The sequence below is a fragment of the Notamacropus eugenii genome, chromosome 7 (assembly GCF_028372415.1).
Source record: "Notamacropus eugenii isolate mMacEug1 chromosome 7, mMacEug1.pri_v2, whole genome shotgun sequence".
NCBI classification, from domain to species: Eukaryota; Metazoa; Chordata; class Mammalia; order Diprotodontia; family Macropodidae; genus Notamacropus; species Notamacropus eugenii.
The window spans coordinates 6,008,054-6,080,142 of NC_092878.1; the positions used below are offsets into that span (position 1 = coordinate 6,008,054).

Consider the following 72,089-nt stretch of genomic DNA (forward strand, 5'->3'; position numbering starts at 1 on the left):
ATTTAATTGTTACTATCCCTATAAGTATAATTCTTGTGTCAGAGACCTCTTTTTAATGCCAGATTATAGAGACAGATTGAGAACAGGAAGAGACCTTAGGGGTCATCAAGGTTTATCTCCCTCTTTCAACAGATTCCCGAGTCCACTTTGGGCACCTCTCCCTTCTCTGGCCCTTTGCCCCCATAGGAAAAGGTAGGAGAAGCTAAAAGCCAGAAAGAAAGAGAAGAGGAAAAATTTAAGGGAAGGAGGGATTAAGGAAAGTTATGCCAAACCAGCTAAGGGGTTTGAGGGGGCGATGGAGGGGACAGGAAAGTACTAGAGACACCAACAGAAGGGACTAAGGAGAACTTGGTTCAAGTCCAGTTATGGGGGGGGAAAGACAAAAGATTTTTAAATGAAACTTTCCTTAATGTGTTAGTGATGGAGGGAAGAACAAGGAGTGACGAATCCATAGAAACAGGGACCAGAGCAAACCTCCCAAAGATCACCCTCCCTCCCCAAAGTCCTGTCAGTCAACCTGGGTCTCTCAGTCCACAGGGATATCTTCTGGTCTCTAAGGTCCTTTAGTCCAGTGAGTTCTGGACTAAATGACCCCAGCCCCCCAACGCGCCACGCACACCCACCAAGTCTCTGCCAAATCTTCTCCCCTGGGATCCACCGCCATCAGATGCCTTGAAAAGTTCCATCAGGCTGAGATGCAAACTCCCCAGCTGGGTGACAGTTGATGAAAACTCAGAGTTCTAACTGCTTTAAACGTTGCTCTCCAACGGTTTTCTGGCACATTCTAGATTCAGTCTTCTTTCTGAGGCCCTCAGGCCAAGCACCCAGGTTTCAGACACAGTTGGAGATTCCCTGGTTTTGTGATCCCCCAGATCAGACCTGGAGATAGAGACAGTGGGGCCTGGGGAACCTGAACGTTGTTTCTTCTCATTCCTCCACCCCCCCCCCCCCCACTTTGTCCCTAGTCCTTCAGATCATAGCTGTCTTTCCTTATCTTTCCTTCCCTAAAGCTTTCCTGGCATTTAGACACCAAGTATCTCAGACTTCTTCATTTACTTATGAATATCCTCTCCCCACCACGTCTCCTCTCCACCCACCCTCATCCAGTCCGCTCCCACCCATCTTACACACGTTTGTCCCACAAACCCCTTCCTTTCCTATTCCTTCACTACGTGTAGCATTTAGAAATGGAGACAAATAGACTCAGAGGGCTCTGGGTTTTCTCTTTCAATTCCCTCAGTTTAATGTCAAGAAACCTCAGGTTTATAAAATGTTCATTAATTTATGTGTAGTCATGCAAGGGGTCTGTGCCAGGGACAAAACCCCAGATCCAAGCCTCCTGATAGTTGTGTTCTACTGCTTATCCCTCCACACACACACACACATGCACATACACATACACACACACCCACACACACAGCCTAGTTTTAAGCCCTACATGTACCGCAGCTCTTCTTTCCATAACTCCTGATAACATTTAAAATATTCTGTTGAACACAGTGCTCACATTTAGCGTTCCAAAGCTTGAAAGATGTGTTGTGTTGGACCAGGGAAGATCTGGAAGGGGAGGGATATGTGAGGGGGGAGGCTTTGAATATTTCTGATGGTCTCATCATCTCTTAGGCCCTTTGTCCCAGATAGCTGCTGTGGGAACAGCCAGAGGAGGAGGAAGGAGGGAAAGAAGGAAGGAAGGAAGGGAGGGAGAGAGGGAGGGAGGGAGGAAGGAAGGAAGGAAGGAAGGAAGGAAGGAAGGAAGGAAGGAAGGAAGGAAGGAAGGAAGGAAGGGAGGGAGGGAGGGAGGGAGGGAGGGAGGGAGGGAGGGAAGAAGGAAGGGAGGGAGGGAGGGAGGGAGGGAAGAAGGGAGGAAGAAAGCAAAGAGGGAAGGAAGGAAACAGGGATTTCTATGTGCCTGACATTGTGTTAAACACCTTATGAATATTCTCCCCTTTATTCTCACAACAACCCTGAGAGGAACGTAAAAGTCATTTTACTGCTGAGGAAACAAAGGCAGACTGAGGTGAAGTGACTGCCCCTGGGTCATCTACCTAGTAAGTGCCAGAAGATGGATTTGAATGGAGGTCTTCCTGACTCTAGGGCCAGTGTTCTTATCCATTGCAAACACCAAGCTGTTGGGAGGCAAAGTTTAATCACCAGTGACATACTAGAAATATTCTCTTACAGAAGAATGACTAAGGAAGTGAGAAAGAAATCAGGAATATATTGGAAAAGGAGATTTGAAGATGAACTTTCTCCTAGGGGTGCATTCTGAGGATCTCCATCAACTATTATTTAGAAGGAAATGGGACACTCAGTGATTCCCAGTCACTTTGAAGCACAGGGCAGCTCAAAAAAGATTGCTGTGTATAAATATATAGGGAAAGATATTGGATCAATGAGTGTGGTAGAGGATGAGAAATGTCAGCCATTATTATATTTGGGACTTTTTTTTTAAAGGATTTGAAGGATTGGGTGTCTCGGCGTGGAATAATGGGAAGAATGAAGCAGATCCCAGTAATCTACAAAGAATTTTAATCCTAATAACCAAAGCTCAAGTTAAGTGCTTTTGGGGTTTTTGGAAGATAGGCCTGGCCTCTGACAGTAATGGAAGCAAAGTTTGGTTTTGGTTGGTGTTTCTCTACTCCCTTTTCCATCTTTACACTGTCAGCATCCTCCTTCCCTCCCTTTCCATTCTTCTAAGAAAACTTCATTAAGTAACCAATATCTGGGTCCTATTTCCAGAAGTACTAAATAAATGTTTGTGAGCCGTCATGGAATCGTATTGGCATTCAGTTTTATCAGTGTCTTGTGAGATTTATAATGTAAATCTGCTACCCAAAGTCTTACAACTTGGGGGAGTTCTGGAATAAATAAAGTTGAATACCTGCTGTATGTGTGCCCAGGAAAGCTCAGGTCCTGATCTACGGTGAACCCTTGAGAACCCTTGCCACTGTGCAAGATGTAGCTTCACCAACACACATCTCATACCAAACCATCTCTCTTCTGTTCTGTACATTCCATTCTGTTCAAACTTGGCAATTTTCAAACCACTTTCACATACATATTGTACTTCTCCACCCCCTTCCCCCTCAAATACACAAAGGTGGGTATTTTCTTCATTGTACACAAGAGGAATCTGAACCTCAGATGGCTTGCTTATATGTCTTGCTCAAGGTACTGTACGGCCTTTCTTATGGCCACACTTGTCATCAGTGATCCAAAGTTTTCCTTGATAAAGTTAGTGGATAAAGAAATTGAGAAGTCTGCAGAATTAGGTAAGGAATTCTTTCATTGAAGCACCTTAACATCTCATTTCCAGCTTTTAATTTCTTTTCTTGGCTTCTAAAACCACTAGAGCTACTGGGTAAATGGACACTGCAGGATCTTTGCACATGGTCCCCTTATCTCCAAACCTGAAAATAATGAAAAACAATGTAATGGTTTATTCACCCCTTCATTCAATGTATTGTATATGTATATGTTGCCTTCGCTAAAATCCTACTTGACTGTTCTTATCCAGGCCTGGAATGGAAGCTGAGTTCTTCGGAGGCCTTCAGAATTATTCCCTCTATTTTCAGAGGACCTGGCTGGATTTACAGTCAGAGGACCTGAATTCAAAACCTGATATTGTTAGGAATAGAGTTAAGGTTTTTATTTTAGGGTTAGGGTCTTTTATTTGACATAGATCGTTAAGATGTTGATAACTATGATTAGAAAAAGCAGGAGATGGCCCGGATATATAAATGTGGGTGACTTGGCTCCATCTTAGCCTCTTCAGATTTAGGGTTATAGATGTAAATATGACTTTTATGTATTTTATCTTATGCATTGTACATGATATATGTGTGTATATTTTATTATGTAACATATATTCTATGCTTATTATCTGTATAAAATTAGACAAATTACTTCATATCACTGAGTCACAGTGTCCTCATACGTAAAATGAGGGTATTGATCCAGTGATATGTGATCAGATGAAGTCTGGTCTACAACAGTGTATAGAGATCTGCACCTAGGAAGGGAAGGGACCCTACGTCCATCTATAGGAAGTGTGGGGGGAAAATAAGGGGGTAGCAATTAAAGGCCTCCCCCAATAAAAAGGGAGAAAAGAGAAGAGTGCCGATGAGACGTTTAGAAACTGCAGAGAAGAAAGCAGAAGGAAACTCAGAAGGGGACGTAGACAAGCAGGGTAATATTGATACTGTCACAGTACATTTATTATCTGCTTTATAAGGAAGATAGATTCAGGGTGTCACATACTGTCCTTGTTTTTAGCTGCTGAGGTTTGCTAAGTCGGTAATACAAGTTTTAATAAAACAATTCCTTTGTGATTCCATTTGATTCCAGGTGCCTTGGCACGTGACAGCTCGTTGCTACTCGTTTGGCTCTTCCTTGAGAGATGAAATGATTTCCTACTGTGGGTTTTTAAAAATGTTCTTGTAATTATTGATTCCTTTCTTAAATGTTCTCAGCGTTATTGGCATATACATATAATACACATGCACACATGAGTGTACGAATATGTACATCCACAAGTACATACATACATAAAATCAGCTAGGTGACATGGGGGATAGAGGTCTGGGCTTGGAGTCAGAAAGATGAATCTTACCGAGTTCAAATCTGGTTTCAGACACTTACTAGCTGTGTGATCCTGGGCAAGTCACTTACCCCCATTTGTCTCAGTTTCCTCATCTGTAAAATGGGCTAGAAAAGGAAGTGTCAAATCACTCTAGTATCTTTGCCAAGAAAACCCCAAATGGGGTCGTGAAGTCAAACACAATTGAAATGACTGAACAACAACTGTGTGTGTATGTATATATCTATATGTACATATACTTATATGTATGTTATATATACATGTGTATATATAATGGAATCTGAATTTTTAAAATTTCTTTTGTATTATCTCCTATTTTTGTTTTGTTTTTGGTAGAATGATTTTCTGGTCTATCCTTTTTTATTGAATTTATATGTGTTATTGTACTGGTCTTTTAAATCAACTATTTGTTTCATCAACTTTTTTCTTTTATTTTAATGAGATTTTTTTCTTTATTTTGGAGTCACTTGATCTAAATTTTGCTTTTGTTTTACTGTATTTACTATGTTAATTTGTTCATTTAAAGATAACCAATTGCAAATTCAATCCATTCACTTTTTCTTCTTGTAAATATAAAAGCATTAAGGAACATTAACTTGCCTTTCAGTACTGTGTTCTATACATTTTGATAAATTGTATTTATGTTTTAATTCTCTTTAACATTCACTTTCTTTTTCAAAGATAGAGAGCTAGATATGTAGTAAGAGCATAGGATAAGAGAGAAACCAGTGGTTGCACTGGTAATTATTGCAGATGGATGAAGAGGGTGGTATCCAGGATATTGGGCAGATATGTGTAAAATCTACACGAGAACAAAAAGCACAGATAGATGGCATTTTTCAGTGATGGAGGGAATACATTATTTTTTTGACCCTAGTTTTATTCAAAAAGGTGTTTTTCTGGGGTCAACATAAGCAGCTATCTTTTGATCATATTTTCCTCATTAATTTTCATTGTGTGATTCTCAACCTTTCCCAAAGGAGCATGATATATAATATTAAAATTTTAGATCTTACTAAATTTATCCATAAGTTTATTTCCTAAAACTGATCAATTTTTAAACATGTTCATTGTGAATAAAAATATATATCATTTTCCCTTTTAGTTGCCTCCATCTATTTACCCAATTAATTTTCTTCAGCCCTCCATTCAAGACTGTAACATCTTTCTCATTTCTGTTTGTTTGATTAATAATACTGGTGGAGAATGCATTTGATCTGAAATTAGAAAGAACTGAGTACAAATCCTGGCACAGACTCCTACTAGCTATGAGGAACATAAGGAAGATACTGAACTTCTCTGTGCCTCAGTTTCCTCATCTGTACAATAGGGATAACTTCACATGGTTAGTGTGAGAATCAAATGAGCTGACAATACGTAAGAGCACCATAGTAGTGTATGCAACTGACTAAGCCTAGTTAATTCCCTAGCCTGGTCTGGTGTGTGTGTGTGTGTGTGTGTGTGTGTGTGTGTGTGTGTGTGTATGTGTGGGTGTATGTGTGTGTGTGTATGTGTGTGTGTGTGTGTATATACATATATACATAAACCTGCTTGGGAATGTCGTAGATAGTGTATACAGATTTCTCTCTACCTTCAAACATCATTTTAAGTTGAGGTGGGTAGAAGATTGCAGGCTTAAAGCTTATTTGCCCTTGACTTTGGCTAAATTGTATGTTTTGTTGGCTTTTTTCCCCTTCACATGTTGGATTTGTATTCCTGTGCAATTTGAATCATGAATGTATGATAAGTAATGTATTTCTTATCTACTTTCAAAAATACCTTTTTTTAACAAATCAGCGAAGCTCTGAATTTTGACGACAATGTGTCAGGATGACTTGAAGTGGATATTCCCCACTCTTGGCTTTCAGTGCATTCTGCTGACCTTTTGTCCCCTGATTTTAATATTTCCTGGAAATTTTCTTGTGTTTCCTTTTTTAAAAGTGGCAGTTAGACTCTTGCTTTCTTTCCATTTAAGAGAGTTCAGTGATGCTTAAATTATCTGTCTTATGGCTTTTAGTCCCATCACTTTTGCTTATAAATTTTTAAAGATTTCTTACAAGTTGAACCATTCTTTCATCTTGCTTTGCTCTATGTCCAGCCACGTATTTGTCTTCCGGGATAAGAATTTTCTCATTTATTCCATATTGTTAATTTTCCTACATATTTCTTATTGCTATTTGTTCTCTGTCTTATTCCATTTTTGCTAATACTTCTCCTGTGAAGCTGTTGAATATGCTAATCCAATTTTCACTGGTTTTTCAGGAGTCATTGGTTAAAGAATCCATGGGATTTTACCCCAGCCTGCCAAGAGGAACCATTGGCACTGGGATATTCCAACAATAGACTTTACCTTTGCCTTACTAGTCACTCTTCTTGTATTCAAAGCATCCCCCAAATCCCTTCATAATCCTGACTATGAGGACAGTTGGATCAGCTTTACATACTACACCCATATCAGAATTGTGACTGGACAAAGGTCACTTTGGAGTCACCTCTGCTTCACAGAATCTTTCTTCTATACCCAATTTGAGTACCACCTTCTCTATACAGCCTTTTCTGATCCAGCTGCTCATGCCCTTCCTATCTTGTATTTAACTACCTCACATATATTTCGTATTTATTGTACTTATACTGACATATATACATATCATTCCTGATAGAATGTTAAGTTCCTTGAGATCAGGAATTGTTCATTTTTTAATTTTGAGTCCTTGTCACCTAGCACAGTGCCTGACACAGAATAGGCACTTAATACTTGTTGATTGTTTGAAATAAAGGTTGAGGGTTCTTCCCATTGGAATGCTTAAGTAAGTTACCTGAGCAGCCATTATGTGTGTCAGTTAAGTATAGGATGATGCTTAATCCTTAAACATCCTTAAACACAGAACTGAAGATGTGTTGGCTGGCCTAAGAAGCTTAGTAGGTATTCTCATTCTAAAAAGAGAGCCAGAAAGAATCCTTGGAGATTGGCAGTGGGAAAAGGGCCACATGTGAGGCAGAGTCCAGCTCCAGCAGATGGCTTGTAATGAGCTCTGAGTGTTGCAGCAGAGAAGGCAGGATAAGACCGTACCTGAGTGCATCAATGAGTTGTATGAACACCTTTGGTTGTGGTGGTAGTTGGCCCGTATCAGATGAGGTACTTTGATATATCCGAGTTTCTTTGGTGCACAGAATAGATTTGTTACCTCACTGACACAGATCCTTCCAATAATACAGCTCTCACCCCATCCCAACTTATGCTGTGCTTTTTAACTCATGCCTCCCATAACTCTTCCAAAGAGAATTGATGTATTGCACATCAGATTTCCCACAGAGATTGCTTACTATTTTATGGTGACCAGTGAATGAGTTCATCATTTATATTTCATTCTGCTTCCAGGACCACCTCACCCTCTTTTCCAATGACACTTTTCAGGGATAAGTAGGGTAAGAAAATGCAAATACCAGGAGTATCCTGGGTTTCCTTCAAGATTCATCTCAAATGTTACCCTTCTTTTTTAGGGGGCATTTTCTGATCCTCCCATCAACTTTCCTACTGAGGAATACATGCTTATCTGGATACAATGTTACCTTGTAGCTATGAAGTATTTTGTCTATTCATATATATTTATACATATATACACATACATACATACTTATATGTATTTATAATCTTCATTAAAATGTGTTCTCTTTGAGAGCAGGAACTGGTTTTTTTTGTTTTTTTGTATCCTCAGCACTTAGCACTGTGTCTGACACATTGTCAGTGCTTAATAAGTGCTTATTGGTTGATTGATCGAAATACCTACTGCATCGTTCCTTAATTACTAATGGAGGTGCCTTGGAGCAGAACAAATTCTCACCTTCACAGGTTTTTGTCCTTAATTCTACATGGATTTTTATTCATTTACATCATGGCCTGTTCATCCACATTCATAATCATAAATAGCCTGTGGATCCAGATACTCAGTGAACTATAAGAAGAGACATCTAGGTTTTGGGATGGACTCAAGCTAATGATGAATCTTAGAAATTCTTTCAAATATATATTTAAATATGAACCGATAAAATAGACTAGAATGGCCCTAAATCAGTCAACATTAAAGGCAACTACTACCCCTGAGGAGTGCTGAGAAATGATAGTAAAAGTTGTCATTTTATTCATAGGAATTAGATCTGGAACTGTGAGTTCATTAGCACAGAAAACCTCCACAAAAACCCTAATCTAATGCCCCATTGTAGTGTGGAAGTGACCCTAGGTTCTCCAAGGCAGTGCCAGTGAAGGAGCTCTGGCAGGTTCTGCCATGGTGGAAAGGCTGTACTTATCACCCCAAGAAGAAATTGATTCTGTCCTGCGGCTCTAGGTAATCATGACAGGTATATCATCCATTCGAAAGGCTGGCTACCTGATATAATGACAACTTTTTGGCCATGACAACACATGAAGCGAGAAATTCCTCCTAGATGGCTCTTTTCTGCTTTTGCAATAACGGTGGCAGAGTAATGAGAAAGAGAACAGAGAGTACTACCAACCACACCATTTCTCGACCATCAGTAAGTTTTAATTTGACGGTTGGTATCTCAATGTGAGATTCTTTTCCAGTGATCAAGAAGAGGCATATTTCTGGAAGAGCTATGTCATGTTGATCCTGACATTTTTGCTATAACCAAATCCAGAAGAACCCCAGTTAATGGAAGGATGTCTCGTAGGTACTCTTGGCAGAGGCCAAACAAGGAATTGGTGGAGTGGATTTTCTTGTGTGCCCAAAACTACAAGAAATATTATTCAAGGGGCATTTGGTCATCATGCGAAGTGCTAGTGATCACTATTAGCAAAAAAAGAGATCCTTATGGAAATAATTACAACGTATAACAATGGTTATAATAACTAACATTTATATAGTGTTTGCTATGTGCCAGGCATGGTACTAAACATGTTTTATAATTATTTCATTTGAATCTTACAACAACCTTGGGAGACAGATGCAATTTTTATCCTCATTTTACAGGTGAAGAAACTTAGGCAAACAGAAGTTTAGTGACTTGCACAGGGTTACATAACTAGTAAAGTATCTGAGGGTAGATTTGAACTAAAGCCTTCCTGACTCCAGGTCTGGTGCTCTATCCACTGTGTCACCTAGCTACACCAATCTTAGTTGTTGAGGATGAAGTGGTAAAGAAAGTCTATGAAGAACTTGATAAGGTTCACCAAATCAAATTGACATATACTCTGATCCTTAGATAAATTCAAAATAGAAGTGGGAAAAGATGGTAGAAATATATGGGAAATTGTGGTTCAGGAAAAAGAAATGTGAGAGGTCAAAGACTTGTAGATTATCAGAAGCCTCACACCTCAATATCATGACCACTTCCAAACAATATCACAGAGTAAAATGTTGCATTTGAACATATAGGAAAATACTTATTATGGGATTAGCGGTTATGCCAGGTCAGCTCTCTGTGCACAATCAAGCCATTGACTCCTCGAAACTAAGATCAGAATATTTAATAAATAAAGTATAGGAATAGTAATGAAAAAATATATGATGTACAATTTTGATTTAACCATGAATTATTAAAGCTATTGAAAATATAACAAATCAACATCCCATCAACATCAACTATAATGATTTCATCCAGGGGTTAAACCAATGTAACTTAATTGCTACGACGACCAGAAGAGTCTAAAAAGTTGCTTGGTCAGCAACAATAAGACATTTGACTTGTTGTCCAGTCAGTCAACAAACAAGTATTAAGCACCAGCTATGTGCTGTATACTGAACTAAACTGAGATGGCAGTCAAAGACAAGAATGAGTTTGGACTATGAACATATCTGTAAAATCTTACAAAGAAGAATGATGGACAACTAGGAGCAGTATCATTGCATAAGCCAGTCTAAAAAGAAAGTTTGGCAAGATATTCAACTAAGCAAAGTCATTCTAAGAGCATTCAAGGATGAAAACAGAAAAAGCACCACACAGAAGGAAAATGGAAGATTTGCCAAAATAATTATGATTAAATTGCTTTCTCCATTAAGAATAGTGCAACCAACATATTTGGACCCTAACATCATAGTTCCTGAGGTGATTATAGAGGAAGTAGAAATGGCACTAAAGAGAACAGAGATGGGAAAAGCAGGAGGATTTAATTAAGTATGTACAGAGAACAATGGTTCTGGAGCCAATACAGTTGTGAAGGCTTCGAGGGAATGATTTGTGAGGTATGTAAAAGAGAAGACAATACCAAAGTTGTACAAAAATATCTTAGATCTTGTTGATTCTAAAAAAGAGTGTCAGGGCAAACATCAGTGCCCACTGTCTGCTTACTTTGTGTCTATACAAAATCTTTGGGAGAGTTTCTTATTGAAGGTATTAGGAGGAAATAAGCAGGTTTTCACAATCTGTATTCGATAATGGATCAAATATTTTTATCATCTCACACCTGAATAAAATGTAAGAGATTCTATTGTGCTTGTTGCTTATTTGACTCAGTAGAACAAAATACTGACTAAAGGCCCCTTTTATAGCAAAATATCTTCCATCCAAATATTAGTATCAGTCAAGATTCCTTAAAAGATACAACAGAAACAGCCCTGTTCAATGACCCTCCAATGTTAAACATCAAGAAAATATCAAGAAAAGCATGAAATAGAAATGTATGATTGCCAGTAACATGAGAGAAATCCAATATAGAATCCATATTGAAGTGGGAATGTCTGTGGATGGTGAGGGCCTGCTCCTATCTACGTATGACACATTGTGTTGACTGTATCAAGTACCAAGGCATTGCAGAGTCTCCTGGAAGTGGCCTGTAACCATTCAAAGGAATTTGGCCTGATCATCCACATAGGAAAGACCAAATGGATGAACAATGTCTATTGCCCATATTTCAACATTAGCAACTGAACGAACACTCTATATAGAACTTGTTCAGCAGTAGGTATAGCCAAGATAGACCATATAGAAGGACAATAAGCTGGGCTGAAAGTTGAAAATAAGGAGAAAATGGGTCTAGATTGCTTTCAGTAAACTATAAAGCATTTTTGCTGATCCAAAGTTTTCCATAACAGTAAAGGTCTATTGTTTTAATACAAACATTTTATCAGTGTATGATAGCAAGCAGGACTTGAATCACAATTGCCTCTGAAATCCTAAGATTAGCTTCAGAACAGAAGGTTGTGTGGTAGGTGTGAGCAGGCTGTGACATCTGGCCAATGAGGAATCCTAAAGAAGGACAGAAGTAAAGGATATCACCAAAGAACCATAGGACAAAAAGAGAAGATGGGCAGGTAATATGGCAAGTGTCCCACTGGACCTTCAGGAAGTCTGGAGAAATTAAGGAAGGGCGCCAGTACCTTGGATGGACTCCTTGAGGTGAGCTCTTGGAAGGAAATGGATTCAATTCACACAACATGGGCAACATAGATGAGTTAAGAGCTGCTTTCTTGGAAGTAACTCCTGTGACTACAGAATCATTTGAATACTGAGGAAATTTCCTCTCCTCTCACAAGACAGTAACTTCTTGGCAATTTTTGCTTTTAGGCAGTTGCCTAGAGCACTGGGAACTTGTGACTTGTCCTTTCCCAAGTAGCCAGTAGGTGGTAGAGGCAGGACTGAAAGCCGGAGATGCTTGATTTTGAAACCAGCTCCCTATGTTGTGCTCTGATGTTGAGAGTAATATTGATTTTAAAATAGCATAAGCAGAAGCGATGTGCATACCGTGAATTTGCAGACAGGATAACAGCTAAGAAACAGAAGCTGCTATAAAAAAATTTTGAGATCAACTACCAAGAAAATATCTCAATCTTTGTTTTTTGAGTACTCTTTATGTGGTAGACAGGCCTTCTATCTATTTTTCCTTGGTACACTATGTGCCCCTGTGGGAGGAACTATAACCTATAGGGAAGTTTTATGATAGTTTCACTTCTCTCCATCCAAAGTTGCTACTTTGAAAATGTGCCCTTTGCTTCCTGGGCATTCTAGAGGCAGCTAAGTAGCTAATGGATAAAGTGCTGGGTCTGAAATCAGGAAGACCTGAGTTTACATCCAGCCTCTGACACTTCCTTGATGTGTAACCCTGGGCAAGTCACTCAACCCCTATCTACCTCAGTTTCCTCATCTGCAAATAATGATAACCCCTACCTCCTTGGTTGGTTGTGATGATTAAAATGACATGATATTTGTAAACTTCTTTGTAAACCTTACGCACTATCTAAACACTAGTAATTGTGGTTACTACATGAGATGTTGTCTACATGGACTCTTGGGAAGATAAGTAACTTCTGAAATACCCTGAGGGACACACTATTTCAAATATTAGAAGCTAGCTATGATCTGTTTAACTCTATTTTAGGGTATTGTCAAGACAGAAGACAGTTTGTATGGAATCTTGATAGGACAAGAAGCTGAGTCAAAATTTTTCCATGTTTCATAGCTTTGATACTGCAGAGACGGCAAGTTCCATGTCTTTAGATGGTAATTATGTCTAGCATAGGGGGGCCCAGAGAAGACCCTAGACTGATTACTCATTACTTCTCTCCACATATACAATGATGCAGCCACACTGGCCCCCTTCTGGTCTGCATACATAATACTAAATTCCTGTTACCTCTTTTCCATTTATTATCTTGACTATATACATTTATGGATGATATATCTTCTATTAAACTGTAAGCTTCTTGAGGGCAGGTACAAATTTTTATTTTTCCTTGTATTCCCAGCTCTTAACACAGTGCCTAGCATGTGCAGGCTTAGAGAAGCTTAGTAAATGATTGTTGATTGATGAAAATAATCACTGAGAAAAACATGTACTTTTTGTCCTAATTTTATCTCAAAGAGCAAGCTTGTGGTTCTTGGTAAATAAGTCTCCTAAGTGCTTTTGCCCACCAAAAGCAAGGTGACGTGCTCTGACAACTGATCTCAATTTTCTTGCCAAGCTATCCATTAATAAATTGGTATTCTGGTTAAATAGTTTTGCATCTGTTTAATATGAATAATTTTCCCAGAGACCTGTCACCTCTGAATGGGCAGACATATTTGTGGTCCTGAATCAGACCTAAGATGACCTCTTGGGATTCTGCTGCTGTGATATGCACAGCCTAAGCAATTTGCTGACTCTTCTTTGGGCTCTTTTCCTTCCCCATCTTGAATTTGGAGAGTTCTTGATGCTTTTTGAAGCAATTTTCCATTCATTCATTCATTTATCATTTGAGCCTCATAATAACTCCCAGAAGTAGGAAAATGGGCATTATTGCCTTCATTTTACAGTGAATGAAATTGAGGCTCCTAAAGGTTGACTTGAGCAAGGTCTTGGTGATGACAAATGGTGGAGCTGGGATTAGAACTTTCGCTCTTTCTATTCTGCTGTCTGTGTTTCCTCCCAGAGAGGAAGGAAGAAGATTTTTGAATCAAGAGAACAACCCATTAAAGTTTAAAAGCACGGTAATTATGCCCTTAACGACCCATTTCCACCTAATGTGTTTGTTTGCATCGGGTCACTATGGAGACATTATGGATCCTGCAGGTTCCTTTGTACTGACTTCCTCCTAGCCTATAGTCCTGCTAGAAATTCATCAGTAATTACTGTGACTATTCATTCACTCAATATATGTTTATTGAGTGCCCCTTATGTGGTAGGCAGGCCCTCTATATATTTTTCCTTGGTACAATATGTGCCCCTATGGGAGGAACTATAAGCAGTTTTACCACTGACTATGACTTCTTTCTACCCAAAGTTGGCACTTTGAAAATCTGCCTTCTGCTTCCTGGGTAGCCTTTTAGCCCCAAAAGATGAAAAGTTACCCTTTCCTCAATCTGTTTTTCTTCATAACATTAACTTTCAATCCCTTCTTTAAAAAGAACGCTGCTAAGAGGGATTGCCATTCTGAGTTAGTACAGCTCATCCGCTCCATCTTATTCCCAGAAGGGAGAAGTCCAACTGCTTTCTGTACCTCTCTGGACCTTGCAGAGCATGTCTTCTAGCAGACGGAGATCTGCCTTCTTTTCTTGAATTTAGTTCTTCCTTGTGCCTGGCAACACCGACTCCATTGCTAGCCCTGTGAAAACCATAAACATTGCTGAAGATGACTGAAAGCATCCTTCTTCCCCTCACCCCGACAGTCTTGTACTCCCTTGAGTGTCTCCCTGGCAGAACTTCAGAATGGATCCAAGCAGGGTCAGTGCCATCAGAATTCGCCTGACTCACTGTGCCTTATTTCTCAGTGATGGGATATAAACAACATTCATATGCCAGATATCTCAACTAGTAGGTTGACTTAGACATCAACTATGAAAATTAATACTGGAATAAAAACCATGGAGATTAAACACTTTCCAAACAGGTTCAACACAGTTCCTGATTTTATTGGACAATACTCCTGGTTGTTAATCTTAAATCTCTTCAACTCATTCACTTCTACTCACTCCAATCACTGTGCTAAATGGACCCTTTACTGCTCCTCTCAATTACTGGTGTCTTCCCTAAACTACCTTGTGTTTTTAATTTGTATTTATTGTGTTGTATATATGTTGTCTTCTCTATGCAGACTTCTTTGAAAGCAGGGAATTCTTATTTTTGTCTTCTTATCCCTCTTACCTAATCCAGTGTAGGCATGTAGTATGTGCTTAATGGATGTTTGTTGATGGATTTTATGTTACCAATATTCTCTAGATAAGAAACCTACCACCTCCTTACCCCTGAGTAGAATGACTGTGGATGTCACTGGTCAAATTAAGGCAAAGGCAGAGATAAAGAAAAATGGAAAAGGAAGGATATATAGATAGACACACATACACACACACACACACACACACACATATAAAGAATGAGATATTAGGAGAGATGTATTGGAAACAAATGAGGCATATGGGAAATGGAATATTAAACATACTTCCCAAAACTAACTAAAGTGCTACCTTGCTCATCTGTTACCATATTTTGAGAATTAATCTTTGATGTTGAGAGTGTAGATATGGAAAGAAACTGATTCAGATTATCCCTGGGTCTCTCTCTCCCCTTCCTATGTGATGAAAACTGCCATTGCTTCAGTTTGGGCACACTCTTCAAATTACTGAAAGAATAGACTTTGAGAGATGGATATTTTTATCTGTTCTAAATTTATCATTTTACAGGTCAAGAAATTGAGATTGAGAGAGCTAAATGAACTTACCTCTGATCATACAGCTACTTAGTGGCCAAAGGTCTTGGACATACCTTTCTTCTCATAACTATAGTCTCTTTGTTCCTCAACCATGCTGGGACAAGGGGTCTCCTGTTGCCCATGTCTTTGTTCATTGTTTCCCAAGGGTTAAAGTTAATCAGGGCCTTCTTGCCCATGGATTCTGAGATTGTGTTTGACTCTAGACTTTTTCTCTGACGCACCAGTTGCTAGGTCATGTGATATTAACTCAGTCTCTGTTTCTTGGTGGTGGTGAATTGAGGTGGATGTTGTCTTGGAAAATACCAGCCCTCCGCTATTCATCACTGTATCACTTTAGTTCGTTGTCTGCCCTTTAAACAACGAGCCACCCTAGGATTATTCCTGCTGCATTGGGATTATGTCTTCTGGTGCTTTTCTCTTGGTCACATGTGATTTTCGGCACAAAACACTTCCAGCAGGTGAAACTTCGCTTCACTGGAAAGAAATTCTTGATGAGGGCCTCCAAGCTAAGAAATACAATGCAATTAGTAAGTTTATGGGATGTATTGTTTGCCACAGTTGGCCATCCTTGGTCTTTCTCTGTGTCTGGCTCCTAAGAGAGTCCTAGTATTTTCTCCTCTTTGAGTTCTCCTATTTCTTCTGAGAAGGCCTGGAGTCTGGGGTGGGGTGTGTATTAAGGAGTTTCTCTTTTCTTGGATACTTACATTAATTTCCATTAGCTACAAGGGTGTTCATGTCTCCACTCATTTTGATTAAGTTTCTTATGGAAGCCTCCACACTATTTTTCCTTAATAGCTTTGCCTCATAGATGGACATCTTCTTCCATATGGATCTGCATCCAGATTCAGTCTGCTACTTCACAGCTGCAGCCATTAGTGTCCTGACATTGGTGTAGTATGCATATATGACCCATTTGTCCTCTGTTGCATTGACTTTCTGATTAGAGGAGACACATAGAAGGAGCTCATAATGAAGCTAGCATTCCTCTTGGCCTTATGCATGCAGGAGTAGGCTAAGGACAAAGGCACTTCGGAGGTCTAGGTGCTGATGGTCCTGGTTGCTATGAAGTCTCTTTTGGTCCCTGAGAAACCAAAGCAAATTTAATGACCTTCCCAGCCATCCCTTTTTGCAGCTGTTCAGATACCTTCTTCCCCAAAAATATTAGGGCTAAGGGAGAAAGGCAGAACATGGTCTACCATGCTTAGAGAGCCCAGTCTGCTCACATCTTCCTGTACAGAATCAGAGAATTTTGAACCAAGAAGGAGAAAGGGGCTTTCTGTTTCTTACCTGAATTTCGTATCACCATATTGAGACATGTGTTCTAGGTATGGTGGGGAAGGGGAGAAAGGACTGATATGGACAGCAGTATAGAGAATTGAAAAGCAAGTGTTTCTTACTGGCAGAATAAGGAACTTGTAAATCTTGGCATAGTTCTGTGTCCTATCTGAATCATCACACAGTTATTACAAAAGTAGGCATTTTCTTTACGTAGAATGGACAGGGAAAAGAGAAGAGTTGGAAAACACTGACGCTATGAGCCCTCTACTGGCATACAGAAATAAATGTCCAATAATACTTTGAGAACAAATTACCTACATCAATGAAAATTTCTAAGGAAATTATATTACTGTTAAAAAGAAACTGTGGCAGTCTTTTTAAAGTGAAGAAAGTTTAACACAATAGCATTTAAAACAAGAATTATGCTGACAACATAGCAGCGTTATCTATTTGTTAATGTTCTTACAAGTGAAGGCCAGTGTCAAATCAAAAATGCCATAGTCCATTTTGAACACCTTTTAAGCTTTTCAGGTCTGTTACCTCATAGAGAAAGGTAGAGCAAGAGACACCAGGAGGAGGAAAGAAAGAAAAGCACAACAAAGAGAATGAGAATGTGAAAAATGAGGGAGGAAGAAGGAAGGAAAAAGTCATGGAACCGAAAGCCGAATGGGACCAAGGACACAGGTAAAGAACTCAAGAGATGGGAAGAAAGGTCACTGAATTAGCCATACTTTTTGTCTCTTTTGGAGTAAAATTGTGAGAACCAGATCCGAGTATTAGGTTTAAAATGAAATTTTCCTAAAAGTTATGGTGGGAAGGAAGATGAAAATAGACAAGCTACATAGAAACAGTCACCTCTCAATGATAAACTCTCTCCCTCTGTTATGCCTCCCCTACTCCCATTCCCCCTACAACCCTGATCACATACTCCAAGTTTATTCTCAAAGTAAGCCAGAGTCTTCAGTTCAACCAGGATGTCCTTATTTTCCTGGTACTGCAGGGTTGTTGTATTCAGTAAATTGCCAAAATCGTCTTTTAATGTGACTGGTCCTCCACAGACCCTCATCTTCTCATCTGGGCCCATAGCTTTTCCCTAGGCTCCCACTGGTATCTTCAGTGTCCCTCACTAGAGATCAGGTGACAGTTGATGGAAGTCAAGAATTCTACCCTTTTGGAACTTAGGTTTCCAACCCTCCCCCGGCACATTCCACATTCAGGCCTCTTTCTCAGTCCCTCAACCAAAAGTCTCTGACTTCAGCCAGTGCTTAGTATTCTGTGAGTCTGTGGTTGTGTTGATCAGACCTAATATTCTAGCAGAAAATACCAAGGGTAAAAGGGCCAGGAAACACTAATAGATATTAAAGTAATTTCTTCCAACTCCCTCACCCTCACTTTCTGCCAGCTAAATGGCCCAATGGATAGAGAGCTGGGCCTAAAATCAAGAAGATTCTAATTCAAATTGGGGTCTTGGACCATTTTTAGCTGCATGACCCTGTGCAAGTCACTTTACCTCTGTCTGCCTGTTTTCCCAACTTTAAAATGGAAATAATAATAGTACCTACCACCTAGGGTTACTGTGAAGATCAAAGGAAATCCTATTTTAAAGTGCTTAGTACAGTGCCATCACACAATAAACCTTTCACAAATGCTCATTCCTTCCTCTTCACTCTTCTTCAAACATTCTCTCAACCTCCAACTATGGTCCTAATAGGTGCCTTACCCAGGTTTCCAGCCCTTTTACTCTCATATGCACATACCTTACTCTAGCCCACAATCAGTTCCTTCTCTTGTCCCACTACATGGAGTAACTTGTTATTAATGAAGACATGAGAGAATCGTAGTGCTGGAGGCAAAATTATGGATCATCACTATCACTTTAGAGTCATGAAAATAAGTTTATTAACTTACTCATGGTTGAGAAGGAAATAAAAGTGACAGAGACAAAATTGGAATCCAAATCTCCTAATGCCGACCCCCTTAAATAAGTGGAATATGTATTAATAAATAACTTCACATGAATAAGTAAATAAATACATGAATGAATAAATTAAATTCTTAACAATTTTAAAAGTCTAAATGCTATGTGTATTTTTTCATAACTTTTTCTACAGATTTTTATATTTTACACTGGATCCCGACCTGGATTTTATCTTGAAAAGTATGTTTTTTGATTGCTTTAAGCTGCCAATCAGACTCTGAGTAAAAGGGCATCAAATAACTAGCACAGAAAGACACTGCTTGTATTTGGACACCTAAATTCTACACCCTCACTTCTCTTTATGCAGCTAGAGTATTTACAAAGTGCTTTACAAATACTATGTAATTTTTAAAAAACCTTCAAAACATTGGAGAGTAGGTGCTATTATCTCCATTTGATGGATGAAGAAACTAAGGTAGACAGAGGTCAACTGACTTGCCAGTGGTCACACAATTAGTAAGTATCTGAGACTGGATTTGAACTCAGGTCTTCCTGATTCCAGATTTCACTCTCTTCACTCTGTCACTTAGTTGCCCTAGGAGCCTTAGGTAGGATGTCTCTTTTAGTATCTCATCTGAAACCTCTCTGGGAATACCAAGGTGTTCAGTGGTTTTTCAATTGTGTCCAATTCTTTGTGACCCCATTTAGGGTTTTCTTAGCAAAGATACTGGAGTAATTTGCCATTTCCTTCTCCAGATAATTTTACAGATGAGGAGCCAAGGCAAATAGGGGGAAGTGACTTGCCTAGGATCACATAGTCAGTAAATGTCCAAGGCTAGATTTGATCTCAGGAAGATGAGTTTTCCTGACTTTAGGCCAAACATTCTACACACTGAACTACCTAAATGCCCAGTGAGAAGGCAGGGATGGGGAGCAAACAAAGGGAAACGAAAAGCCAGGATTGTAAGAGGGAAGAACTTTTGAAATTAAGGGAGATTAGAGTAAAAAAGCAAAAGCAAGAATCAGAGGAAGTTCTGGAATGGAATGGACTAGAGTAACAGGGAGAAGAGATACAGAAGAGTTTGGAAAAAATTTAGCAGCACTTTATGTCCCTGATGACCAAAGTAAGCCCCTATCCCAAGGGAGCCAAAGACAGAAAGAATGATCCCATACACAGGAAAATATTTATAGCATCACTTTTTGTAATAGCAAAAAACAGGAAACAAAAGAAATGCCAATCAGCTGAGGAATGGTTAAATAAATTGGCTTCACAAATATAACGAAATAGGATTGCTTCATCAGCAAAGTAGGATGAATATAGAGAGGCACTAGAAGACTTATCTGAGCAGATGCAAAATGAAGTAAGGAATACAAGGAAGATACATATGGACCACAACAATGTAAGTGGAAAGAGCAACAACCACAAAGTGAAACTGACTAATTCAAATGACCCACTTGGACTCCAAAGGGGACTATGAGTGTGGATGGCCCTTGTTTTCTTTTTTTGTGGAGGTGGGAGAACATGGGCTTGGAATGCTATAAATATGTCAGACTTAGCCATTGTTGTGGTTTTGCTGAACATTTTTCTTCCCTTCCATAGACTATTATTCTGTTTAAAGGAATGAATTTCTGGATAGGAGGAAGGAGGAAGGACATATTAAGAGTTGAAAGTTGATGCAAAAATAATGAAAAAGTGTTTTGTTTTGTTTTGTTTTTTTAAAGTAAATTTCCACTCTGGTAAGTCACCATGGTTTGGAGGCAATTGAGTTTTTATTTTTGTTTTTAATTTTTTTTTTCATTTTGAAGTGAACATCAACTACGATGAGCACCTTCATATCCAAAGCAAATCAGAAAGAGTATTGTGCATCAAGCCATGAATCGGCACCATCCACAGCTTGATTGTCCAACAAATTTTCAAAGGTGTCCAGCTTTTCTGTGTTTCTTGCTTTACCTTGCTTATGTTCTCTTCTGGGCATTTTAAATACTTTAATGACAATTTTTCCTTTCTTTTCTTTACTTTTTTTTTATTTTGGTAGTTCTATTTCTATCCCCATCATAACAAAACTCTCATCAAATATGCTTAGTCAGGCCAAACAAGTCCTCACCTTGGCCATGTCTGAAAATAGATGTCTCACTCTATACCTTGAGTTCATCTCCTTTCTGTGAGGAGGAGTTTATGCTTTATCATTGGTCTGTGGGAGTCATGACAGGTCATAACATTGACCAGTCTACTTAGGTCTGAGTTTGTGATTTTCCTTTACAGTGCATTGCCCTTGTATATATTATTCCCCAATTTCTGCTAACTTCACTCTGTGTCAGTTCATACAGATCTGCCCAGGTTTCAGTGAGTGAGTTTTGAAAACTATACCAGAGGAACACGAGCTTAGACAAGTACTTCTAAAGTGGGAAACCTTTGAGTATGGGGAGTCCTAGGAAGGCCTTTCTTACAAAGCCCAAAGCCAAAAAGGCTGTCAACAGTGAATTGTCTACCAGGTCAGCCAGTCAGTAAGCATTTATGAAGCACTAGCCATGCAGTAGTCCTTGTCCTAAGTACTGGCTAGAGGAAGAAAGGCAAAAACCTGGTCCCTCCCCTCAAGGAGCTTACATTCTAATGGAGGAGATAACATTTATGATCACCCTCCCCCCATATTAAAGCCCTAAGGCTGTGCAAAAAGGAGGTATACGATGTAAAAGGAAGGCATTCTTAGAGGGAGGGTACAAGCAGTAGCAGGGATGGAAAAAGGCTGCCTGAGGAGGATGGAATTTGGGCTGTAGTCTTGAAGGATGCCAGAACACAGAAGGGAGGAGGGGAAGCATTCTAGTTATCCAGTTAAAAGACACCGAGTTAGAAGATGGAGCATTGTGTGCCAGGAGCAGCAAAAAGGTAAGTGTAGATGGATCATAAAGTATGTGTAAGGGGGTTTATTGAGTAGAGGGATGGGATGGTCAGATCTGTGCTCCAGGAAAAGGACTTTGAGCAATGAGTGCAGGCTGAAATGGAGTGGGGAGAGACTTGATTCCACGAAACCAACCCGAAGTCTATTCAGGCATGCAGGGATGGGGGTCTGCATCAAAGTGCCATGTTCATCGCCATTTTTGTGAGCCCCTTGATTGGTTGCTGAACCAGAAGAGATGATGATGTGGGATACCAGACCTAGTAGAAGAAGAGACAGCTGTCACCTGGCAGGATAGCTTGAGTGGATTCCTCCAGGTGACAAGATATGATAGATAGCAGCTCTTTTCTGCCCTGAGAGTGGGCAAAAAAACAGTGACTCCAATACCAACCTCCATGGGCAACATGCACTGAACTATCTACATTGGGCATCATGGCTGCATTTACCTCTTTGGTGTATTTCTTGTCTCTGACATTGATCTTGGGAGCATTAAAAGGTGTGTTGCTAGGGCTTTCTTTAGCACCTGAGCAACATAGGGAGAGAGCACTTGACTAGTGGTAAAAGTGGAACCATAGACATAGGACACTGGAAAGATCGAGATTGGTTGTTTGATCGGATAATTCTAGTTTGATTAGACAGTTGATCAGGTGTGGAAAAGTAATAATCGACTATGAAAAATTTTAGCCAGGTGCTTAGAGTTCCTGCAAAAATACCCACAAGTAGTTTCAAGAAACAAGGCTAAAAATCTCAACCATTTCCCAGTAAATAAATGGTCAAAGGATATGAACAAATAGTTCTCCAAAGAAGAATTGCAAATTACTCATATGAAAGAATGTTCCATATCTGTGAAAACATGAAAAATGTAAATCAAGGTAGTCCTAAAGTTTTATCTTACATCCAGCAAATTGGCAAAGACGACAAATGACAGGAATAGTCGTTGGAAGAGTTGTGGAAAGACGTAGACACTAATGCATTGTTGATGGAGGTGTAAATTAATACGACCATTCTGCAAAGCAATTTGGAATTATGCAAAGAAGGTGACTAACATGCCCATACCCCCTGGTTCAAAGAGCCTCTGGTAGGCATATATTCAAAAGAGGTCAATGACAAACAGAAAGTCTCCATATAACACCAAAATATTTACATCAGCACTTTTATAGAAGCAAGGAACTAGAAACCAAGTAGATATCCATCTATTGTTAATGGCTACACAAATGATAATATATGCATGTAATGGAATGTTACTGTGCTGGAATTACAAAACAGTGAACATGATGAATATAGAGAAGATGGAAAGACTTATTTGAATTAATGCAAAGTCAAGTAAGCAGAGCCAAGAAAACCATATATTCAATGACTATATTAATATATATGGAAAGAACAAGGGACATACAACCCCAAAACAATAAAAGACAAATAGCGCAAAACTGTAAAGAAGAATCTTGACCCCAAATTCAAGATATGAGAACACTTTACTCATTTGCAGAGGTAGGGGCATCCATGAGTATGAAATATTGTAAATGATATCAGGTTGTTTTCTTTTTTAATTTTGGGGAGGGGTGTGTATTGATAAGTTTTGTTCATTTTTCTTTTTCTTTTTATAGATTAAAAAAGATGTTATAAAAAAGATGATTCACTAGGGGGGAAATAGGAAGGAAAGTAATACAAGGAGACATCCAGGTTACATAAGAACAAAACATAGCAGTAAAAATCTATCAAATGGAATAAACTATAATCAAACAAATGAATAGTGTGAATCCATTAAATGAAATAAAACATAACCAAACAAATTAGTAGTGTAAACTTGATTTTTTTAAAATAAGGACACTGTTTGAGGCACAGGGGTCATAGTTGAGTAATAGATATATAGCCTTCCCTACGCTCCCTCTGGGACCCCAAGAGTAAGGTATCACAATGTGGTTGTCCCTTTCAGGAGCTATCCTTATCTGCCATTGTGGAAGCACATAGAGGTAGCAAGCCAGTTCCAGCCTAGAAAGAAAAGACTTGCAGGTGGTAGGTATGATGTCTATTTGCCGCAACCTCATGCTTCACTACATAAATAGATACATTAACCCTCTATTTATACATAGAGAGATATTTGTGAACTATATTATACAAACATACTAACATACAGGATCATACATGCTTTTACAATACTCCATATATTTGTATATATGTGTAGACACACATAGTATATACAGTGTCTCAAAAGTCTTAGTGCAGTTTTGAGCTTTAATCACTTCAAGTTTTAATACCTTAAAAGTACACTAACAGTACTACAATTTTGGGGACACCCTGTATATATTAGAGATATACAAATGTATTTATATGTACACATTACACACAAGCACTGAATCATAGATTCTTAGAGTTGAAGGGACCTCAGGGTCAGCTATTACAACCTGTATCTGAAAAGTAATCATTGGCATAGCTTGCACTCTGAATGAAAGTTCATCCAGCCTCTGGCAGACCAACAATTTTTGTTTGGGGAATTGTTTGTCCTTGTGTGAGTGTGGGGAGAGCTATGAGCCATATGGTTTTCTTAGCATAGGAGTTTTCTTCTGTTATCACATTAAAAAAGCACCAACAATGAGTGAAACTGACAATTTTCATCTCTTCTGGGGGTCATTTCAGGACAGAAATAAGCAGCTCTGCCCCTGATGGATTCTTCCTCATTCCTTTCTTTACTTTTTCCTTCCAATGTGGCTTTTTATTGTGGCTGTCCATTCATTTCAGTCATGTCTAACTCTTCATGACATTTTCTGGGTTTTCTTGGCACAGATCCCTGAACGGTTTGCCATTTCCTTCTCCAGCTCATCTTACAGATGGGGAACTGAGGCAAAGAGGCTTCAGTGACTTGCCAGAGTCACACAACCAGTGAGTGTCTGAGTCTGGATTTGAACTCACAAAGATAACTAGTCTTCCGACTCCAGGCCAAGCATTCTATCCACCAAGCTACCTAGTAGTTTCTTAGGATATAAAAGCAACATAAAAAGATAGGAGGGGTAAGAAAGGAAAAGAGAAAACAAATCAAGTTTACATTTTCTAATACATTAGAAAATGAACAAATTAATATAGTAAAATCCAACAAAATTATGTAGTATAAAGCAAATCAGGAAATCAACAAAATAAAAAGGGAAGCGAATAAAATGGAGAAGGAAATAATGGACTTGATAAAATAAATAGCTGTTTTCTTAAAAGACCAATAAAGCTGATAACACTAACAAATGTAATTTTTAAAGGAGAAGAAAAATAAAAAAACAAAGAAAAGAGTAGGTAATACAAAAGAGATAAAGCAAATGATCAGATTTTGTTACATTTTGCTATATGCCAAGAAAACTGAGGATATAAGAAAAATGGATGGAGAATTACAAAAATATAAAATACCCAAATTGAGAAAGTAGGAAATAAACCATTCTTAGAATGAGATATCAAAAAGGAGTAATGAACTGTCACATAAAAAAGGCACTAAGAGGAGATGAATTCACAAACAAACTGAATAAAACATTAAAAGAACAAATAATCCTTCACTATGTAAAGTATTGTAAGAGTGGAGAAGGAACTCTTTCTGTGATTTAAGTGTGATCTTGATAAGGATACGGAACAGAAAGAAAACTTCAGGCCAATATGACTAATGATTAGAAAGCTATCAACCAAAATACACTGTATTATTAGGAAGGATTTATACCAGTCTTTCAAGGGTAGCTCAGTTTAGGGATCTAAGCAGGACAATAGAAAAACAACAAGGAAAGCCTATGAAGATTACGTGATTATATTAATAGATGCAAATAAGAATTCTGATAAGATAAAATAGCTATTTATGCTTCAAACATTACACAAGATAAAAATATCAGATTTTTTTCATAATGTGATTTAGCTTGTACACTCATGGATCCCTGTCTCAGAGCCAGGGAGATTGCATTCACATTACATTTGTTGTATTTTCCCCTCAGGATTCTAGGGAAACCTGAGTGGTTGGAGGTATGTTTTCGCTATATGTCCATTAGCTTGACCCCTAACTAGTTGAGTTTGCCCTACTGTTAGTTGTCAGTGACTAGCTCACCAGTACCATTTGACCACTTCTCACAAATAACTTTTAGAAAGGATTTTTTTTGTCAATAACAAAAATTACAATGTTTTTCCCGGCACCTCAAAGACATACTCTCCCCATCCCATCTTTGTCTTTGGGGAGAGTGAACTCAAACTTAGCTCAATATTTGCGTAGCATTAGTCCCACCAAGTTCTGTTCTGATGTGCAAGACTGCCTGATGAGTCCTCATCTCAAGCTGCCACTGGATTGGGTCCCAATGACCACTCTTGAAAATCATTCCCTGCTTCTCTCATCATTAATACTGAACCCACATTTTGGGAAGCCCAGACCCTCACTGCCCTGACCTTTTGAAACTCCTAGGATTAAAGATTCCAATCCCTCCACTTAGAAGACAAAAGAGAAAATCCAGAAGCAAAGAACTCAATACCCATTTTCTTGAAATTGTGGACTTGACAGGGAGAAGGCCCAGGGGCCTCTCCCTTTACAGCGTTGTTTCTCACTGGCCACCATAGGGGAAGAAAGTAAACAACCAGAATGTAGCCAAAGAGAACAGGGCTCAGAGACTACACTGAGGTGGGGTCAAGTCTTTCTGAAGACCTTTACTCTAGTCCTGATCAAGCAGTCAGTCAGGAAAAGTCTTTTAACCCTGCTGGATAGCAGACTGCAAGGAGTTCTAGAATGTCAATACACACTCCCTAGTTTCTCCCAGGCAGATCCATTTCTTATCTTTGCCGTTCTCCCAGAAGCAGGTTCCTCAGCTTCTCCTCTGGGGAAAAGCTGGGAGGAGCATTCTGCATGTGTTCCCAATGCTTGTTGCCGTGATAAATGACATTTATGTGAAACCTTGAACCTCCCTGGGTAATGGAGAAACACTGGAGGCTTTTCTACTGAGAACAGAGAGAAAGAGGGTTTGCTCCTTTAATAGTGATGACAATAACAACAATTAAGTACTTATATAATATTTCAGTGTTTGCTAAGTGTTTTACATATGTCATGTCATTCAATTCTCACACCCTGGGAGGCAGATGCTATTATTATTTTCATTTTACATATGAGGAAACCAAGGTTCAAAAGGATTATGTATATTCATCCTTCGTTGCCAAAGAAGACCATGCCATCAGAGACACGATGACATGACTTGCACTTGACTTTGTTTTTGAGTGAGGGAGGAATGTGCGGGTCACCAGCCTCACTTCTCCTCCAGAGCCTTCTGAATCCAGTGACCAGATATTCATCAGGATGGCTGGAAATGACCCAGGATGAGGCAGTTGGGGTTAAGTGACTTGCCCAAGGTCATACAGCTATTGAGTGTTAAGTGTCTGAGGTGAGATTTGAACTCAGGTCCTCCTGACTGTTGCACTGGTGCTCTATCCACTGCACCACCTAGCTGCCCTTCAAAAGGATTAAGTGACTTACTGGTTGCCAAGGCTTTCCTCTCTTCATAACCCCTCTGGTGTACTTGCCTTTCTCATTGTCCAGGCAGCTGGACAGTTGAATTGGAAGTCTCCCTCTTGATTGACTTTCCTCTTCTTCTCTCAAGGAACTGGGTCATCAGAAGATGGCGGGTCTGATGTCTACAATTAGGTTGCTTCTCTTCAAACAGAAAGTTTTCTACAAGATGGTCAGGAGATCAGGCTGGCAGCAAGAGGTAGGTCATACTGTAGTCTGACCTCAGGTCATATGGGCAGCAGGATATAGAAGGCTCAAGGCCAGGGGAAAATCTTGTTCTTCTTTTCTGAGGTTTTGTATGGACATCATTATTTGCATGTCATTTTCTCTATTAGAATGTGAGTTCCTTGAAGTCAGGGACTGTGTCTTCCCTTTCTTCACATCTGTAGGGCTTAGCATAGTGCTTGGCACTTAATGGATGCTTCTTGACTTGACTTGAAGGTTCTAAGGGGGATTTGAACTTGAGGTATACCTGAATTCAAGTCCAGGTCCCTACCTTCTCTACCACCTAGCTGCTTCCTCTATTATTTTTATTTGCTAGTTTTAGAAATTTTTGCAATAGAAATAAGACAAGAAAAAAGGGGAAATTAAAAGAATAATTATAGGCAAAGAAATAGTTAAAATGTGTCTAATTGAAGTTAGTAAAAAGGATAAAGAACAATTTTCACAGAATTAAAGGAGTAATTAAAAGATAAGAGAGATATACACCTCCCGTGTCTACATGGAAACCACAGAGGAAAGGTAGTAAAACAACCCAGATTACCTTATATTCAGATTATCCTGGGGGAAACATAAGGTTCATAGAGTTGAAACCAAGCAGAGTTTCTGATGGAAAGTGAAGTATAAGGAATAAGATATGGTTAAAATGTTGATTTTTTTGCAGTCTAATTTTCTAAAAGTTTTTATTGAAAAATAAAATTCTGCTCCAGTATGTTATAATCTCAAGTTTACCAAACATGTCTGTGTGTGTCTTTAATTCTGCTTCTAGTTCTATGCTATCTATCTGTCTGACTGTCTGTCTATCTAGTTGAACACCATATCTCCCATCTTTCTTGATCAGCACATGGCATGTAGAAGGCACTCAATAAATGCTTATTAACTAACTGACTAATACTATACTCTCACCAAAGAAAGAACCTTCAAGGTGGTTTTTAAAATTTCAGTGAGCTATAGAATGGACAAAAAGCTGAACTACCAGAGAAATACAGTAAAAACAGAAAAAGAACAAAAATGTAACGATTGAAAAATAAATAATGCAGCAATGAGAAAAGCGCAAATAATAACTGGTACCCAGTGATTGGGGAGAAAACAATTGTGGTTAATGAATGGAATGGAATCTCATTGTGCTCTAAGAAACGATGATTATGAAGAATTCAGATATACATCTATTGCAGTGTAAGTATAAAGGACAATAAAAACAAAGGGAAAATTAATTATATCAACAAAGCTTAGCCTAAGAAAACATGAGAAAATGCTTTCAGACATGATTGATGTGTTGGATAGTTTTGCTAAACTGTTTTCTTTATTATTCATCTGTGTTGGAAAGGGAAGGTCTACTTATTAGGGGAGGGGAAGGCACATGTTCAGACATGAATATGACATAATAACAAAGGGCATCAATAAAACTTAAAAATAAGTAAGTAGTAAATGTCAGAGATTGGAACCAAGGCACTCTTTCCAGAGCCAGTACTCTTTCTAATGTTTCAGGCTGAGCCCCAGTTAATAGAAAAGGCATCAAGAAGACTTAAAAATAAAAAAAAAGCCTGTTATGCTTTTAACAGGGTCATATGCTTGTAGCTGGGAATATTAATATTTCTCATGACTGGAGCTCAAATTCGTGGTCCAAATAAGCAATGAGGAATAGAGTAAGAAAAAAGAAAATAGCCCAACTGGGAAAAGGCTTGAGATCTCTATAAAACAAAATAATGGAGCTAGAGAAAGAAATTATATGAGATGATCTAAGGATTATTGATTTCTGAGAAATATACAAAGTCATGAAGAGCTTGGATACCATATTTCAGGAAACCTTACAATTAAATTGCCTGGAAATATTAGAGATCAAGAACAAAATTCAGATCAATAGAATCCATAGGTTACTCTCAGAGAGGAACTCAAAGTTTATCTTTTCCAGAAATAGAGTCACCAAGCCCTAAAGTTTGATTATCAAAGAATCATATTAGTAAGTAGGAGAAACAAATTTACTTTGAAAAAGCATCACTTTGAATAGAAAAAAAAAGCAAATGAAAAGTGATATCTATTTTTAAAAAATATTCTTCTGCACCACCAAGTTTCTGTCCTATAAAACCAAGAATGTCTCTTTAAGAGAAAGAAAGAATCGTTCTTCAACATGGACATAGCTTGCATTCTTTTATTTAAGTTCAGAGAGAAAGACGGTTGCACAGAAGTTTTAATATACAGATGTTTTTGAGTCCTGTCCAACTTTTCATGACCCTGTGGACTCTATTGTCCATGGAGTTTTCTTGGCAAAGATAGAAGTGGTCTGCCATTTCCTTCTCCAGTGGGTTCAGGCGAGCAGAAGTTAAGTGACTTACCCAAGGTCACATAACTATTAAATGTCTGAGACCAGATTTGTACTCAGGTGTTCCTGACTCCAGCCCAGCACTCTATGAAGCCATTTCACTGCCTTTATCTTTCTCATAGCCAGACAGTAAAATGGTCAAAAAAATCTTTAAAGAAGAAATGAGTAAACGATCGCTCTGAGTTTGCGTGTTGTGAAGAAGAGAGAGGAGCCGCTGTCTCTCGGAAGCCCCATTTTTATGGGAATCGTTTAGAAATCAAATGCTAGGTGCTTCAGAGACAATCTTATTCTAGGGGAATAGATAGCCAGAGACCACCTGGAGGAGGGAAGGACATGTGGGCAGGGGCAGGAGGTGGGTCTGTGTATGGGTGCAGACAGTAGGATTGCCTTTTTATAAGCAAAATAAGATTTACAAAAAAGTGAAATAAAATGGAGTAAAACAGGATATGGCGGTGAGAAAACCAAGTGACCATTGTAACTTTGAGAGTTAAAAGACTGAACTTAATAATAAATAGGAAAAATAGAACCTAGCAATGGGAACATGAAGAACAGGAACCGACACAGCTTTAAAGAGATTGGCTGGAATCAAAATGGTTATGTTTCAAATGGATCCAAAACAAGTAGGAAGCGTAGGTGCAATCACCATTTTGTTTAAGGCAACAGAACAGATAACTTCCAGAAAGAGAAGTGGAGAAATTGTATTTTGCATCACAGGCATCATAACTAATGAAATTATCAATACATATGCACATATGTATATACGAATGCATAGGCATATATAATTATATGTACTGGTGTAAATATGCATATGTATGTACATATGCATACACACATACAAATACTATACCTACTCCCCCACATATATATATTTACCTGGTGACTAGCTGTTCAATTGTCTCAGTCAAGTCTGACTCTTCACGACCCCCTTTGGAGTTTTCTTGGCAGAAATGCTGGAATGGTTCGCCATTTCCTTCTCCAGTTCATTTTATAGATGAAGAACTAAGGCAAAAAATGTTAAGTAACTTCCTCAGAGTCACATAGCTAGTAAGTGTCTGAGGTTAGAGTTGAACACTTGAAGAGAGATCCTCCTGACTCGAGGTCTGGCATTCTGTCCATTGCACTACCTAGCTAACCCGTACTTGATGACCCTGACTGCTGACAGGAAAGGGTCATTGAAACAAAAATGTCTAGATCTCAAAGCAATAATTATAAAAGATAATACTTTTTTTTGTTTTAGGACTTAACATCTAATATTTTAAAAGGAAATTACAGATAAAAATAAAATTTGGGGAAAATTGAATTTTATATAATGATGGAAGATACTGCATGATAATCTTAAAGAGTATAATTAAATGTAAGGCACTGAATTTTTACAAAACTAATCATAGAACAGGGCACGAGGAGATCATTATGCATCAAATGTAAAAAGGTCAAAGCTTTGGGCACTTCGTTCCTCGATCATAAAGCAAAGCAAGTTTTCATTCATTATGGAAAAATGAATGAAAATGTAGGGTAGCTTGGTGTGGAGGTACACGTCTGCAGTCCCGGTTACCGAGGAAGGCCGAGCCTGCTGGATCTCTGTAGCTCAGCTCCGAGTTGTAATAGTGCTAAAGCTAAATGGAGGACCACACAGAGAGCAGTGCCAGGATGCTGAACCTGTTAGGAAATGGGGGTGGGGGCATGAGCACTAGATTGCCTGGGGAGTAAATGGACCCAATTCAGAAATGTAGCAGGTCACAGCTTCTTTGATGATCAGGAGGGGACCTGAGGGAAGCAGAGGGGAAGAGAAAGGAGGAAAATGTTTAAGATAAATGTGAAAATGTTGAATAATCTCTATAAACATTACTTTAAAAACAATCATAGCTAACAAACAGAGCACTTACTACGTACCAGTTACAATGCTAAACTCTCTACAGATATTATGCCATTTGATTCTCACAACAATTCTGGAGGCTGGGTGCTATTATTATCCCCATTTTACGGTGGCAGAAATGGAGGCAGACAGAGGTTAACTCTGTGACTTGCCCAGGTCACAAAGCTAGTAAGTTTCTGAGGCTAGATTTGAACTCAGGTTTTCCTGACTTCAGGTTCAGGGCTTTATCCACTGTGCTTCTTCTAGGCAGTAAATAAAAAATAAATATTAACTGCAAATATCATTATTAGAAATTATAAATGAGCTCCTTTAGAGCAGAGACTCTCTTTTCCTTTCTTTCAGGACAGTGGCTGGCTCATAGTAGGTGCTTACTGAATGCTAGTTGACTGACTAAGCTAAGCTGAGAGACTCATTAAGGGCAAGCTAGATGCATTGAATAAAGGCATCTTCAGGAAGCATGAGTGGAGAGCAAAGCAAGCTGTGAACTCTGCAGAGGTAACCAACCTTTGAAACCCAGGAGAGAACCACAAGTAGACACACCTGAGGACTCTATGAAGGGAAAAAAAATGGACTCCCAGTGGCGAGCAATGGCAACTCTTTTGCCACATATATTCTCTGTGAATATGCCTCACTGCTTTAAGTCTGAGTCTACTGCCTCATGAATTGTGTGTGTATTTAAAGGGAGAGCACAGCATTGTTTTGTAGGGAAGAGTAGATTTGTTTTTCTAACAACTATCCTTTTTATATTTTCTAAGTAAACAGACTTTCTAAAAGTTAATTAAATATGACTCTTAATCAATGGGAAGTGGAGAGCATGAGTGATAGTACTAGACACCCTAGCAACTCTGAGGGTCAGTGCTACAACTTTGGGGGTAGTCAGTCCCTCTGGGGATTCAGCTGGCCAGATTGAGTGAGATTGGGGGAAATGATCTTCAAGAGGATGCTACGTCCAAAGCAACAAATGCCTTCTTACCAACCTTTGTTAGTAAGAAGACTGTCATTTATGTGCTTAAAGATGGTGTCCAGAAGTCTAAATCACATTCTCAGACACCACCTTCTTGGTCAGCTGTTCTCCCCCCCTTTTTTTTCTTTTTTACAGTTCTATATTCGTTGCCTTCAGTGGATACCAGCGAAGAAAGGGGTACCTTTCCCGCATGGTCTTTCATTCTTTCCCAAGACTCTGTATTCTTTGACTATACCTTCTATGTCCTCTCTGGTTCTATCATTCCTGTCCACGCGAATCATGAGAAGTACGTAGTAGTCCCTGTTTTCACAAGTCTTGGAAGGTTCTGTTGTGTCTTACACAAATGTCCCCAGGAAAACAATTGACCCACCTCTCCACTGTGGTCAACAAAAAGTTGCTTTAGTAACCCTGAAAGGGAAATCACCAAACACGATGATTACTCTTCACTTTTCTCTCTCCTCCTTTCCTTTCCTCTTCCTTCTCCTCTTCTTTTCCTTTCCCTCTAGCTTTCCTTTTGTCTCCCTCCCCTTCACTTTATTTGCTTCCCCGCTTCTCCTCCCCTCCGCTCTTTCTCAAGTGTACAGATGGCTTTTTTATTCCTTTCACACTTAATGTGACATTTTCCCACTCTCCAACCACCAGACAAAGCTCATTCCCTTCTGCCATTTCAGATTTTGTTATTGTTTTTTAATTTGACTTTTTTCAGAGAACTCCTTATTGTCACTAATAACCTTATACTCTGTTTTTGGGCTGCAGAAATTTTCATTGGAATTTGCAAGAATGAATGAGAATTCTTTCTAGAAACATCCCTATTTTTTGGCTTTTCTTTTTCCTCTTTATCTGATCCAGATCAATTCATTTATCTATAGGGATTTTATTCTGATTGAAATAAATAGGTGGGAGGTTTGATGAACTTGGGAGCAAGATCTTGTTGGCTCTACTCCTGAGTTTCTGTTTTCATACTTGGCCCTTAAAACAAAGAAGGAATTTGGCCAAGAAAACCCAACTCTTCCCATTTTTTTCCTTCTAAGAATCCTGCTGTTTTTAGGGAGGTATTGGTTATAGTTGAGCATTTGCTCCCTAATCTTCCTCACTGATTCCAGCTGAATTGGGTATGATAGGTGCCAGTTTGTGATAGAAAACCGTTATGAAAAGACATTCTTTTCTACGGTATGGAGTGTGTAGGGAAGGATCACATGTAGGCAGAACATTTCAAACATATTCCACGTCATATAGACATGAAGCAAACAAAGGATTCACCATGGTTCTAGACCTTCTCTCATGTAAAGAATTCCATTCTCATCTGACTAGAAATGTAGGGATGCCACTGTTACTACATTTGAGTTTAATGTAGGAGTCGTTGGAACCTGTGTCCTGTCTCTTATGATGTCATAGACTCTATGGAGGTCTCAGTGTTCCAGGGGAGAAATCTCAGGACAGAAATCCTTCTGTCCAAGGAGGGGCCCTTTATCCAGATCATGTTTGGATTTTACATTCCCTTGCTTCTAAAGCCCCACTGTAAAGAGAGAAAAAAACAAGAAGCTAAATGTGGCAATGTTTCTGATCACAGTGGGAGGGCTGACCTACTCTCCTCCTTGGGTAGAGCCAGGGCAGACATTTCAGAGATGAAGGCATCACCATGGGGCAGCTCTGTGGCCATAAAACAAGATGAAGAAAGGGTAGCCTTGTTCGTCATTCATAGTACCCCAAAGTCCCAAAGCAAGCCCTGAATCACAAAGAGAGGAATGAGAATTAGAGAGAGGTGATCATTCACAGAAGAGCAGAAATCGTCAAGAAGAATATTTCCATGGGTTGGAAAGATTTTACATCTTTGTGAGACCAAGTTTAAGGTAGTGTAGAGCTCATGTAATGATTGGCTTACTTAGTTTTTCAAAAGAGAATCTGGTGAGTTGTATTTCGAGCTCATGCCTGAATATGTGTGAAGAAATAGGTGACTTAAGACACCATCAGACAGAGTTCTTGTGAAATCAAGTCAAACAGCATTTATTAGGTGCCTAATTTTGTACCAGGCTCTGGTACATAAACACTGCTAAGCTCTGGGAATACCAAGGCAAACAGTGTCCCTTACCTTCAAGGAGTTTATAATCTAATTTGAAGAGAATATTCAGATGGGTGAAGATCCCATCAGAATGTGAAGAGTGGTTTAATGCCAGTGTCCCTCAGCCCTCTGAGTCAGGGCTATAAGGTACAGATGAAAGGTAAAAGCTGTTTTAATAAACTTCTGCAGGATGGCCATCATCTTACCTTTTGAAACTTTCTTTTCTCTAGAATCTTTCATAGTCCTTACAAAAAATCAATACCAATATGGCCTCTGAGGTACAATGAGGAGCCAAATAGCAAAGCCATGATCCCCATGGTAAGACATGTGGAGAGAAGAGGATTTTTGATAGACTAGACATAGGTCTGGGAAGAAAAAATGGAAGCCAGTAGCAGGCATGAGTTACCGCTTGCGGAAGGGCTTTCATATTTATTATTTACTGAGGATATCAACAGTGTGTCCAAAGAGCAGGAATTCAACTTGGTTCCCACTTAGTATGTGTACAAGTTGAACTTTCCTTGAATTTGAATTATGTCTCAAGTCCTTGACATTGACCTTACTCTGGACATGTATCCCAGGACATGACTATTAATGAGAGTGTGAGCAGATCTAGTGCTTTCCATACAACCCTATGAAGGTAGTTCTTATATTCATTATTATCCTCATTTTACATACAAGGAAACTGAGATTCAGAGAGGTCAAGTGATTTTCTCATGGTCACACAGCTGGATAGAGTTAAGAGCCAGGACTTATAAAATCCCTTTCTTCTCCCCTGCAGGGGTCACTCTTCACCAAGGCTCCTTGTTGAATGTCTTCAGGACTTAGCTACTTAAAATTCTGTAAAGCCTCACCAATATTTCCTCCTCCTCCTCCTCCTCCTTTTTCTCCTTCTTTCCCTCCTTCACTGCTTCCTTCTGACTCAATCCAAGATAGACATTCACTTTGTAACAGGACATTAACATGCTAATATTGAGTGATTCACTACATCAACTGAGCTTGGGGAGGGGGTGAGGACCACATGTCTTTCCCCAATCATCCCTCCACCCCAAGATATTATGTTATGGGCTCCCCTTACAAAAGCTAAAAGAGCCACAAAGAAAGTCAGCCTTACCAGAAGGGAGTAGCGTGTGGAGCTCTGCCAATCCCTGGCCATCAGAAAAGTGAACCATAAATGCAAGTTGGTAAAGACTTGCCTGATATTCCTGGAGGTTTGGGGATGGTGAATGTTGCTGCCTGCAAATGTCAATGGTCGGAACAGCATTTTGCCATGGCATTATATAAAAGAGAAATGAGGAATTAAAAGTCAAATTGCTGGAGCAAAAACAACACGAATAAAGGACAGGTTCTCTTCCTGTTGTTCTGAGATGATATCTGAGGATGTTGAGAAAGCAGGAGGGGATTTTCCAGGAGAGGGATGAGGGAAGAGACACTGTTTGGTAGAAAAATCCTATCCGTTCGTCATAGCTCCTCCTTAGGAAACCACCAATGATAATTTTAAACAGTGCAAGCAGATTTCCTTGTTAAGAAGGCACATAATAAGTATGTGTTTGAATAAGTAAAAGAAGAAAATATCCCACTGATTTTTTGTTGTTCATTATCAAGTCTAGAGATGAAGACAGCTCAGAGGAACCAGCGGCACACGTCTGTCTGGCAGTCTCTAGGGTGTCAAAAACAAGCAAAAGAAGTGGAGAGTTGGGAAGAGGATATTATGGTAATAATTACAATGTTTTTAAGGCTCTGAGAATTCTTCTCAACTTCCTTCCAAATCTGCTCCACTTTGCCCTACTCCGTTCATCCACCAGCTTCATAATGTGATGTGGAAATAACCAGGGAAAAGGAGTCAGAAGATGCGAGGTCTAGTTCTACTATTTATCAGCTAAGTGACTTTGGACAGACCAGTTTTCATCCCCTAACCTTAGTTTCCCCACCTGCCAAATAAGGACAGTGGTATTTTCCCTTCTTTATTTATGTAGTAGAGAGGATACAAGGATCAGGAGTTAACACACATTTATTAAGCACTTACTGTGTGCCAGCATTGTGCAAAGCACTGGAAATTGGTGAAAAAGTCCCTGAACTCTATGAATTCACATTCTAAAGGTAGAGACAATATATACATATAGAAGTGTGCATATAGAATATATACAAAATGGATACCAGGCTATGTGGGGAGGTAGGGCACTAGTTGTTTGTAGGTGTGTGTGTGTGTGTGTGTGTGTGTGTGTGCATGTGTGTGTGTATAGGTGGAGAGTGGAATAGGAAAGGATTTCAGGTAGAAGGTGGTGCTTCATATCAGTTTTGAAGGAAACCAGAGATTCCAAGAGATGGAAGTGAATAGGTCAAGCATAGATGCAGAGATACAAAGTGCTGTGGAAACTGTAAAGAGCTACACAACATTAAGGTGTTGAACTAAAGAGATATGGTGAGGGGAGACAAGGCCTGACTGATTGAGTAATGACAATTACTGGTGATGAAGTCCCCAGGTCATGATTTCACCATAGTTCATTGGCCACGGGCACTCAGTTATATCAGTCTGCTTAGAGGTGATCCAGATTTGAAGAAGGGATTCAAATGAACAAAATCTAAAAGAAATTGACTGATACACCAGGAACATTTGCTGAAAATATGACAGACATCAGTCAAGCGCATAGGATCTAGGTATCTATCAGTACAGGGTATTCCCTTTTGGTTGTAAAGGTTGAATTACAAAGAACAAAAAGGCCGTTTGTTGAGCATTGATAAGGAGGACAGTAATTTGATTTTCTTAAAGGGTATCGCTATCAGATTAAATAATTTGTTAGAAAGAAGAGGGTCTGGGACAGAGCATTGAAGGATGACACTGACGCTTAGATGGTAGGTGAAGGATGAAGATCCAGAAAAGGAAACTAAGAACTCTTCAGATGGGTGAAAAGAAAACCAAGAGATAACGGTAGACAATAGTGGAAAGTATGTAGGGTAAAGAAAGATCTCAGATGGAGTAATGCTTGTGAACTGTAGAGCAGTTTTAATGGAATTAAAGGGAAGAGGAAGATATGAATTTTAGAGGGGTAGGGTTGCGGTGCATTTATATGGATATGAAAACAAAGGTTCTTCACCAGCCAGCCTGGCTTCATCTGTGCATGGAACCACTGTTTATGGCAAATGGAGAAATTCTGAATGCTGTGGATAAGCTCACTTACCTTGGCACTATAATTTCCAGGGATGTCCATATAGATGATGAGCTCCATGCACTCACTGCCAGAGCTAGCTCAGTGTTTGGGGGGCTCTGAAAGAAAATGTAGGAGAGAAGAGGTATTAAACTACATACTAAACTGAAGACCTACCGAACTGTTGTTCTGACCCCCTGCTGTATGCCTGTGAAACCTAGGCAGTCTACCAGCACCATGCCTTAAATTGAAAGACTCCCATTGGAATTGTTTCTGGAAGATTATCTGTAAAGATAAGGACACTAAGGTCTTGTCTCAAGCTGAATTGCCAAGCACAACTCCAAAGGGGTGGCCACATAGCCCAAGTGTATGCTTATCTAAAAGACTATTTTATGGAGAACTCTCGCAAGACAAGTGCTCAGAGGTCACAAGAGGTGGTAAAGGACACTCTCAAGGAATCTCCAAAGAACTTTAAGTGTCAATTGTGAGACATGGGAGATGCTGGTCCAAGACTGCCCAGTATGGTGTACTCATATCATACCAAAGAAGGCACTGTGCTCTGTGAGCCAAGTAGAATCACAGTAGAACAAAGGAAACATGAGATGTGCAAATCTAGAGACATCGCCATCCCAAACATTCAAATGGACTCTTTGTGCCTGACCAGCGATAGAACCTTCCAAGCTCATATTAGACCGATCAGTGTACCTAGACCCCAACATCATGAAGTCATTGGTTTTCTTTTATAGGCAGAATGGACACCAGTAGATGAGAGTACAGGGATTGATGGAAGGGGGAAAGGACTGAATCAAGAGGTAAGGGAAGTAAAAGCCAGGAATTTCTTTAGCTATAATAAGGGCATGACCAGCTGAGAGGGTCTTCCTTTCTTGGTTGAGCACCCTCTCTGAGTTGAGAGGTGCTGGAAGGAGGAGAAAAAAAAGGAAATAGTAAACAGATTGCTGGGGTCTGGGCTGTACTTATGCTCTATCCTCACCTGGGAGCCTCAGTCCACAACCTCCAACTGAGAGGAATCGCAGAGATTGACCCTGAAAAATGTCGAAGACATTTGGTGACTTGCCCAAGAAAGATGCACCGCTGGGATTCTAACCAGGTCCTTCACTTCCAAAGACGCCTTCCACACAGTTTGCTGCCTATAGTGTTGAGCTGAACACGTCTTCCTAGAGGAGGCAGGAAGTGCAGAGGCTAACATTCAACATTTAGCAGACATAAAATGGTGGCCATATGTGAAGCACTGTTTCAGGCAACAGGAGTGATACAAAGATAAGTAAGACACAGTCCTGGCGCCCAGTGAATTTGCAGTTTATATGATGTGATAGAACTAAAACTTAAAAGAGGCCTCTGAAGGAGGGGAAGGATAGACAAAACCTTTTAATGCATAATTGGTTATGAAATTTTTAAAAGGCTTCTAGGTGACTGTAATTTGTCACTGAAAGAAAGAGTGATTCATCTAGATGCGAGCTGCTGTATGCAAGGCACTTGACATCTTTTCCTCCCCTAATTGTCACTGAGTGAATAGATTCCTAACCAGTTGTTAAGGATATCATGTGACTGTCTGGGGCTCATTATTACCTCTACTCTCATGCTTGGATATGAACGCACGCAATTAAATACACACATAACTGACAATGTCCAGGGCTCTGTTGTTGTTTTGGTGCTTCCATGCCTGTAGAAAAGATGATATTAATGATCTCATTCATTCCTAGGGGTATAATTATCACCTCAATGCAGATGACTCCCAAGTCTTTGTCTCTATCCCTAGATATCCCTCCTGATTTCAGTCCCACATCACTAATTGCCTGTTGAATATCTCCACCTGGATCTGCTGTTAGAACCTCAAATGCAACGTGCCCAGTATGGAATTTATATTTCCTATAAACATTCTTGTTTTATGGAGGATGACACTATCATCCCAGTTATTGAGATTCAAAACTTCAAAGTAACCTTTGAGTCTTTCTTCTTTCTCACACTCTATATCCATTTTTTTTTTTTTGCCCAGTCTGATCACTTCTACTTTTACGATGTCTCATACATCTATTGTCTTCCTACCAATCGTACTACCAGGATCCAAGTTCAAGCTATCATCACTTTTCACCTGAACTGTTCAACTAGTCTTTTAACTGGTCTCATTGTCTCCAGCTTCTCCTCTCTGCTATCTTTCATATAGCTGCCAAAATAATTTTCTTTATTCAAAAGTACAATCACATCTCTTCTCTTGGACTCTCAGCTTATAATTTAAGGTTCTGGGTAAAATGGCTTAAATCTGTCATTCTAGCTTTATTTCATCTTATTCCACATGCCATAAAATTATGTTCAAGTTCAAGTAGCCTCCCAGTTTATTCCCTAATCTCAACCATCTCTTCCCTGTGGGCATGTGGAGGCAGTTATGAGGTATCATAGAATGCAAGTCTTTAACTCAGGAAGACCTGAGTTCAAATCCTGCCTCAGACACGTATTAGTAGTGAGGTCTTGGGCAAGTCAAGGACAAGCTTACAAAGTTAACTTCTCAGCCTCAGTTTCCTTAGCTGTAAAATTGAGATAATAGTACCTATCTTACAGTGTTGTGAGATCAAGCAAGATAACATATATTATAAAGTTCTTTGCAAAACATGAAGCATTCTTAACATGTTGGTGGTGATGATGATGGTGACAGCAATGAACAAAGACTATCTTTGATGCCTGAAATGACTTTCTCCTTACCTTTAGGCATTTCCAAATTTTACTTGGAAAATCAGCTCAGTTGCTAACTCCTCCATGTAGTCTTCCCTGTTTCTCCATCTTGAAGAAGTCTGTGGAAGATACTCTAGTACAAATTGCTTGTTCCTGTCATTGACTCTAAGCAAGGGAATAAAACATTGTATACAGTATAGAATCATGCTGTCTCTTCTTGTGAGGGAACATGCTTCTATGACTGGGGCACCAGGAAATCTTCAATTCATGGAGGGTTTCTAGTAGGGGAGCTCACAACAAAATCTGACAGGGAAATTCAAAATAAAAACAGCCCTCAGACTAGAGAGATGAATCCAATCACCCAGAGAAGTAATAAGTGTACATGTCTGACTTCAAGTTCAGAGCTTTTTACAGTCTACCACAGATAACATAGTGGACATGTGACACTTAATAATTGCAAGAAACATGTCATTCCCTTTTATGACACTTGATTTTAATGTATTTTTTCTAAGAGAGGCAGGTGACATAGTGAAGAGAGAACTATTCTCAAGGTCAGGAAGACCTGAGTTCAAGGTTCACCTCTGCCACATATGGCCTAGGTAGCCCTGGGCAAATCACTTAACATCTCAGTGTTCTAAGAGTTCTAAGACTCTTAAGCTGTAGAGAAGGTTTTGGTAGAAGGATTACTTTACCTTGGAGTCCCTGAAACCAAAGAAATCACAGATCCAGACCTTAATCCTATTTTAAAGAATAATAACAACCGTCAGTCAATAAACATATATAAAGAGCCCACTGTGTTCCAGGTCCTGTGCTAAGCCATTGGGGATACAAATGAAAAAGAAAGTGCCTGTCCTCAGAGAATTTACAACCACACACAAAAGGAAGCTTTCAGCAGCAGTGTAGGGGGTGGGGGGGGGGGTGGGGAGGTGGGGGGAGGTATCCCTTATGAGATTATGATGGAGAAGTCCAAAGGGGTACAGCCAGGTGGGAAACAAAGAGGTGTCTATCCTTGGAGCCTTCCTTAAACTGAGGTTTCGGGATGACCTCATCATCCCACCCTGCAGTCACAGGGGCAGAAGGCACTGATGAGGGATGAATACTAAGACTGATGGAATCCTGCAGGTTGATAAGGTTCTTGATGATGGGGCTCCTGGAGGCAAGATGGAATCCAAAGGAGGCAAGATGGAATCCAAAGGAGGGATGGGGAGAAGAAGTATATATTGGTAAAATGAACACTGTACCTGAGAATATTAGTACATGCAAATGGGTAGTTGATTGCACTCTGTGATCTGAGAGGTTTGGAGAAGATATTGCAGGCCTCAAGCTGCCAGTGCTTAAAATCCTACCACTAAAATCCTGCCTTGAGACTATGGCATTGTGTCTCCAGCAGTCCTTTTTAAAATGCAAATGTATGTAAGAGAGGTGATGAATTAAACTTGACATCTTAGCTAAGAACTAATTCTTGATATTTGTTTCCAAGGCAGATAAAATGATGAGTTAAAAGCCCCAAGGGAATAATAATAATCCTTGACATCCATAGTGCCTTACACTTCTTAACACGCTTTCCTATCCCATCTCATTTGATATTCCCAACACCGTTATGCAGAGGAATGGGTTACAGACCATGCAGGTTCTGATGGAAGGCATGGTTCCAGAGCAAGCGACACTGCTCAAGTCCAGGCCTGGAGCCAGAAAAATCTGGAGTCAAGTTTCAGTTCTGACACAGACTAGATGACCTGGGCAAGTTATTTAACCTTTAGGCATCCTGGGCAACCTTCTAAGGCTACATACACATTTTAGAGACAGTGCTGACCTGCATCAGTAGAGGGAGTGTTCTTATGTAAGAATACCCTATATCACAGGTCCATTCCCTATTTCTTTTCTTCCAGTGTTTTCATTGTTTGGGAAGTTGCAATGCATGATTGGCCCAACATGGCAGGAGACACTCCTTTGGGGATTCCCGCTATCAGAAGATGATTTCTTCATGGTTCAGTTAATTGAGTCTTTTCACCACTGTCCAAAATAGGATTTTAAAATCCAAATGACTAGTTCAGTAAACAATCCAAATATTGACCAAATGCCTACAGGGTGAGAAGCACTGTGCTGGGCACAAGGTGAAGATATAGGTTTTAATGAAGATGCCATTCTTTATGGCTTTTTAATGGAAAAAGGACACCTTCCTTTGTTCCTATTCATGCCCTTGGGAGTTATGAAGGAGAAGTCAAAATATGGAACACCTATCCCTTGGGGTATGATAAATAGGCCATGTACCATGTCACATCTGGGAAGCTCAAAAAAGTTAAGTCAACAAGCATCTATTAAGCATCTTTTTAATGTGCCTGGTACTGGGCTAGGTGCTGGGGGTGCAAGTAGAAAAAATAAAACTATCCCCACTCACAAGGGACTTACATTCTAGTGGGGGAGACAACAAGATATATACTAATATGGACAGAATAAACATAATATGCCAATGTAAAAGAAATAGTTAAAACTGAGGTAGTTGCAGAAGGAGGGCTCCATTGTTTGAGGGAATTAGGAAAGCCTTCATGTAGAAGATGGTGCTTGATCTGTATCTTAAAAGACAGAGTTCTCATTTTACATGGGAAGAGGATTGTATTAGCTCTGGTGATCAGGAATCCGGTTCCATGGGTGTCAGCCATCAGATGTATTACTCACTAAAAAGTGGATTTGACAGCCTTAGCAGATAGAGCTCTAGGACATGGAATCCTTCAGGCTAATTTTGAGAATTAGATCTCCTAGTTCCAAGTGCTACAGCTTATCACTTTCTCCAAAGTAAGGTCTTACTGGCCTGAATCTCTGCCTTTGACCAAAAGACCGCTGAAAGGTTCTCCTTTCTTCACATTTCTTTAGAAGGTTATCTGCTTGCAAAACAAGACTAGAAACTTCTTTCTCGCATATAACAGTGCCTTGTTAATTTATCATTGCTGGGGAATGAATTGATCCACATAAATGAATCTTATGGATAACTGAAGCTTAGCTCCTAAAGGTGCAAAACATTTGGGAATGTACAGAAATATGTAATATAATTTAGAAAGGTGCCTATGAAAAGAATGAAAATAAAAATGTTTTTCTCCTTTAATCTTTTTAAAGAACATTTTCTCCAATGCACTGTGCATTACCCTATTTTCCTTAACAGAAGAACTAATGATTCTGTATTTCTGCCTTTCAAAGTCAGTTCTTTATTTTTTTTCTGATTTCTCCCCCACGTAGGTTGGGAACCATGTGTGTGTTCTCTCCAAGAAGGGAAGTCACAAGGTCTCTTTTCTTCCTTAAGTCTCATAACAACTGTTCCCCTCCCCTGGACAGAATTGTTAAGTCATTATTTTCTTCTCCAAACTAGAATCACAGTCAGCAGGTAGCAAGCCATACAAGGCAACCACTCACCCACCCAGCTTTGTTGGGAGTTGGATAACACAGATATACTAAGCCTCTCTCGCTGTCAGCAGTTTTCTTTCTTCCCGACCCCTATTTCCACTAAACAAAATGGTAGGATTTTGACTGCAGGAAGGAGAAATCAGAGTAAGAGTAAGCAGATACTGCAGACAGGGAGTGTGGCTGAGTAAAGTGTCTGAAGGTCAAAGAGGAATCTAAGTGTGGAACGGAAGCATTGCTCTTCCTGGGAACTTGCCACTGAAAACACTCTCCTATTCCTAGCTTGAGTAGATGCAGCAGGAGGCAGGCAGAGGTCTCCACTTGGGATGAGATGGTCAAGACCATGAAAAGTACAAGTCGCATCAGATTGCAGGTTCCATGACTTGTGACACACTTGCTCCTACATTTTCATCTAATGACAAGTCTTGCCAGAAGTATGAGTCAAATAATGAATGATTTTTGTTGTTGTTTAGTCATTTTCAGTTTTGCCTGGCTCTTTGTGACCCCACTTTTGGTTTTCTTGGCAAAGATACTGAAGTAGTTTGTTTTATAAATGAGGAAACTGAGGCAAACAGGATTAAGTGACTTGCCCAGGATCACACAGCTAATAAATAGCTGAGGCCAGATTTGAACTCAGGAAGATGAGTCTTCCTGACTCCAAGCCCAGTGCTTTACCCACTGTGCCACCTAGCCATCCCATAATGAATGACAACTATGGTGTCTGCATTCCCTTTATGCTGACAGGAGGTGTGTCATCAAGAATTAAATAATAGCAAGAAAAATACTGTATCTTGACTAGAATTTCCATGCTTGGAGATACCCAAGTCTAGAGGAGCAGAAGGTAGCATAGCAGCTTGGTAGGTGTTTCATTATGTATTGTATATTGATTTTACTGATTCTATACCAAGACTAAAAGTACGATAAAGATACTTGTTTGCTCTGTAGGGAACAGGTCCACTATGCCGGGGTCACATAACAAATGCTCCATGGAATATAGAGAGTCGGGCAAATTGGTGGGGTTTACTAGAGGATAAGAGCCAATTCTAATTGGGTAAATCAGCAATAATTCATATCCTTTAGAGACTGATGTTACTCTGCAGACAGGCAAAGCAGGTGGGTACAAGGTGGCTAACTCTCTGAAGCTCATAGAAAACATAGTACTTCTTCAGTAATTCTTGCCATTAGAGTGGATATGTACTGGAATAAGTGTGGATTCCCCAGTTCTTTATTTAATCAACAAGATCAGCTTAGTGGCTAGCTGTGCCACCTGGTGGTTAAATATTCTTTTCTACCAAATTGATAGCACTTTCTTGGCACAATTCTGTATCCAAAATCCAAATATAATCCTGAAAATAGATTAGTATATGGCATACGCTGCAATAAATGGTCCCTTGGTTGCCACTCATTATATAGATTAATAAATTTTGAAGTATAAAATGGCAAAAGGCAAAAACCCAGGTTCAATCAGCATTGAAGGGTCATGGGGGATAAAGTACACTTATTCACTGTTGACATTACACATAGAATTGTAGAACGTAGACTCTTTTGGAAAGTAATCTGCCAGAATTCAGTCAAATCATAGCCTCTGAACCAATCATTCAGTTGTTTTGAAATACTCTGAAAGTGTTATTAACAGAAAAATATTGAACAAAGATGTTCATAGCAGCATTACTTGTAATTGAAAGAGCTTAGAATCAACCTAAATGTTGAATGATAAGGGAACAGCTAAATAAATTGCCATACATTTAGTGGAAATTCTAATACAATTAAGGCTAAAATATGAGAAATTTGCATAAAGAAATCTAGAAATACTTTTATGAAATACAGTAATACAAAGGGAAAAATTAACACTGGAAGAAGAGAGTATATGTTACCAATGAACATACAAGAGGAAAAATGAGTGAGAATACAGAATAAGTGACTGAAGAGTTATTATGACATTTTGTGCCTTGACAGTTACTTATTTCAGTGTAAACAAAAAACAATCCCTTTCCTCAGGGCAACTTTAATCAGTCATATTGATGTTTAATATTGTCTAAAATAATTTTTAAAAATAAAGAAGACAGTGTGAACATTCTCATGGTATGTTTCGTGCATTAATAGATTTTACAGCATTATGGGATGTTAGCATTTTAAGGTTTTTCTGGTCCAATCTCCTCATTTTGTGGATTAAGCAGCTGGGGTAGAGATTGGGGAAAGGGTCTTTTTCAAGGTCAGAAAATGAATTAATGAAAAAAACCAGAACTTGATTTCAGTACATCAGATTTCAGATCGCAATCAAAACTGAACTCTCAAGCCGTTCCAAGCCTTAGTTTCTCTATCTAAGAAGTAAGGAGTGTGACCTGGGTAACTTCTGAGATGCTTTCCGGTTTTGAATCCTATCATCATCTATTGAATATTTTTGAAATTCAGAAAGGCAATTTTCATTCTCCTTCCATGTACTTTTTCCTCCTCACTTCACCTAGTTTGCTTGCCCCAAATGATGGGAATTATCCTGATCTTTTCAAAGTGCTCCAAAAAATAGGTGGGAAATGCAAAGATGGCTCCTCCAACTCAGGCACCTTTATTATAGGGAAGAGATTGAATGAAGAGCTGTCTGACCTTTTCTGTCATACCAGCTTAGGAAGGGCAAAGATTTGGGTACAACTTCAGGAATTCCGGACAAAGGCCATCAGTTCCACTCCACCCTTTAAACCTGACTAAATGAAATGTCATGATAAACTGTATGATTCTATCACTAGTAGCCACAGGCATGAGGACGGTTGAAAGGACTCACCTCTCCTGATATGTCAAGCAGGGATATGGAATTCCCAATGATGAGGAAATAGAGAAGTCAAAATGGGCAGACCAGAGTGACTGGTTATACTAGCTGGGTGTTACTTCAGGTCTGAATCACAAAAGAACTGAAATATTCCTGAAATAATAGCTTATAAAAGAAATGTAAACTCTCTCTTGTAGTGAAAAAGGTACCTGGGACCTGGAGTTCAGTGAAGTAGTAGATGGCAGTACCATCTTAGCAGCGGAACAAACTAGCATCAGTTTCATCGAAAAGCAGCCCAGTAGGTGACAACAGACGCCCACAGTTTGTAGCCTGTGAAGAAGGCAGATTATTGTATGGCATCAGGGAAGTAGCAAGTAGGATCATCAGAGGCAATGAGGTATTCCAGCAGGGACACAGCCCCAGGAGCATGCATTGTTCAGACGACTAGTGTTCCCTCTCCTACAAGTGGCTTGGATACGTAGCTGAAGATATATCCCTGAGCATACAGTGGTGTCTGCGTGTGTGTGTGTGTGTGTATGTGTGAGTGTGTATGAGTGTGGCTAGTAGTGATTTTCCTTTCTAGTTACCATTCTATGCTGTTTAGTTAAATGCTTTGCTTTGAGACACTATCTTCTGGTTTGGACTGGTAAAATGAAAGCCCTGGATAGGACCTCATGATATGTGGTTTTGAATAGATGTTGGTCCAAGGAGTGCCTTGAACCTGGGCATAGCTTTCAGTAGGACTACGCTGAGGTAAGGCTATAATAAATCAGCATGAAATCCTTCAGTTTCATCTTATTCCATATCTTTTATTCACTCCTTGAATTCTGTTTTACCTCCATTTCTGCCAGTTCTCTGAACCTCTGTACTCCATTTCACTGAGAATTACTTCTGGTTCTGCACGAATTAATCCAAAATAATGTGCCTAATGAAATAGGAACTTGCTGGCCTTGGCATTTTTCTTCCTTTCTCTATCCCAGGAGACTTTGGTCCTCATCCTTGTCAGTTCCATCCCTGGTTCATCTCTGGAAAGAGCTGTGATGAATCATAAATTTCCTGAATCTTTCTGTAATATAACCTTATTTCATTATTTCCAAGATCAATGACTTTTTGGTGAGGGTACTCCCTCTCATAGAGTACAAAGCCTCTGTACTTTAATAGATGGTCTTTGAGTTGCTGTGGCTGAAAAACAGAAGCCATCAACTGATACTGGGTATTCCACTCATGAATCTTTCTAGACTTGGACTGATGTTTTGACAACATACATGTGATGGGCTGTTATTGGGTCCCTGCACTTGAAGTCTTCCATCTTGCTAATATTTGCCAGAGCTTGTGTTCCTTTGGCACAGCCTGTAAGAACCCCAGGTGGCCTGTACATCACTGTGAGGTTTCTGAGCAGTACTTTTATGGTGACTAAGCCACAAAAACAAAACTCATTAAACACAACAAAACAATAAAAACAAAGGCTAGAACCATATTTATTTCTTGCAGCTCACTTGACCTTGGGCAAGTGCTAAGCTCTCAGGGCTCCATTTCCTCAAATGTACAATGAGGAGGTTAGACTGTAGGGCTTTTGAGGTCCCTTTGAGCTCTCAAGCCATGATAATTATGAACTGTCAAGTTTATCTGCCTGAATTAAGTCAATTCCTCTAGAGATCAAGTTTCTGATCAGAGCTCTGATATGTCTTTCCTATGTTATTTTCATACTGTGTGTATCTCACCTTTCATGTATTCTAAGTGGGGGGCCTTTCTTTTCCTTGTGATCTACTGTGATTCTCACTGTTGTTCCACTGACCTACCAGGTCAAACAGCTCCCAAAAGTTGATCGTTAAACTTTGAGTGCAAGCATTTACTCTTCAGTAACTGACAAATGCTTCAAATTCAGGTTTGATTTATTGCTTTGTTGACTGTCTAGACTTAAAGTGACAGAGAAAATGCTAATTACGCATATTAAGCTTAAAAGTGTGCCTTGGGTACTTTTTTTTTAAACAAAGAACTCGTTATTAAACATTTATCAGCACACTTTAATATTGTGCCCTGACTAATTACTTAAAGTGGCACAACCTGAGTATTCTATAGGCTCCGCCAATGCTATTTCCAATATTTTTCTTTTTATCCCTTTTAGCAGACAATATGTCATTTAAACATTAGCTTTGCCAGTTGGGGTTTTGAATCTGGAGGGAAAAAAATCCAAATCAATCAATAAGTATTTACTCAATGCCTTCTCCCAAATTTATTCAGTTTGGTTGAGGCCATTTGAACAAATATTTAATAAGCACCTACTCTTTTCAGAATCACTATGCGAGACTCTGGAAGTGATACCGATTAATTAGGATATGACTGATGCTCCCCTGGAGCAAAGATATACAACAGACACATGATTAAGGATATTAAAAATCAAATAGGGCATATTAAGTACATGAGAGAGGTGCAAATATATTCTGTGCCAGACATTGTGCTGAGCAGGGTAGAAAATGTAAGAGGAGCAGAAATCAGTCCTTGAAATTGGACCATTTATGTATAGTTGAAGGACCAGACTGTCGATATGATTAGAGCTATGTAACTTATATGACAAAACTTTAAAACTGTATTGTTATTTCTGTATAACTATATAATCATAGAACAACAACTCTATGCAATGATCAAATGCCACGTTGCAGAGTGTAAGGGCTGCAAGATTTTAGAAACGAGAACTGGCCAAAGTAGGATTGGAGCTAGGCCTTGAAGGACGGCATCATCAGAGCAGGGAGAGAGAAGCAGAGAAGGTGTTCTCCTGGTTTTGTTGTGATCATGGCCTGTGTATTCTATTTTCAGTTACGAGGATATTACATGTTTGAAAAACAAGCTTCCTTTACAGACAATGTGGCACGCTTGATAGAATGGTGGCTCTGATGTCAGGAGACCCGGGTTCAAATCTTACCTAAGATATCTACTGGGAAACTAAAGTTAATCTCTTATGGCTCAATATCCTCATCCTGAAAGTAGGAGTGATACTATCTGTACTGAAGAAGCTGTTTGCAAACTTTAAAGTTTGATAGTCTCTTAGGCATAGCATGGAAAGGACCTCTGCATCCTACCCCAACTAAAAGGGACTTTAGCAGTCATTTGGTTTGACTCCTCCCATTTTACTTACAAGAAAACTGAATACCTGAGAGGGGAGATCCCTGGTCAAAGGTTAGTAAGTGGAAAAGCCAGAAACCGAACCTGGAACCTCAGACTCTGTCCTCTCCACAGCACACACATCTCTCTCATGCATTCCCTCCTAGCCTCACTTAGGCTCAGTAATCCCTCCTCGGTGCTCCATGGGCCAGTTGAGAAACCCCAGCTAGATTTATGTCCGCAAAATATGTGCTATGAACCATAGAAAGAGAGCCAGGTCATAACTTTGATTACTGTGGTTTTTTTTAAAGAAAAGAAATAGCCATGACTCTTCTCTACTTTTTGGACTTCAGGCATCTCTGAGGAATCACATAGTGCTCGTATGACACGTGGGGTTCTAGCTGGCCATCTAGATTAGTGTAAAGCAGATCATGAAGGTGGAGAAAAACTGAGCTGATAAAAACGTGAATCAGTTGGAAAACCAACACAGACAAGAAAACGAGATTAAACGTGTAGACCACCTCCTCCATCATCAGCTTTGGAACGGGAACAGGGGCTCCGGGCACAGCAATAAAACAGAAACATTCATTGGTTTGAGGGTTGGACTTACACCCTCTTTTTACTAGATCTTTTTCTTCTTTGGCAGCTTTTAGCTAGGAAGCTAAAGCATATAGTTCACTGGACCTGAAGTTTGGAAGATCTGAGTTCGAATTCTGCCTTTTTTTATTATTAACTGTGTAACTCTGAATGAGTCATGTAACTTATCTCAGCCTCATTTTTCCTCATCTGTAAACTGGAGATAATAATAGCACTCACCTCACAGAGTTATTGTGACCATCAGTTGAGATAATATATTGATAACAATTGCTTTGCCAACCTTAAATCACTTTATAAATGCTACCGATCGCTATTATTGTTATTTCATGCCTCCTACTTCTCTGTATCTCAGGGTCCCAAGTCCCAAAGGGTTCCCACTCTGACCCTGCCAATTAAATTCTACTAATATACTATACACTAATGTGTGCATGAATGAGGACATTTAAAATGGCCCCCAGGGATATCTGCATTTTCACCCAAATTAGGGGCATTAACAAGAAAAATTATTAGCTTGCTGGAGGATGATTTGGTAGTTGGGGGTAGGGGATGAGTAGTTCTAAACCCCCTGAATTGTTCTGTGTACTTCACTACCCTGAAGATGTCCCCTCATCTATAGGCTTATGGACTAGATCAGGGGTTCTTAATCTGGGGTCTGTGACCTTGTTTTTTTCTCCACATTTTTAAATAACTGCATTTCAGTATAGCTGGTTTTCTTTGTAATCTTATAGATTTCATTTGGTGAATTTAAAAACATTATTCTGTGCAAAGGTCTGATGACGTCATCAGACTACCAGAGTGTCCATGAGGAAACTTATTCTATGTTTCTAATTCTGGCCCTGGACAGAAGGAATAGGTATATATTCTGAAGGACTTTTAGACTCCTCAGAAAGAAATGCTTATTAAATATAATGTAATATATAGATAAGATTCTGTCCTTTGATTATACCTAGTCAAAGGTCATGCAATTAATTTGTATGATCAATTTTTGATTCCTTACTACAGAATTCATACATGGAATCTTATTTTAGATTTCATTCAGAGAGGCACCATCCAGAACAAGGGAGGCCATAGTCTGTCTTTACCCTGCCCTGGTCAGATCCCAGCTACAGTATTATACCAGTTCTAGGTAACACATTTTAGGAGGGACATTGGCATACTGAAGCACATCCTGATCAGGATTACTAGGATGGTATGGGGACAAGAAGTCATGCCATTAGAAGACCCAGGGGGAACATGGTAATGTTCTCTGAATATCTGAAGAGTTATATGGTGAAGCTAAACAGTTCTGCTTTTTTTTCCCCAGAGGGAATAATCAGGAGCAATGGGGAGAAGATGTGGAGAGGCAGGTTACAGAGCAACAAAAGGGAAATATTTCTAACATGGGAGCTATCTGAGGAAACAAAAAGATATCTATCACTTGGAGTCTTCTGGACTCTGGACAATCACTTGTCAGGGATATTATAGAAGAGATGACTATTTAGTTGCAGACTAGATAAGACGATCTCTTAGGTGTCTTTCCAGTTTAGGGGGTTCTAAGAGGCTGTACAGCTGAATCATGGTTGTTCTACCAGGTGACAACCCTTCAGATATTCAAAGGAGGCTACCATGTTCCCCATCATGTTCTAATGACATGACCTCTGGTCTTCACACCTTTCTAGTAACCCTGCCCGGGATATGCTTCAGGATGTCCCTTCTAAAACATGGTTCCTAGAACTGAGTGTGATACTATAGCTAAGATCTAACCAGGGCAGAGTAAAGACAGACTGCCTACTCCCTTGTTTTGGACATTGCCTCTCTTCATGAAACCTACAAGTAGATTCTTTTCTTTGACTGCCGTGTCATATGACCTTGTTGTCTTAGCACAGTGCCTGGTCCACCATAGGTGCTTAATATACGCTTACTGATTGATTGATTGATTGATTTCTGGGCAAGGTTGAATGTTTAAGGATGCATTTTTGAAGGGCTGTTTAGTCATTTCAATCATGTCCAACTTTCTGTGACCCCATTTGAGGTTTTCTTGGCAAAGATACTGGAGTAGTTTGCCATTTCCTTCTCCAGCTCACTTTACAGATGAGGAACTGAGTCAAACAGGGTTAAATGACTTGTTCAGGGTATAGCTAGTAAATATCTGAGCTGAATTTGAACTCAGGTCTTCCTGACTACAGGCCCAACACTCTAGGATTTCACTATTTTTAGATTTGGAAGAGACTTTAGAGAACAAATTTTCTTAGATCACTCAGACATTAAGAGACTGAAGCCAGGTCTTCAGACTTCAAATCCATATTTCTTTTTTTCTGAATGACTCTTCCTCCAAAGTAAAGGGCAGCATTTGTAATGGCAGGGATGTTCTGATCCAGGGATTGGCATACTATGACCCACAGTACAAATCTGATCCACTATTAGTTTTTGTATTGCCTGCAAGCTGAGAATACTTTTTACATTTTAAAATAAAATTTTATCGAGTCTGATCCAACTCTATCAAATCCATTTTGTCTCCAAGGCAGAATGCTTTACCTCAATCGCTGGCAGGAATCAAGCCCTAAACTTTGATCTGGTGGTGGTATCTGCAACAGTGAAAGCAATATCCACCTATGTGTGATAGAAAATGGTGAATACCATAAGGCCAGAAAAGTTCATTTTGCTGTTACTCTGAAACTTGGACCCAGGTCTTAAGTCTAATGAGTTAAGGCAGAGAGATATAGAGCATAAAGAATTATTAAGTTCGCTCTGTTCTCACTACACAGTTTTGTAACTCATCATTCCAAATACATGAAGTAAGCCCTGGGCTCTGAAGCTGAGTGAGGAGGTAGGAAAGAGAGAATATATATTTGGAACAGGAAGGGAAAGCACATCACAGAATTTCAAGGCTGAAAGAAGTTACCTTGTCTAAGCTTTGTTTGAACAGGAATCTCCAAAACTGTTCATCCAGACTGTTCTGTCAGAAGAGTTCCACTGAAAGGAAATCTACTACCTCCCAAGGCATCCATTGTATTTTTCATAGCCATCATTGCTAAGAAGTTTTTCCTTTCATAAAGGTGAAATCTTCCTCTTTGTGACTTCTCTCCATTACTATGAATTCCACCTTTTGGGACCAAGCAGAACAAATCTATTTCCTCTTCCAAATAGCAACTCTTCACATTTGAAGATTGCTATCATAGGCTCCTAGTCCTTTTCTCTAGACTGATCAAACTAAATTTAAGATTATATAGAATAGATATCTACATATTTATAGGACTACATCATATCTATATCCTATCCATATAGTCTACATGTGTATATATATATATATATATGTGATATACATACGTTATATATATATATATTTCTAGATATATCGATATCTACATACCTACATATGTATATAAAAGAAGTATGAAATATCCTTTTCTAGATGTATAGATGTAAGCTTAAGCAAAGTAGGATTTTTTTCCCTGAAGTTCAGTTTCCTAGGCTCAAGCCAAATTGTAAACATCTGAGGGATAACCTCAGTAATTCACAGCTTGCTGAGTCATGTGGGTTGTGATGCCTTCTGGCTTTGAGCCTATTAGTTGAAAACTCTCTATACTGGGAGGTTGGCATTTTGCTTTGGGGTCTCACTCATGAGAAGGACCTTTTGATTCCCTGGATGACTTTGAGTAGCCGTTTGTTAAGAGCCTCTGGTTACTACTCCGATGTTGGGGCACCAGACCAGTCTGGTGGTGCATGTAAGGGGTTGTATTACTTGGTTCAGACAGTTGGAGCCCTGGTGTTGAATCTTTGTGTTAATTTCACTGCTTCTATTTCCTATACTCACTTCTTTCTACTTATCTGTAATTAATGTAAGATTGTTGACCTCTGTGAAGCTTTCTTTCCTTTGGAAAAGCAAATCAAAGAATCTGTACTAGCGGGCCACCCTGCATGTTAGTGTGGTTGCTAATACAATAGATACCTACACATCTATAAAACATAGACCTATAGATATCCTATACATCTGTAAAACATAGACCTATAGATATCTATATGCTATATAGAGCCATATAGATACAAATGTTCATATCTGTTTGGCTAGAAAAAGACATAGCTATAGCTATATATCCTTAAACTGGGGACACAGCTGTGCTTATATATGTATTTATAATGTATACGCCTTTGACTCTTCTGTGAATCATTTTGGTCCATGTGTCACAACCTAAGTATAAGTCTTCTCAGTAGCTAAAATTGAAATATGATTAGAATAGAGTTTTGCCTTCCTTCCATCTCCTGCCATTATTTCTAAGCAGTAGTTCCATTCCTTCTGTGAGCTTCCTCTTGCCCTCTACATGGGTTTGGAAATGATTTTTTTTTGTCCTTAGCATTAATGGTGAGCCTCAACTTCTTATGGCCTATAGTGTTCCTTCCATTATTTATACAGTTATAATAGCTGAAGATGTTTATGTGGTGTTTTAATGTTTCCAAAGAGTTTTTCACAAGAGAGGATTCTGGGAAGATGACAGAGTAAGTCAGAAAATTCCAAGCTCTCAAGATTTTCCCCCACAAAAGGATAAAATAGTGCCTCAAGGTGAACAGTGTGTGTGAGTGTGTGTGTGTGTGTGTGTGTGTGTATGTGTAAAAAAAATAAGAATAGGGTACAATGGGGGCTTCCTGAGACAATCAGAAAAGATCAGAAGAAAAATCCTAGGATAGATTTAGTCCTAGTGAAGAGTAAACAACAAGTTTACAAGTTCTGGGGTTAGTTGGGTCAGCAGACTACCTCACCCTCAGCCACAGGAACTTTTATCCTCAGGACAGCGAGGGAAGTTTGAGCTGGGAAAGGTAGAGGGACAAGGAACTTCTGACAAGGAACACCAGACCCAGCTGTGGAGAGCAGCAGGGAGAGAAGAGACTGTCACACAACCAGTAAGTGCAGAAGCAGTGGGGCAGGGTGCCCCAGGCTGTGGGCACTTATCAGAGGCTGGAGGTTTAGCTTTGGTTCCAGGCTAGAGGAGAGAACTGCAGATTTGGAGCAAGAGACACCATCCCCCATACTCCAGGACAAGAGATGATTACAAAAATTAAACCCTTAATATAAAAATGCACAGGCAAAGGAGAAAGAATCCAACCATAGATAGTTATTATGGGAATAGAGAAGACCAGGGTTCATCTTCACAGGAGGATATTGAAGCAAAGAAACCCCCTTCTACTCCAAAGAGTAATGTCAAATGGTCACCTGCCCAAAAAGAATTTATAAAAGAACCTAAAAAATCAAATGAGACTGAGGAAAAAGTAACAACAAAAAAAATAAGAACAATCCAAGAAAAACAAGAAGATTATGAAACGAAACTCAACCAGTTAGAAAAAGAGATCTAGAATCTTAAGGAAATGACACCTTGATAATTAGAATTGGGAAGCCAGTGAAGTTATAAGAAATAATAAGACAAAATATAAAAAATGAAAAAATAGAAGAGAAAATGAAACATCTTATAAGAAAAACAACCGATCTGGAGAACAGATCAAGAAGAGAAAGCAAAAGAATAATTGCACTACCTGAAAGCTATGATCAAAAAAAGAATTTGGATATTATAATACAGGAAATAATTTTTAAAATTGTCCTGAAGCATTATGACCAAAGAGGTTTTCATGATGGTCCTGAACCCTACATGACATAAGAGGCATTATTTGAATTTTAAAGATCAGGAAAATAAATCAGAGTCTTGTTAAAATATTTGCCTAGGATCTCATAGCGACTAGATGCCATAATTGGAATTTGATCCAGGTTTTCTGACTTCTCCATGATGGCTTCTTAAAGGAATGTTGTAGTCTTTGGTACTCATCCTCAGATATTTGCTCTTGTTTCCATCTTTTTTACATTTTGCTTTAAAATCTGAATTGAAGACTTCCTCCTAGAGCTACTCCAATCTCTTTAATTTCCCATTTTCTCCTTCTCAGTACAATTTCCCCCAAAGTGTGAGAGTCAGAGACCTCACTTATTGTCTCTTTCAATTCCCTAAAATTCCCTAGCATGAGGTCAAAAGAGGGGCCAGGTGCTAAGCACTAAGAAACAAATATTATAATTATTATTTTGTCCATTCCTATGATTTCACTGGTGTAGGGAACTCCTTATAAAGAGACCCCTTCTGTCAATGCATTTTAGCTACCAACCTACCACTTAAAGCTCTTTGAGTCGCTTTTTAAGCAGCTGTCCTTGGGGTAACACAGCTAATATGTATCAGTGGTATGACTTGAAATTTGGTCTTCTTAACTCTGAGGCCAACTATCAATCCATTACACCATGTTATTTTTCAAAAATTACATTATTACAAAATGGCAAGCTTCTTAAAACAATACAGATCCTTGAACTAACACCTATGCAATTCTTTTCTCAAGCCATTTTACCTGAATGAATTAGGAACAGATACTGTTGGTGTTTATGAGGAGAAGTCTGACTGCTGTAGTCTCACCACCCATGAATTTGTTGGGGATCACTCAGAATTGGGGGAGTGAAATTAAAAGGAAGAATTAACTCCTACTGTCCTTCTTCTCCAAATTCTCTATTTTGGTTGTTCAGTTGTTTCAGACTCCAGATGAAGATACTGAAGTGAACAGGGCTAAGTGACTTGCCCAGGGTGACAGGACTAGTAAGTGTTTGAGGCCAGATTTGAACTCAGGTCTTCCTGACTCCAGTCTCAGTGCTCTACCCACCGAACCATCCAGCTGTCCTTCCTAAATTCTTTAAAGCTATGGCTAATAAAGAAGTCATCACCATTTGAGAACTCAGGGTTAGAGGTCCCAAAGGTAGTGAAAATACAGACTGTGAGAAAATCTAGAGAAGAGAAGCTATTGACTTGGATAATGAAATTAAAAAGTGTATTGCCCACTTCCAGTTATCCATACTAATTGAGGAAAACAGCAGGATGGATAACAAAGCAATGAGGAATGATGAAGGTATTTATTTTTCCAATTACTTACACATAATTTTCCCCTCAAGTATTCCCTCTGCCCCATCTTGAAAAGAAAATCAAAGGAAAAAAATATTTCTTTTCCATTACAGGACATCTAGAATGCAACTAATTTTCCACTTGGTTTCTGTATAGCTTTGGAAGTCAAAAATCTCATACATTGAAGTTCACAGTGAATTAGAAAGAGACCTGGATTTGGCATCAGAATAACCTAGGTTCAAATCCCAGTTCTGCTACTTACCACCATGACCTTGGATAACTCTCAGCTTTCCTTTGTGCACCTATCAAAAAAAAGTGGAGTTTGAACCAGATTTCCAGGGTCCCTTTAAGTTACAAATCCTGTGAACCTAAGATGGCCACAGCTCTCCCAGACAACAGTTACATGTTCATCATTCCTCCCATTTTGGAAATAAGAACATGGTGGGGATGGCGGACAACGGGCATTAGGCTATCTTCGTAACATATTTGTGATCAATTTTGTCAGTTTTCCATTAACTAGCTAATTTTTTCCATTTCTTTTTATGAAGCTAATGCTAAAATGAACACACACTGATGAGGTAATTGCAAGGGTAGCCCCCAGAAATCAGTCATCTAGTGGGATTAAAAACATACCGCAGATAATTGATAAAGTGGATAATCTCCCTTCAGATAATGAATAGCTGACAAGCTCTCTACTAACCTCTAGTCTGAACAGGAAAATTTATTCTTTTTAATTGTGAAGGGATAACATTTTATTGCCTTTCACACATCCTTATGCTCTATTTTAAAATGATAATCATTTCTGCAGCTGCTGGAATTTCACAAAGGACTAATAGGGAAAATAAACCTGTGCTTTCCAGAGGGGTCCAATACATAAAGCCTCCTTAGTGCTGACTGTCTTTCTTCATTCTGTTGCCCCGATGTCCCAAACCCTAGATGAAAGAGGAAAGAGGTTAATTAGTCAGAATGCACTCATAGGATAGTTTTTATTTTTTTAAAGAAGAAAGAAACAGTTTTGAAATTGAAATGAAACCTCTTGGGACAGAAAGTAGAGTTGTGGAGGGACAAGATCCATGACACTATTTTGCTTTTTGGCAGTTTGGGAATTGGGAATTCATCTTGGCTCTTTAGGTCTTAGACTTTCTCTGAATGGTGATGATACTCTGAAAGACCACAAAGTACAGAACTGCCAAAGTTCAGACCAGGAATAAAGATAATTGAAGGGAGCCTAGTTGGAATTGTAGGCCAAAAATTCAGAAGAGCAAGAGATTACTTTTATCATCCACATCTCTCAGGAGGGTTCAGTATTCTGTGGGCCAAATTACAGAGAGAGAGAGAGAGAGAGAGAGAGAGAAAGAGAGACACACACAGAGACACAGAGAGACACAGAGAGAGAGAGGAGACATAAGTTATGCTAGCCTCTCCTCATGTGAATGTAGTAGTACCCTCAATCAATCGACAAGTATTTATTGAACACTTATTAAGTGCTGGAGCTGTAAAGAAAAAAAGCAAAACTTAGTCCCTGACTTCAAGGATCTCACATTCAAATGGAAGAGGCAATGAATAGATAAGTTGGTATATACAAACTATATGTGGATAGAAGATGGAAGATAGAAGGGAGCGTTAGAGAAGAAGGTACTAGCAGTGGATTAGGTGGATTTAGGAAAGGCTTCCTGAAGATGAAGGTGGTGTTGAACTTCTGAGTTGGATCTTGAAGGAAACCAGGGATTCTAAGACATGGGATGAGAGATTACATTCTAGTTAGAGGTGGGGTAACCAGTGCAAAGGCATGGAAATAGGACAGGGAATGTCCTTTGTAAGAAACAGCAATAAGGACAATATGGCTGGACTAGATTCCAGTTGCAAAAATGATCATGATTTTTAAAAATTACCTAAAAGTAGACTAGTATATGGAGAGGAGTGGAGGGTAGGAAGATTAGAAAGCTAGGGAAGGGGCAGGTTGTGACCCTTGTGAAGAGCTTTAAATGCCAAACAAAGGAGTCAATCGTTTAACCTAGAGGGAAGAGAGAACAGCTGGAGTTATTGGGGGGATGCAAGGACTTCCCAGTATGGAAACTCCCTCTACTGAATGTTACAAATGCAAGTCATCTGTAATATTTTTGTTAAGAGAAATGTTATTGGGATTTGTTAGTTGGCTGCAGCCCTGAGAGATAAAGAAAACGCTGTCCTCTTCCCTCCCCTTCCTTGCCCTCCTCTGCCTTCCCCTCCCCTTTCTCTCCCCTCTCTTTCCCTTCCCTCCCCTCCCTCTTTCTCTTTTCCTCTTTCTTTTTCTCCAAGTAAACTCTGAGTTTGGGGGTTGGTTGAGGAAGGGGACTATATATACATATGCAAATGTGAATTAAATTCTTTGCAGAAGGGAATGCATTCACCCTTGTATTATTTACCCCATTTGGAAATCATTTTTTCACTGCGAACTTTTCTATACCCTCACACTTACAGATGAGGTTAAATATGTCTTCCAATGTCAAGTTCAGGAGCTATTTATGCCCTGACAATCCTATTTCATGGCTGTTATCGATCATTTCCTCACTATGACTAAATAAAGGATGTTGTAAAGGAAGACACTGAGTCTAGATCTAACTGTGGGCTGTGAGATCATTGCCTGTGACTTGTGACGACCCCCAAAATGATGGGATGGAGAGATGTGTTGTTTCCAAGTCCCAGCTGCTTGCACAGCTGTGAATGAGGCCTGCAACTAATCAATATGACAAGACTTTTAGTCACACTCATTTCCATCCCAAGCAGCCACAGGGCCTGGCACAAGCTCTGGGTGAGTGTTTTAATGGAGGTGATTTTGTGAAATTTCTTCTGTTCTCTCCTGACTTCTGTTACTTTCCACTGGCATATAATGACTTTCTAACAATATAAAATCTGCTAAATTACTCAAGAATTTAAAATCATAGCCTTTTAGAGGTGAAAAAAATCTTAGTTGTTAATACAACACAAGCTCCTTGAGGGTAAGAACAATTTCATTTTTCTTTGTACTCCTGGTGCCTAGTATATAGTACTTGGCACAGAGTAGGCACTTAAGAAATGAATTATATAAATCTATTATAAATGAATTATATAAAATCTAGCTTAACCCTATCATTTGAAAACTAAGAGTTACAGACCTATTATTATCAGTTATTTTTACCCTAGTCTCCAGGTCTGTTTGTTTCCCCCCACCCTTCCAGTGGTCATCTTTGCAGTTCCGAGATGACCATAGGCTCAGGAAGTTCCCATCCAGATGAAGGATCTGATGAGGCTTTCTCTGCTTGGGGGTAGGGGGAGGAGATGAGGGTGGCCCTAAGACGTAGAACCCAACCTAACTCTACCATAGGTGCATATTTTCACATCTCAGGTCTGACATACATAGGTTCTCTTCATTCTTTTATATACACTATGTCTAATCTTAAATTTCTTCTCTTTTCCTCTTCCTCCTCCTTTTCATTTCCCTCCTCCTCCTCTTTCTCCTTCCTCTCCTCTTTTTCCCCTTCCTCTTCCTCTCCATCACTGTCTTTCTCAGTCTACCAGTCTGTCTACCTCTTTCTCATATATACACATACAATCCTAGAATTACTCCTCCCTTTCCTCTTGTGAACATGCCTCTCAATTCTTATACACACTCAGGGGCTAGTTTTTAACCCTTTGCTTCTTGTGAACACCAATGACATGATATATTCTTATGTATCTTATATAAGCTAGTAGAATAAATGGTGGTGGGCTCCCACTGTCTCTCATGCTTTCAGATTCTGTGTTTTCCCTTCCTCCTCTCTTCTACACAGGAATGGGATAAAAATATCACTAGGATCTCAGAAAAAAATTGCCACTATTTGTCCTACCTTCCTAGGGTTTGACCTGGGCATGAGTTTTGTGATGTTCAAATAGCATCACATTCCTTCTAAAAGTTTTTTTTATATTGAATATATACATGTATAAATTCCTTCTTCTTCATCCATGGTATCTTAACGTTTTCTTTGGCAGCTGCTCTTTACATCAATGCTCTGCCATATGGCTTCCTCCTCTGGCAATCTCTTCTTCTTTTGCTCTGGTTATCACCTCCTTTTATTTTTCTCTTTCTGCCCTTGTCCTTTTTTTCCTGGTATTCTCTAATATAACATTCTCTGCTTCAGTTCCTTGCCTAAAGATTGCCTAAGCAAGGGAAAGGCAATATGGTGCCATGGAAGGAGCTCTGAATTTGGAGAATAAATTCAGTATTTAGTTGAGCTTGGGTAAGTCACAAATCTCTCTGGGTTTTCTCATTTATAAAACAAGAGGGTTAGACTAGATGACCTTTAAGGTTCAGATTCAAAATCTGTGGCTGTCACAAGACCCTAGTTCTTTGAGTCACCTATCCTGTGAAGTATCTAACTCTGTTATCCATTCTGTCCACCAGACTGCCCATCAGAGTGTCAGCAGAGAAGCAGCAGCATCTCCGATTCTTGAAAATATCTAAATGTCTTTCAAAATTCAGTTTCAAAATCCTAGTAATTCCCTAGCAAGGGGTTGAACTTCTCCACCCAACGACATTGTCCAATCCAAAGTTTACCTCTGACATAGGCTCCACAGGCCTGTCTACTTGCAAAAATGTAGGACTCGGTTCTAATTACTACTGGTGCTGAACCCAGAAACATAAGCATCTCCTCTCTCTTCCCAAAGAACACAGGAGAGGAGCAGACGACTGGCTCCTAAGAAGCTTTGAGGATTGTGGACTCAGTCAACTTGATTTGTGGTTCCAAGAACTTGGCAATGATTGACTGGCATTCCCAAAGGTGCTTTCATAGGCTCATTGTCATCATCGCTGTTTCTCTAATGTGACTGGATGGGGAGAGGGAAAGGTGCCGTGGTGATAGTACTGGTGCTGCTATCACAGTTCCACTCATAGGGATTCATGTCTGAAGGGTTAGGTCTTATGCTCCCATGGGAACTTGCTTTTCCATTGTGGGGATTAGAGTGAGGGCAGAAATTTGCCATTCAAATATAGGATCTGATGAAGCTTGCTCATCAAAGCTTTATAAACTTATCACCATCTTGTAAAGCCAAGTGGGTGGGGAGGGGGACAGATTAGAATTTAAAGCACAGTCCATCCTTTAGGCACACAGTTTCACACTGAGTCTCTACACACTCCCAGGGCCTACTGACCCTGGCTTTCACATATCCTGATTTTCTCAGAATTGATAGACACCAGTTCTCTTTCCGTCACTCATGCCACATCAAGTATAGATTCATTCCCTTTGTCTCTGTCTTTCTATTTCTGCCTCTGTCTCTCTGTTTCTCCCCTTTCATGCCCACACACAAATTTACTTCTCTTTTTCATTCCCTCTTTTTGTAAATACATTTTGTTTCTCCACGTCCTTTTACTTCAGCAAGAGCCAGTGCCGCTCTCTTAATTAGGTCTACCTTGTGGAAGCTGTGGTTGACCATGGAATGATGCTCATTTTTCTTCACAGCCCTTTCCAAGCATTCCAGTGGCTCCCATCACCCCCAGGATCAAACATGTATGCTTTCTGACATCCCCCAGCTCCATCCTGTCTTTGTATACTTTTAGAGTACACACCTCAGTGTGCTCCATGATCCGGCGATGCTGGCCTTTTTGCTGTTCCTTGTACAGGGTTCTCCGTCTCCTGCTTCTCTGTGCCTTGTGCCCTATACCTGGAAGGCATGCAGTCTCCCTCCTCCTCTCTTCTCACTTCCTCTGGCTTCCTTTAAGACTTAGCTCAAATCTCACCTCTGTTGGAGTTCCTTCCCAGGCCTTCTAGAATTGAATGGCTCTCCTTCTGAGATTATCTTCTAGCTATTTCTGTGCTGCTCTCTCCATTATAAGACATGCTTCTTTAGGGCAAAGACTTTTTTTGGCCTCTCTTTGCATCCTCACATCACTTGGCCCATGGAAAGTGCTTAATCAGTGCTTGTAGAATAACTGATTTCATTCAGTCTTCTTTTGGATGTTGTGTCCACACAGCCACAATGACCTCAGGCCCAGTCCTGTAATTGTTATGTTTTCCTTCAAGGTCTTGAAATAACCTTGAGAATACATGTTAGACCACCCATTCTGTCTTCCAAAGTAACTGTTTCTTAAGGTAAAGTTGGTTGGACTGTGCTCTAGGTCAGACTTGCCTCAAGCCGGAGGGATGGTTCCAGATGAGGCCTGGAATGCAACAAGATGCATAGAGATCATCTAAAAGTTACCAAAAGCAAGATTCCCTTGCAATAGCATGAGAGGGATATTCAGTATTAATACAGCATTGCTTTAATTGGGCACAATAGTCTGCTAGGTGGCACCTAATGCACACAGCACTGGGCCTAGAGTTCAAACTGATGTCAGATATTATATAGCTGTGTGAGCCTGGGCAAGTCACTCAACCTCTGTTTGCCTTAATTCATTTAATACTAGTTAACATTTATAGGGAGCGTGCTATGTGCCAGGCACTGTGCTATGGCTCTTTGTAATTATCTTCTCACTTGATCTTCACAGCTCTGGGAGGTAGGTGCTATTATTATCCCTATTGTACTGTGGAGGAAACTAAGTCATATGGAGGTTAGGTGGCTTGCCCAGGGTCACACAACAAGCATGTGTCTGTTTGTCCATCACTCTCAAAGAGGGCACCATTAACTGTGAACACAAAGACTTCTTGTCTGTTTGTTTCCATAGCCTCGCCAGATGATGGACTGGTACTTTTAGCCTCTACCACCAATGCGATGGATACCCTGAGCCAGCTACTTGAGCTCATCAGACCTCAGCTTCTTTATCCATGAAACAGAAGACTTAGACTACGTTATCTCCAGGTTCCTTCTTCCTCTAAGACTCTTTTCTCCCCAGTGTATGTCATCCCTGACATTCTGTTCTATTTAAGCAACCCCAAGGGGGTAAAATAATCAGGAGAGGATGAAATAAGGACAATTATAAATGGAAACAAAGCAGGGGCAGTAACATGATGTAAAATAATAATTCAGAGAAAGAGTGAGTGTGGTCTGGCCCGCCAGTAATCCCCAGTAATGCTCAGCAAGGACAAAAAAAACCAGGATTTAAACAGCATGGCCCCACTGTCTTCCATGTGTGCTTTTGAAATGAGCTGGTTTTTGTTTCTTTTTTTGTTAACTAAACAAACAAAATCCCTATCTCTGCCGCCTCAGAGTCATAATGACAAGTAGGGAACAGTGCTGTCACTCAAGGCTGCCAAAACAAGGGGGAAGATGGGACACAAAAATAAATCAGCTGGTGATTATGCTGAAGAAAATGATCCCGTTAGAGAAGTCATTAAAGGAAAGTCAATGCTAGTCTGTAAATACTGTCACATTATTATGCCACTGAAAAACAAGACCTCCCGCAATGTGCATATACTTAATTACTTTAAAAGCCTTAAATTTAAGCACTTGGTTTTGTGCCTTTATTAGTTTATTTTTGTCAACTAATCAGCCTCAATGGCGAAAAAATCATATCCTACTACCTCCTACTAAATTTCATTTCCACAAAACTCGAATCCAAATAAACCATCACGTGCCATTATTCACATTTTTGTAATGGGGTCAAGGAATCTGGCAAAAGATGCTCCCTACTCCCTGTGTGACCTTGGACAATCACTACCCTCTCTGAGACTTACCCTCTTTATATGCAAACTAAGGGAGGCTGGGCTAGTGCTTCCTAAGGTTTCTTAGGATGCTAAATAAATCTGGGATCCTAAAATGTGGAGACCTCTATGGTGTGCTATGGAAACACCCATTGGAAAACCAAAGATCTAAATCAGGGTAGCATGGCCTAAAAGGTCAAGGACTTGCTAACTTGCTAGACTGGTATTTTTTCTAAGTATAAAAATTAAGAAAGAAAACAGTTTCCTATAATTCTAACTTTCCTTTCTGAAGTCCAGTTCCTCAACTTAATGCTTCTGTCACTTATTAACTATTTGACCATGACAAGCCATTTAATGTCTGTGAGCCTCAGTTTCTCCATCTGCACAATGTGTATACTAATATTTGTAGAATCTGCTTCACCAGGCTGCTGGGAGGCTAAAAATAGATAATAGCTGTAAAGCACTTTGCAAACAGCACAGTTTAGTGGAGAGAGTCCTAGATTTGGAGTCGTCAGTCCTGGATTGAAATCCTAGTTATTCTCTTTGTTACCTGTGGGGTCCTGTACACTTCAGTGAATTTTTCTGGTCCTCAGATTTCTCATTTTTAAAATAAGGAGTTTGTACCTGATAAATTTTAAAGTTGCTGCCAGTTCTAAATTTATTATTACCCGTTGACCTTAAATACTACATGAATGTCAGATGTCATCAGAGGGCAGAGTAGCTGGGCCTTGCCCCAGATTACCAAACATTAGCCAGGGCTCATAGCAGCTGCTGTGGTTCTTCAGCAGGTAGAAACAACTGAACACAAAGCTCATTAGCAAGAATAATTAAAACAGGAATCTACCTGATAGCTGCTCAGCCCTTTCCAAGTAAAGTTCAAAGGTTGGGTGTTAGCGCCTTGCTCTGACCACCTGCCCCAACTACCAATATTTGTGCTTCGGTTGTGTTAGTCTTAATGGCGATGGTGTCATTACTGGTGCTGTGGCTGGTTTTGTCACTGTTATCTTTTACGGAGGTTGTTGTTGGCATGGCTGTCGTTGTTCTTCATGGGACTTTAGAGTCAGAGCTGGGAGGAACCTCAGCGGCCGTCTAATCCAACAATTCATTTTACAGATGAGAAAATTCCATTTTTGTAAAACTCACTTGCAAATAATATATCATGGGCTGTTTCTGATCATTTCCATGATGGGTCAAAGAATCAAGCAAAAGATGCCACTTACTACCTGGGTGACCTTGAATAAGTCACCTAAAGAGTTACTTTCCCTTGGTTACAGAGGTAGTAAGTGTCAGAGGTGATATTGGAACCCAGGTCCTTTTAATCCAGAGCCAGTGCTCCTTCCAGGATACTTGGAATCTAAGTTGTTACCCTTATATTGCTGTTCCATTGTCATTATCATCATTACCACCACTGCCATCACCCAATGGGCCAGACACATCATCGAAGGCTGTCAATAAATCCTTGATGTCTATGAAAGGTTGCAGAAATGATCTCTCCGGATTCTGTCATCTTTTGTTTCCAACTCTTCTTCCTTTTTTTTTAACCTCAATATTCCATGACAGTTTGGGTTCATCCATTGAGGGGAGACATAAAGAGATTAACTCTGGAGTCCTTATTGAATCCAGCGCCCCAGTCATGATCTGCGATTTGCCAGATTTACATTAAATGCATTATATGCTGAGCTCAGCCTCCTAAGGTTTGCTTGGGCCTGCCCAAGCCTGTCACTCAAAGTTAGCATTCGTTGTGACAAGTTGTAACACAACTTGATGTAATGCTATTACACCCAGTGTCTGGGAGACATGATTAAGAGAAAAACCCCAGCCCACTTCTTTGCTTGAAAAGCTACCCAATTCCTAGAATTTGTACAAATTTATTATAGCAAATAAGAGGGAATAGCTAGCTTGCCAGCACTAATGATTCAGCATATCTCAAGTTAACTATGTCTGTTAACAGAGGTAGTCTTTATTACAAGCCAAATGCAGACAAATCATGTTCAATTTTTTTTTTTCAGTGAGAGGCCTAACATGGAAGAGAAATAAGTTATTTTGTCATGTGGTCTCAATTCATAAGGAAAAAAAGATCGTAGAAACAATGGGGTGACTTCACGTGCTCTAGTAATGTTAAAAAATACATTTTTTTCTTTAAAGTTCTGCGGATTTCACTGGTCCCTGCTTCATGGCTGACACTTACGATGGTAGCCAAGAGGAAGGTCTCTGGAGATGTCAGCTCCAGCTGAGTGATGCGTTTTTAGCTCCAGATTAGCAAGCTGCTGGAATGGCCAACTTTGCTTCCAAGCGCGGCTGAGGAGGTGTCTTAGGGAGGAAGCAAAATTTGAAAAGATTTGGCTAGTCTGTGCCTATGTGTGTAGAGGGTATTTCTTTCGTCTCCCCAGAATGCCATTCTGTGTCATCTTTGTGGAAAAAAAAAAGATTTTTGGACTTCAAAGACTACCATGTTGTTGGCTAAATGTTACACTTGACATACTTAGCAAGAATCACCATACACTGTGACATGCCATGTGCAGCGAGATGCTGCTATTTTTAGGGAAGTCAAAGGGGAGAGGGAATCTCAGAAGGGAGAGTCCATTTGATACATCTGTCCCTTCTCTGTGAAGGTCACGTCTGCAAACACACTGCTCTGACTGCCAGAATTCCCTCATGCTCTTCAAACAAGCATCTCCTCGTTGGAAAATCCTCTGGAACTCTGTAAATATCCTAGGCAGCTTGGCTCTTCACCATTTTCCTTTCCACTAGTTATCCTAAAGACTGACTTTTTTAAGAGCAGGACTAACTTCTGAAACAGATTTAAGGAGTGAAAAGAAAGTAATGTGACGAAGACTGTCATCTATGTGTATATGTCTCTATAGTTGGAATAGAGGGATGGAAAGAAATATTTAAAATGTTTATTGTAAGCATTGGAGGATTTGGAGAATTGACCACTAATAATAACTTAGAGGCAGTCATGGCGAAGTGGACAGAGGGCTAGCTTTGCAATCAGGTGCACACACACTGTCACATACTTGATGAATGATCCTGGACTCTTGGTGCCCTAGACCAGAGGTGGCAAAGACTGCCACAGTGCATCCTAAACCAGATTAAAATGAAACTGGGAAATATTTAACAGGATACAATAAAAATACAATAAAACATAGATAACACTACATTGGGCAGCTAGATTGGCACAGTGGATAGACTATCAGGCCTGGAGTCGGAAAGACTCCTCTTTGTGTATCCAAATCCAGCCTCACCTACTTATTAGTTGTGTGACCCTGGGCAAGTCACTTAACCCTGTTTGCCTTAGTCTCCTCATCTGTAAAATGAGCTGGAGAAGGAAATGGTGAACCACTCCAGTATTCTTGCCCAGAAAACTCCCAATGGGGTCATGAAGTGTTGGACATGACTGAAAATGACTGAACAGCAGCAAACATTACATTTTAAAACTAAGTCAATATGTGACCTGCAGGAGTCTTTAGGTATAGATAATTTGTTCCCTTTTCTATTTGAGTTTGACACCACTGCCCTAGGCAACTCTTTGAACCTAGAAATTACAGAGAGTAGGCCACCCTTCATGGGTAGAGGGCGTCTCTTTATGAGGAGTTGCCCATATCAATGAAATCACAGGTCTGATCCAAAACATTTAACTTTATATTTTTATGGAGTTTGATGGATTATCATGTATCCCATATTCTTGCATTTTCCTCACTGTGTTAAGTGCTAGGGTTACAATCCATAAAAAAAAAAAAAAAAAAAAGACATTCCCTGCCCTCAAGGAGCTTCTAGTCTAAAAAGCGAGACAGCACACAAAAGGAAGTAGGAAAGTAGGGGGAGGGAGGCAGAACACTGGGGGCTCCTGGAGTGAGGAAGTCTTGGTCTGCGAAGTTGAAACCAGGCAGAACAGCAGATGCAAAGTGGAATGAGCTGAGAGTCCAGTTTCTGCCCTCTCTCAAGGAAGGCAATGAGAGGAGTCTGGTACACTGTCCTTCAGCCCTCCAATCAGAGGGGAGAGGAGTATAGGGGAACCTGTGTCCATCAAGGCTTGAGTTAGCAGCATGGTGGTAAGTTTAGAAGTGACAGACTTATCCTGAGAGGGACATCTTGGAGTTGTCCTTCTGAGCTTCACAATTACCCTGAGAGGTAACAGTATTATTTTCATTTTATAGATGAAGAAATTGAGGGTAAGTTGGCCCTGATCCCACCACTTTCTCTTTGAAGCAGAACCATAAGAGTTTAGAACAACGGTGGGCCACATGTGACCCTCTAGGTCCCTAACTATGACACTTTGACCAAATCCAAACTTCACATGAAGTCAAAGGGCCATCCTCGAAGACTTAGAGGGCCATATGTGGCCTCACGGCTACAAGTTCCCCACTCCTGGTTTAGAGCCATATGGGACCTTAGAAATCGTTTAGCCAAACCCCATCAGTTTGCAAATAAGGAAACCGAGGCCCAGAGAGTGAAGTGACTCCACAGGGTCTACCCAGCTGGTTACTGGCTGGTCAAGATCAGAACTCAGATCTCCTTGATTCCAGTACTACAGTGCCCTTTACATTTAGCAACAATGGTCCTTCAGTTGCTACCCAATGGTACTGCTTCATATGGTGTACATCATCATTCACAGAAGACTAGAAGCCCCCTGAGGGCAGAAATTGTGTCTTAGCCCTTATATTCTCCCATAGCTCTGATTGCAGATTACATTACCTGCCTTTCACGAAGCCTGGGCCTAGCAAATAGCTTTAGTTAATTGATAGGGATAGTTGAGAGAGTTGAAAACGCCGGCATTTAATAAATGCATGTTAAACAAATGAATGTCAGGTTATTAAAATGTAAAAAAAGACTAATGAACTTGAAAGCAGAAGACTGGACTCAGATCTTGGCTCTACTATTTATTACTTGTGAGACCGTAGACAGAGCATTTAACCTTTCATGACCTCCCTCAGTTTTCTCATTTGTAAACTAAGAAAGCTGTCCTAGATAATCACCAACGTTGCTTCTATTTCCAGCATTTAGTGATTTTGATGTAGGCTAATCACATTTGGCCCCTTCCCCAAAAAGAAACATATTCACAGAAATAGCCATGGTGACTGGTATATTAATTATATTAATGATAATTAATTATCATTAGATAATGATAATAACCCGAAGTGACTTCACAGTTTGCCTTGATTATGATTGGGGAAATCAAGAAGACCATGGATTTTGGCTTATCTACAATAGATATATTCAGATTTTTGGTGCCTGAGTGATTTATTTATTCCTGCATATAACATGAAGCAACTCTTAAGTTTAGGGCCACCTGAATTTTTCTTTAGTCTTGAGCAGAGTTAAATTGCCTCTTGGCTTCCCTGAAGTCCCATTGTGCCTCAGGATTAGGAACAGCTGGAAGCCAGAGGTGGCCTATTACCACCGTTGCCCTCATATCCTTGCTGCATCTCCTTTCACTACTTTGTTTTGGTATCAATACATTGTAGTAGGCTAAGTTCATTTGGCATGATGGTAACTTCTTCAAATCTATAATTAAACTGGATCGAAAGGGAACGATGAAAAAATGCAGTAAAGGAAAGAAAAGAATGAGACACTGGAGGAAAAAAAATATGAGCTTTCTTTTTTGTGTATTCCCCAGACAATTTCTTGGTTTTTTACATATGTGTTTTTTTTCTCCCACTAGACTATGGATTCTATTAGGGCAGGGAAGATATCTTAGCTCACCTCACTTCCTATGCCATTGTTAACCTAGTATTCTGCATGCAGCAGATACATTTATTGAATTTGTTGTCATGGAAAACAAGGCCTTTATATGAGAGTATTACCTAGGAATGTGCATGGCTTTCAGTTAATAGCATTAGGGAAACATTTTCTAAAGAAATCGTTAGTCTCAGGTTCCCAAATCAGTTAGCCAAGGAAAAACTGTTCTCCTCCAATTTTCTTTTTAACAATTAGAAATAACTTCAGCTTTTACTCAGCTCTAGGCTTTACAAATCTTTATAACTCCGTGAGACTTTCCCAGGATTCAGCCATTGGCCTCTATAGAGACGCTTGTTCATGTTGCCATGTTCTATTAGTAGTAGAGAGGGAAGAAAAGATTGCCTGTGTGCTCCCTTGTGTACCCAATTCAGTTCAAGACAAAATTATTGAGAGCCTACTATGTTCAAGGCATAAGACTAGATGTGGGGACACAGAGACAAAAATGAAATTCTCCCTGCTCTCAAGGGGCTTCTCATCTAGTAGAGGAATCCAGCACTTAGAGAAATAAGTAAATATAGTACAATCTGATAAGAGAGAAGAAAAACGACAAGGGGAAAAGTTTTCCAGAAAATGTGGCACTTGAGCCTTGAGGAAGATAAGAATTGTAAGCTGTCAGGAGAAAGACCATTCTAGACATGAGAAATGACCTAGACAAGAAGATGGGGATGAGAATTGGGATCCCAAATTCAAGGAACAGCGAATAATCTCCATTTGGCTGACACGAAAGGTAGGGGAGGGATAGAAATTGAAAAGAAGGCTTGGAACACAGGCTGGAATCAGGTTGTGAAGGGCTTTGAATTCCAAGTTGAAAAGGTTAAATTTTATGTTAACGTTAATAGAGATGCTATTAAAGAGTTTTGAACAGTAGAGTAACATGGTCAGACCTAGACCTTAGGAAGTCAACTCATGTCAACAGGCATTTATTAAGTGCCTACTATGTGCTAAGCACATAGCATTGTGCATACAAAGAAAGCAAATAACAGTCCTGCTCCCTAGGAGCTCACAGTCTAGTAGGGGAGACAACTTGCAAATAATCATGTACAAACAAACTATGCACAGGATAAATTGGAGATAATCGCAGAGGGAAAGTACTAGCATTGAGAGGATTTGGGAAAGGCTTCTTATTTGAAGGAAGCCAGGAGGTGGCAATAAGGAGAGGGAGAATTCCAGGCATGGGGCCAGTGAGAATGCTCAGAGCTGGGAGATGGAGGGTTTTGTTTCAGGTACAGCAAGGATGCTAGAGTCCCTGAACCACAGAGAAATGGGAGATCAAGGAGAAGGGGCAAGATGTAAGAAAACTAAAGGTAGGAATGGGCCAGGTTACAAAGAACTTTAAAAACCAAATAGAGGAATTTCTATTTGGTTCTGGAGGTAATAGGATGCCCCAGGAGTTTATTGAATAGAACTGGGCGCATACGCTAGATCAGACCTACACTTGGATCAGC

At 39.6% G+C, this 72,089-nt stretch overlaps 2 long non-coding RNA genes across 2 annotated transcripts in view; both read right to left on the reverse strand.

Moving 5' to 3' along the window:
* LOC140514897 (uncharacterized) overlaps positions 1–1,712 on the reverse strand; it is a 12,049-nt gene extending 10,337 nt beyond the window's left edge. The window contains exons 1-2 of the long non-coding RNA XR_011970770.1: positions 1,508–1,712; positions 624–879 (exon numbers count right to left, since the gene is read on the reverse strand). This is a non-coding gene — a long non-coding RNA (uncharacterized lncRNA). The remainder of the gene's footprint in view (positions 1–623; positions 880–1,507) is intronic.
* A 4,188-nt stretch (positions 1,713–5,900) lies between these two features.
* Positions 5,901–18,192, reverse strand: LOC140513091 (uncharacterized). Its single transcript, XR_011970064.1, has 3 exons — positions 17,945–18,192; positions 15,748–16,819; positions 5,901–14,634 (listed from the first exon to the last, which is right to left on the reverse strand). It is a non-coding gene; the product is annotated as an uncharacterized lncRNA (long non-coding RNA).
* Positions 18,193–72,089: the final 53,897 nt, after the last annotated feature.